This window comes from Lepus europaeus, chromosome 20, assembly GCF_033115175.1.
Source record: "Lepus europaeus isolate LE1 chromosome 20, mLepTim1.pri, whole genome shotgun sequence".
In the NCBI taxonomy this organism is placed as follows: Eukaryota; Metazoa; Chordata; class Mammalia; order Lagomorpha; family Leporidae; genus Lepus; species Lepus europaeus.
In genome coordinates, this window is record NC_084846.1 from 43,506,361 (window position 1) to 43,567,308 (window position 60,948).

The following is a 60,948-nucleotide window of genomic DNA, read 5'->3' on the forward strand; positions in this document are numbered from 1 at the left end:
TGCACATTGGAAATTCAATATATGTACATGTACAATTTTTCACACCATGAGAAAACTTTTAAATGTAATTCTTACGTGCACTAATAGGAGAGCAGCAAAGATGGAGAGTTTTAATGTTTAAGCGTGCCTGATTAGTAGAACAGAATTTAACCGGCTCTTGCTATACCTGCACCCTTGATGATATTATTCAGGATAAGAACTTCCAGAAACATTGAATCAATCTATATAAGCAGGTGTCCAGGATAGGTAACTGACTTGATTTTTCTGTGATTGCATTAAATTTCTATCACAACACTTCAAGTTTTTATATGTTAGTAAACAAATCTTACTCTCTCTGATGTCTCCAAATTGCACCTAAACTCTGGAATGCAAGGCAGTGGTGAGAGATGTGAGTGCTCCTCTGGCTTCTGCAGTCTTGATGGATGGAGTATTGAGTATGGAGCTTCATCTTTCTCACCTGTGTCCACTAAGAAATCTTTCATCCTGCTTGGTCTGAGAAGGTCCAGCAATGTTGTTACTCATTCTTTTTTTTTTAAAAAAAATATTTGTTTATTTTATTTGAAAAGCAAAGAAATAGACAGTGATCTCACTAGTTACTCCCCAAATGTCCTCAACCAGACTGGGCCAGGCCAAAGTCAGAACCGGGAATGCAATCCAGGTCTCCCATGTGGGTGGCAGGGACTCAGTTTCTTGAGCCATTACACCCATGCCTGTGGGCTCAGGCACAAACACATGACACATTAGAATCTGCATCCCAATGCCTGAGAAGAACGATGTCATTGGTAAGTCAGCTAATTCTTGGCAGGTCCTTTAGTTACTAGCAGGGAGAGTAGCCGTAGTGCAACCACAGAGTTAGGCAGTGCCTGCCTCTTGTCACTCCTCACAAGTCTCCACTTTCCCAGTCCTCCACCTCAGCAGAGTTTTAACATTTAACATTAATAACTAAGCATATATTTTTTTTTGTAAAAATGAGTGGATGCAAACCAAATTCAGTTTGTGCCTAACATCCAGAAAGATATTCTTGGACGTGGTGACCTGGAAACAAGAAATTGAAGCAGGGCTCTCCCAGCACGACTTCCTAACCACCAGCCCAGCTGAGGGTGGTATACATGAGCAGGCTGCGACTGGAAAGGAAAAGGGAAACATTCAAGGGAGACAGTAGGAAAATCTTTTTTGACTGTGCAGTCAATCAGGCAATGGAATAAATTACTTAGAGAAACATTTGTGGCTCCCTAAATAGAGGAGTTCAGGAGAAAAGCGAGATGGAACACATATTCTCATTGTCATTATTGAGCTACATTTATAGCGTGTGGACAGGGTACAAGGTAGCTTTCCAAAGACTGAGGCACCCACAGCCCCAGTTCCTGTGGAAAAGTGTGGGGAAGAGCTGCCCTTTGGCGGCTCTGTGCTGTGTCGGAACTCATGACTCATGAAGACTGCTGGCAGTCAGAATCCGTGACTCTGTGGCGAGTTTGCACACTCAGAGATGCCTCCCGCTCAGAAAACCTTCTCTCTGGCTGGCTATGAGCATGAACGTGTTATGTGATCATTAACTCCAGTGATCAGTACATTGAGAATTCTATGTTATTGTGTTTAAAAACATTACTCATTAGACACATCCTTTCTCCTGGGTACCTGATGGAGAACACTGTGGTTGGGAAATCAGCTCAGTCGTGCTGAGACTGACTCTCTTTGAGTAGGGCTGGGTGGTTAACAGAATAGTGTGAATAAAGAAGTCACTGCAAATGTGTACGTGAGCCAGACAGAAAGGCAAGGAAAGTCAAGAGGGGCTTCTGCTCTTGTCTGGAGTCTTATTGTACATTAGAAGGGGGAAACTGGTTGAGAGAAGACTACAAAAATCTTGCATTGAGACTTGTTCCTCCTTAGACCTGCATCACGGGTGGAAAATGGAACATATTGAGTTACTTCCAATACTGATGGACAGTTCAACCAAGAATTAGGGACACCATTTTATCAGATATTTTCTGATACCCTGAGGCCTGATTAGTAAAACTAAGCATTGATTCAGAAAGAAAAACAGCACTTTTCACCAGAAAGAACAAAGGAAAACACTTTATCCCTCCCCCAATTTTTGATCCCAGGCTAACACTAAACATGCACTCTCTCATTTACTGCATAAGAGAGATTTTCCAAAGGGGCTAGAACACTGCCCCTTTTTCTTCTCTCCCCTATGTTCTACTCATTCCACAGGTCCACATGAATCTTGGGAGCATCATTTCCAGAAAACAAGAGGACAGATACTGACACATTGAACCCTGGAAATATTAATCATCTCCTTGGTAAAGGCTTCCTGCAGGGTTAAGAATGGAAGTATCTCTGTAAATATGGACCTTGGGAATTGTAGGTTTTCATGGACACCATTGGTACAAAAAAATCAGAGAATTAGTGGCAACCCTGAGATTGCCTGCCAGATTCTGGGAGTTACTCATTACCTTCCTCTCAGGGTATTTTACCAGATTACAGGAGTCAGAGAACAGAGCCAAAGAACCTGTATTCTCTAATTGCCAGCGTCAAATATGAAAAACTCTCATTTCAGCCAAGAAAGATGAAAGGAAAGAAGCATAGGCCAACATAAGCTATGCAGTTGAAAGAGAAAAGTGCCCATGATATTTTATGTCATTTCTAAAATTATTTATTGGCAGCCAAGTATCCTATGTCACATACCATATTGGAGTGCCTGAGTTTTACCCTAACTCAGGCTCTTGGCTCCAGTTTCCTGGTGATATGGACCCTGAGAGGTAGCAGTGATGGTCAAGTAAATGGGATCACGCAACCCATGTGACAGACCTAGCTGGAGTGCACCCTTGGCTTAGGCCCTGCCTTTGCAGGCATTGGTTGGGGAAGTGGGGTGAAGCAGCAGACAGGAGCACACTCTCTCTCTTTCCTTCTGCCTCCCAGGTTCCAAAATAAAGTTTCTAAAAATTAAATTATGTATTAATAGAACCGTTTATAAGGTTATTATCTTGAAATAGTCTAAGAAAAAGTGGCCTGGGCCGGCGCTGTGGTGAAGCAGGTTAAAGCCCTGGTCTGAAGCACTGGCATCCCATGTTGGCACTGGTTCTAGTCCTGGCTGCTCCTCTACAAATCCAGCTCTCTGCCATGGCCTGGGAAAGCAGTAGAAGATGACCCAAGTCCTTGGGCCCCTGCACCCACTTGGGAGACCCGGAAGAAGTTCCTGGCTTCGGATTTGTGCAGCTCCAGCCATTGCGGCCATCTGGGGAGTGAACCAATGGGTGGAAGACCTCTCTCTCTGTGTCTCTACCTCTCTCTGTAATTCTGTCTTTCAAATATATAAAATAATATTTTTTAAAAAGTGGTCTGAAAAGCACTAGATTTATATAGAAAGGAATAATGGATGAAAAAAGGGGCAAAGTAAGACAAAACTGGATTGAAAAGACAATAATATTGCAATTGCAGAGTTAAAAAATCTGCACTAGAGGTTTCACATGAGAAAATGGATACGGTATAAAATTTAATACTGAAGAAAGATACTGTGATGAATATTTAAAGAGGGAAGATATGGTGTTATTAAACAGAAAGCCAAAGTAGGAATTTGTAGAGGAAAGCACACTAATTGAAGAAAACTTCCTGAGTTGAAAGAGCGTTCAGACTGAAAAGTGCTAAGCATGTTTCAGGAAATGTTAACAAAATGTACCTATATCATCCCATTATGCTGAGTTTTTTAATTATGAAGAAAAAAGAACAAATAAAGAAAAGACAAAAGAAAACAGAGCTTATAACATCCATGATGAAAATAAAAGGATGGCAACAAGCTAACTTTGAGATCAACAAAAAATCAGGCAGACTTGAAACTACAGAAGCAAACAGAAGGCTGTGGAAAGACAACGTGGATAGAGTCTTAAGATGAGAAGATTAGAATTTCATTTAATTGAGAAACACATTCTCCAATATGTCAAATTAACAAGATATATAGTTACACAGAGCTATTAAATATTATGTATAGACACATTCTATGGTACAATTATGGGTTTAAGAGTGAAGGTTGGTGATGGGTATTTATAAAACATGTTGTTTCTAAGGTGATTGAATAGTTTATAAGATATTTACTTAAATTCCCATAGAAACCTGGGAAACAAGCAGTGGATGAGATTTATGGCCTTTAAAGACACTCGGATGTAGTGAATTAAGAGATGTGTCCTAAGATTTCAGTTACATCATGGAGTCGGGGGGCCACATCTTTTCTTTCTTGATGCAAAGAATATTTCAGGTCAGTCTCTGTTCATTTTAGGAAGTTTCTATAATAAAAACAAGATAAAAAAAGAAAAATTAGCTTAAAGGTTTGACCAGTTTTCAAAGAAATTCTTCTTTTTTTCCCCTAGGACTAGGTTAGTGCCTGTGTTAGTAGAAGCTTTCTTTAGATTCTGCTACCAATCCTGTCAGCTGCAACAGTGCAAGGTCTTCAACAGTAAGGAGATCTTGTTGGGGGTTCTCCTGGATGTGCCACACACTGTTGTTGGCACCAGAGTTAAAGATACAGAGAATTAAATGCAACAAAGCCACATGCACATGTTTCTTACCATAAGCAGAAAATGGACAGAAAACAGACCTACAAAAACTACAACCCGGAGCATCCATAGCAGCTCAGGTAATTAACAGGCCAGGTAGGATGATGGACATTCTCCATCCTGAATGTGGAAGGGCAACCTCAAGTCACCAGGCCTGAGAAACTCCAAGGTGTGAAAGATGAATAAACAACAACAAAAAAAACACTGGTGATCTGGAAAGCAGAAGTATGTCAGGGCACAGGAGAGCAACCAACTATTACTTAAAAAGTGTCCTTAGAAATATTTTAGAAGAAAACTTAATGCAAAGATAGAAAGGAGACAGAGAACAATACAAATGCTTTTTTAAATTAAAAAGACAAGTTAAACAAAGAAAAAGAAAGGGTGGAAGGTCAAGTTGAAGATGTCTCTTAAAACAGAGGAAAAATATTGAAAATTTGAAAGAAAGAAGGAAACAATAGGAGCATTAATCCAATGATCCAACAGCTGATTAATTAAAACAGTTGTGTCTGTGGTACCACAATGTGTTGCTATTGTTGGTGGTGGTCACTGTTATTGTGTATATATTCATCAAGACATAATAGCTAAAATTTGTTGAAGATTTTCATTGTGCTAGAACCTGGGCCAGAACTCACAATGTCATATTTCATTATCCTAGTGTTTTTTTTCTTAAAGGAATGAGATGCTAGACCAGATAAATATTGAGAAAACAAATAGCTATCATGTGGTTACTGACTGAATTTGGTGTGGGAAAGAGAAAATAGTCCAGGGTTAATTCTTGGGTGATTAGATGACAAATACTGATATTAAAATTTCGAAGCAACAGCTACTTTCGTGTGTGTGTGTGGGGGGGTGATATCCATTTTAGCACATTGAGCAGGAGGCACTTAAAGGACACCTGAAAAGGTAAAACCAGTCACTGGTATCTGAGGTTCAGAGGAAAGGTGGAGCCAGAAAGCAATTTAGGAATCACTAACCCTCTCAGTTCAAACCAAAGAGCGGTGCAATAGCTCAGAGGGAATCTGTGTCTAGCAAGAAGAGCAGAGGGACAAGGAGAAGGCCATGCAGAGGAGAGGGTGGGAGGGAGCACACAGTGAATGACAGCAGCCACAGGGCAAGAGTGGACAATGATGGAAATGGTGCACCCCACTTTTCCATCTAGTGCATTACTGGTAATATCTGGCAGAACAATTACAATGGCATTCTGGAAATAAACAAGTTCACAGTTGAAGAAATGAATGAAGAATTAGTTCAGCAAGTTCTTCCTCTGCCTCATATGTAAGATGGAGTAATAACATCTACATAAGCAGATGCTGTAGGATTAAAAGAGAGGATACCTGTAGAGTATTCAGCAAAGTGGCTGTCACATACACATGGTATACACCCACAAAAGCAGGCTCAACCAGTGTATCAAGGTGGTTGACTGAATGATTCTGCCCTGGATATTCTTAGATCTAGCACTGCCACTGGACTGGGGTATAAACTTGGACTTTATATCTTTTCTTTCATCTGTAAAACAGTGAGTGAAGAAGTATCTACTATCTAAAACTACTTATAGGTATTGTACATTTTTTCTGTTATGAAAGGGAGATTCAGTTTTGAATAGCTGCTCTCTGTTATCGGGCAGAACGCTATCCTGTTAGTTGGTAAGTTGATATAGTTAGGGTTTGTTTTGGTGATAGTTTGGTGACTACAACTTGTTTTAATATCGGTTTGCATTTCTTCTCCCTCTCATTCTCTTTGTCCCATTTGAAGGGAAGAAAGTCAAGACTTTGTGTATCTTCATCTTGGAGACTCCCGAGTCCGGGAATGGCAATGGTGGCTATCTGAGCAGCCGCAGAGGAGAGAGTGTCATGAGTTGGGCAGCCCATGGGAAGAGAAGAGGTGCAAGCTCCCAGGCAGGAGCCTGGACACCACCCAGAGAGTAGACCCCCCAGACCTAGCAAACCTCAGAATGGGAGGAAAAAAATCACAGAGGCTCGACTCGCCACTGGTTTACATTGCTGTGTGAACTGAAGAAATACAAGGCACCTTTGCCTATGAATTTATGCCCTGAAAATCAGATTTCCTGCATTGTACTCACACAATACCAAGAAATAGACATAATCTTGTCTTCCTCTCACTGAGCCAAATTCAAAAGCCACTGATTTACCTCTGAGAGGACCTCACCATCCCTCCCTTCCAAAAGTAACAACCCGAGTGGCAGCTAATACAGGTATCTGCTATGAAAAATTCACTCTTGTAGGTTTGAAGAGTTGGCTAAATGACCCGTCAACATGAAAATAGTTCCAGCATTAAAATTCACTATACTCCTATTGATCTACACTAACTCTGGTGACGGTTGCTAGGAATACTGCTCTGAGTACATGAGGCAACCTCCTTTTCACTTAAGGAAAAGGTAGACATTTACAGCAATTTTTTAAATACACTGTACTAAGTTCTTGTGGGATCAGTGGTCACTGAAACAGGATGGCCAGTTTTTCCTTACAAAGTGCCCCAGGGCTGAAAACCAAAGACTCAGGATTCTCTGTATTGCAACATCTTGAGGTCACAGTAATAGATAAAAACCATCATGCACTGAATGTGACTAAAACTCACGATTTTTCCAAAGCACTTACCAAAAAAAATAGCATCTAGGATGTATTTGACACCAATCCCTCCTTCACATCATGATTACCATGAAACAAGTGGTGTCAAAATCGTTGCACCCACTTCACAAATGAGTAACCTAGGCTTCAGAAGCCTTCAGTGAATTACCCATGGGCATGCGACTACTAGGTAAAAGAGTAAGAAATCATAAGCAAGCTTTCAAGTTCCAAATCCAGAATATCTTCTTAGTACAGCTTTCCAAGAAATTGGTTGGGGAGCAGAGGGAATAAGAGAGAATGACCTAACCTCAGATGCCCAATTCTTTTTTTTTTTTTTTTTTTTTTTTAAGATTTATCTTTTTTACTTGAAAGGCAGAGTTAAAGAAAGGCAGAGACAGAGACAGAGAAAAAGGTGGTGGTGGTGGGGGGGGGGTCTTCCATTCACTAGTTCACTTCCCAATTGGCAGCAAGGGCTGGAGCTGCGCCGATCTGAAGCCAGGAGCCAGGAGCTTCTTCCAGGTCTCCCATGTGGGTGCAGGAACCCAAGGAATTGGGACATCTTCTACTGCTTTCCCAGGCCATAGCAGAGAGCTGGATCGGAAATGGAGCAGCGAAGACTCGAACCAGCGCCCATATGGGATGCCGGCACTGCAATCGGCAGATTTACCCGCTACGCCACAGCTCCAGCTCCAGATGTCTAATTCTGACAGTAGACTTCAGTTTTATAAATAAATACAGTTCCTTTAAAGTGGTGCAATGGGAGGGATCTGGACTTCTGAGTGAGATCCAAGCTCAAACTCCGGTTCTGTCATTGATTAGCTCCAATCTTGGGCAAATAATTTAACTCAACTGCAATATGTGACTCCTTCCTTGCCAGTAGAAAGATTTAATGAGCTATGGGAAGGCAAGGGCAGCACTTGACACCTTATAAGTTCTCAATAAATAGATGTCTCTTTTCTTATTTAACCCAAGAAAAGAAATAAATCAAAACTGTTTATTTACTGCATAGTGATTATAAAACTCCCCTTAACAAGAGGAGCACTGAAGAAACACTCCTACTGACCCACCAGTAGTAGAGGATACACAGTAAGAAAAGGGATTTAAATTGGGAGGGAAGAAGGAAGCCGTCCCTGGGTGGGCTGCTGCTTTCCCCACTGACTTTGATCAAGTCCCCAGGAGGAGTTCATTTCCATGGCAACCAAAGGAATCTTGGGAGAGCTTCCTTCGGAAGAAACATGAAGCAAAAGATGAGAAAGGGAAGTTAGGCAAGCAAATGAAATAGGTGGATTGAGGACCCTCTTCTGTGTTCTTCCTTCAAACGGTTGTTGTGTTTTGATCTTACATGCCCTATGAACTATGTATTTAACTTGTCATGGTTTCCCTTTTTGACTTATAAAAAGATGAAATACAAATTTGGGGCTCACCTGCAATACATGTTTATGTCAACATGGAGTGCATTCCTAGCCAAAGTCTACTTCCAATTTGGTTTTTATCCCTACACTTCTTTTGCTCCAATTTTTAACTCATACTACTTCGTAGTAATTTGTGTACATTTGTAAGCTTCCTAAAATCCTTTTATGAAAAAGTAGGATAAGCAAAAAAAATAAGAAGGCAAGTAAGTAAATATATTAAATTTTTAAAATTAAGAAGGCAAATAAGTAAATATATTAATTTTTTAACTTGTTGCTTGTAAGCCCTCAGACTATTCCTTAACATAGTCACTGAAGCTGCAGGCTTCTACTGTTTTTCAGGGGCTGTTAGGAAATGCCAGGCAAAGTTTCATTTAAATAAGAAAACCCTATAAAAGTGCTCAAGTTAAAACAAACAAACAAGATCTTGCCTTTAGATTTTAATAGCTTCCCTGTGTTGGGCCTTTATTGTAGCAGAATGGGGAATTCATTGTTGGTTGATTTATTCCAAATTCATTCCCACTCCTATTCCTCCTGGTCCAGCCTCCTATAAAGGCAGAAAAAAATTAAATACACATTTTTCAGTTATTTTATTGTAGTAAACAATGATGATACGATTCTATTCTGGCCAATGAAGTTCATTACTTCCTTACAAAGGGACGATGGTGCCAGTAATTTTCTTTTCTCCTGCCTTGAACATAGATGAGGTGTTTGGAGCTGGAACAGCCATCTTTGGATATTGAAGCAATAGCTTTCATGCTGAGAATGGAAGATCAAAAAGATGAAAAAAAGAGATGTTCTTGCACTGTGCCTGAAAATAGCATTAACTGAGAGATGTAAGCCTCTACTTGATTCAGTTACTACTAGTCAAGTTTTATATTTCTTGAAGTCAAAAATTTCATAACTGAGATCAAGATAGAGACAGAGACAGACACACAGACATATATTTTGAAAACTGTCTGACTTTTCAATAGTGGTACATACAAGAAAATTACAGCTTTAATTACTCTACACAGTGTAACTCTATAAACTAAATTTTCATCAGAACCCAAATCTATATACATAGTGTTTTCAGGCTATTTCTTTGAGGTGTTCTATAAAAGAGTATACCTGAATCTATATTAATAACAGAGAAACAGGAGCCAGTGCTGTGGCACAGTAGGATAATGCTCCACCTGAAGAGCCGGCATCCCATTAGGGCACCAGTTGTAGTCCCGGTTGCTCCTCTTTCGATCCAGCTCTCTGCTATGAACTGGGAAAGCAGTAGAAGATGGTCCAAGTGCTTGAACCCCTGCACCTGCGTGGGAGACCCAGAAGAAGCTCCTGGTTTCAGATTGGCTCATCTCCAGCCGTTGCAGCCATTTGGGGAGTGAACCAGCGTCTCTGTCTCTCCCTCTCACTGTTGGTAACTCTACCTCTCAAATAAATAAATAAAATCTTTAAAAATAATAACAGGGAAGCAGAAACAACAAATTCCACCTCAACTCATTTTTTTTCCTGAAGATACAATTAATTGCATGTGAATATGACCCAAATCTAGAAAGAATTTTGAATAATGTGATTAATATATAACAATAAGAGAGTTGACAGAACTTCAGATTACTCTGAGAATAAATAGCTTTGGATTTCAAAGCAACCACTTTCAATTTAAAAAAAAAATTAGAATTTTTTTTCTTATTTTCATCACTGTCATCCTTAAAACCCCAATAATTTGATGATGCAAACAATTTGGAAGACTATGTTTATCCAAACTGCTCCTAGTTAAGCCAGACTGGCTGACCCACATGTCCATCAGTTGCACAGTTGCCCTTCTCTCTGTTTGTTCTCTTGCTTGTGGTGTGCTTTCTCTTGCTCATGCTGTCCTGGCTATGAATTTTTAGATACATTTCCCAACTGACATCCGCCTCTGCCCTGCTCCTCTGACAGTTGAGAACATCCTGATTCACCTTCTGGTATTTTCGGCCTCGGTGCTCTTCTAATATACAAACTCACTGCTTTTCCATTGTGAAAAATCTCCCATACTTCCAAATTTCCAACCCAGCTCTGCTGGACCATAATGGGGATGAACACCATCTCACTTGAGCAGATTTTCATCTCCAGGAGGGATTTTAGACACTCGCAGTGAAACCAGAAGTTAAAGAATGAAGAGTAGGAGCCACAGGACTTCTCTCATAGTCATAAATTATTGCAGCTTCATCTATGTGACATCCACCTGAAGGGAAGGGAAGCAGAAAGCATCATACAGACACGGGCTAGCCCATCTTGAATTGAAGACGCCCCCTGAGGTACAAAGATAGTGACAATACACAATGAAGGGAAGTTTCTGGGTCTTTTCCGAAGACTATATCCAACCATAGAGGTAGTAAAATCTGACAATATGAAATTTACAATTTGATTGTGATGAGTTTCAGAAGCAATGTTATACTCTTTCTGCCTCCCCACTATGGCTTATTAAGTGTCTGGCTCCAGCTATAATGACGGGGCAGCTTTCACCATAATCTATATTGTGGAATGTCATTAGTTATGGGGATTATGATACAATTAAATTAAAGTAAGCTTAGGAGACTCTGCTGGAGGAATTTAAGGTGTGCAGCCTTTGGTGTATACCTACGTGCTTTGAACAAATTGCAAGTATGTTCTAAAGTGGATACTTACCAGACTGGATATACAAATATAATAATTTTCAGTTGGATTAAATATATTTGCTATTTTGGGTATGAGTGAGTGAGTGTTGTATACTTGTTTACACACAAATATAGATTGAGAGGGAAAGATAGACGCTGTTGGCCACCTACCCAACAGCTGCTAGCTCCCACCACCTCCTCACCTAACCCCAATTGTGTTCATACTCACCATGTATTCCAGAGCAGTCTGGAACTCTCTCCTGTTGCAGTGGGCAAATGTTTATTGATCCAAGGTAACTATAATTCTAGTTGCTAGACTAATGATTCACCAAAGGATTGACACATTGTACAATTCTGGTCAGTGAGGTAAAGTCTGGAATTTCTGGAAAAGTTTTCCTTGCCTTTATGAAAATGGAAATAACAAAAATACCTATTATCCTGGCTCTGAACATTGCTGGGTGAGGAAGCGATGTTGAGAATGGTCATCTGGTGACTTTGAAGAAGGAAAAGCCAGGACGATTGCAGGACATCCTACATAATCGGGCTGTGAGTGAACTTCCCTGGAATTACTCAGCACCCAGACTTCCTGTTAGGTAAGAGCACACACACCTTCATTTATGAAACACTTTCAGCTGGGTCTTCTGGTGCTTGCTGGAGAATATTTCCTACATATACAAAAACTATCCCCGCAGGCACAGAAGCTAGCGATGATTGGGTTGAGGTAGAGAAGGAGTAACTCAAACGCACAGGAGGAAAAGTGGCATGCCCAAATGATAGATGATCAGACCACTTTGTGTTTGTCACTCTACATATTATCATATAAGGAATCACTTGTTCATTTAAAGGTCATTTGCATTCACTTTCATTTGAATGATTTTCTTATGATTATTGATTGTATTTTAAATAAAATATCTAAGTTGCTTAATCAGGTAATGAGAAATTTTTAGCCAGAGGGTTCGAAACTAAGCTCAACCTTGTAATTTATTGTCTGCAACCATAAATCAAGCCAATGTCGGAGAGCTGAGAAAAAGAACCGTGAACTACTGCCTTATCTTCCAACAATATAAGGCAAGGCTAGACTTGCTGAACAGTTACACCAAGCTGTAAATATAGATTCTATACTTAACCCACCATCTTAAAGTTGTTTTATTTTCATTATTGATGTTTGGACACATTCAGGGTCTTGAATTCTAAACCCTTTATCTTGCACTGCCATGTTATTAGGTAAAAGGAAAAGTGCTTTTTAAACATTCCATTTTGCTTCTCGGACTTTGCAGTTGAGCATGGGGAAGTTGGTGCCTCTGTGATGCGACTGGACAATCCTAGCACTAAGGCATTCCAAAGGTGACAGGACTGTTTATGAGTGCGAGGAGGACTGTGGGTCTCCTGGGATGAGAGGCAAATACGAGAGTTGTTTAAATTGTAAAGTTTCCTAGTCTTGCAACAAGTGCTTTCAAAAAAATTCTGTTATAAATAAGTCATAACATATTCTTTGTAATGCCAGGGCCACCATCCTGCCAAAAAGACTTTTTTGGAGAGATTCCTCTTCTTCCCTTTAGCAGCCTGAACTCTACCTAAGAAGCTGATTCATATGATAGATCACCGTCATTGAAGGCTGCTGGGAGCCATTCCCATTCCTATTCACTCTCCGAAAATAATCGTTACTCTGACATAAGAAGTAAAGCCAAGCGAAAACATCTTCTGTATTTGGAAAAGCTGCTGTGTTTGGATCATGGCAGCCCTGACATGGCAAAGATGATAGCTGCAGAATCATTTGACCCCAGGGCCTACCTCCTCTAGGAGAAACTTTGATGAAATGATGACAGCAGTGTTACCACTGCTCACGTCTGTACTGAAATCCTGCCAAATTGGCAACCAAAGCCACATAAAGTTAATCTTGCGCTTGGAAAATAGTCTTCCCTCAAGTACTAACAATACTTGCCTTCTCACCACTCTCCAAAATGCAGGATCTTCTTGAATCTTCCCTTAGGACTTCCTGTGGGCTGTTCACAGCGGTGGCAGTCTTGGTGCTAATGACCTCATCCATGTGCTGTACACTGGTTTTTCCAGTCTTAAAGTCATTTCTGCCCTGTTAGCTCTCTCACAGACTTCTTCTTTGCAGGATGCTTGTTCAGTAGTGCACAGGATTATTTCCAATTTATTGAAAACCTTTCTCAAAGAAGTCCAGCTGGGAATGAAAATGGAAGTTGGGGATTAATTGTCTATTGTAGACTTGGTGTTTAGAAAGCTCACCTTGCTTCTTAGACAAGAGAATTTGCTTTCTACTTTCAGTGTGTACTGAGTAAAAATGAAAGAAGCCTGTCTGGGGAGGTATATCCTCATTTAGTCACTTGTAGGATCCCATCTCATTTAGTGAAATTTACATGCATGGCTAGCAATTAAATCTTATTAAATCGGAATTTCTCCTTTTTCATTTAAAAATGAGTTTTAATTATATAAAACAATTGCTGGCAAAAAAAATGATTACATGCATTTATTTGAGCTTTGAGTGCCCTCTACTGGAATAAGAAAAAGGTAAAAAATCAATAGCCCAGAGAGCTTGCATAATTCTGTCCCAACTGCTAAAATGTTATTATAATGAGGAAAATAATAGTAATGGCAGGAACTCAAAACATCTCACTCACAGTGACCTGAGAGTAATAAGTTTTTTCCTGAAAATTATTTTAAAATGGACCTAATGGTGCACATGGTGTGGATTTTGCACTTGTTAGAAATCTTGAGTGATACTGACCAGAAGTGTCTCTTCAGCTTCTTGGCCTGTTCTCGTATTTCCAGTGACTGCATGTCTCCATGCTATTAATTTTTGTTTTATAGTTATGGCCTCTGGAGTAAGTTTAGACTTGGATTCTTGGATTAGTTTTCACCCTTAAACCTTTTCCTTCCCAAACTGTGGGTGATTTCAACTTCCATTTGGACGAGGCATTCCAGCCCAGTTTTGGTCTCCTCCCATCTTATCCTTCTCTCCACTCTAGCTCTGACCTCTCAGTCTTCATTTCCCTGAGTGGATCTCCAAGTTACCTTCCCACCACAGTGCTTTCATGCTTGTTCTACCCACTGTCTACATAACCAAGCTTGAATTCCCTGCCTCATCTCTGTGTACTCAGGCTCTCAGTCCCTCCTCATTTCAGCTGTTTCCTAACTTGTCTGGACTTCATGGTTTATTATTTCAACCCTACTGTTATCAACAAGCTCTATTGCACCAACCCTTTGATTTGCTGGATAAATTTTGCAAATTATCTATTTTGTAGCAGCCTAGTGATGTCTTCTGATGGACTCTAATTTCTATGCTGTAGAGAACTGCTGAAGAAAGTCCAACTGCTTTGTCTTTTGGCTAATGATAGATTCTTATGGCTGCCTCCAGGTGGGACCTCAGGAATGCTCAGCAATTCTCTTTCTTATTTGCTATTTGTGTATTTGTCCAATCCCTCAAGGATATATTAAACCTTGACTATTTACCTCATCCTTATGATTTGATTTGCTTCTCTTGTTTCATAAAAAATATTGAGGCTACTGGATATTTAATTTCCTTATTATGAATTCTCAATTGGTCTTTATTTCCATTCATTTATCCTTTCTTCCATGGGAGATTAGCCTTTTCCCCATTTCCTTTTGAATCTGCTCCTTCAAAATCCCTTCTTAGGTTCTGCTTCAACAATTTGCTCATTTTCTTTGCCTCTTTCTCCACAGGTCAGTCTCTCTTGGATTCATATCAGACACATTCCAGATTCTCCACTGTTCTCTCGCCGATGCTACTCTCCTCCCAGAAAAGGCACGACCTCTTCCAATCTTGACTCTCCCACAGACAACTGCCCCATTTCTCCTGTGCTTCACTGGGAAGCTTCCTGAATGGGCAGCCTGGACTCTTTGCTTCTATGTTTCAAAAACCACAACACTTCCACACAATGCTTTGTGTGTATACACATTTAGTTTTATTGTATCAAAGCAACATGTACACTTTTAATGTTTAAAACTGAGCATCTTTCTTTTCGAGTTAAGCCAAAAGGAAATTCAAAAATAAACAGGAACAAAATTACAATAGAGAATGTCAATTTCAAATAAGATTCTATAGCTTCCGTTGATTCTCCCATGGAGTGGCAGAGCTCAAGTCATCATTAGGAGAGAATTTTATTTTTAGAAGTGTCATCTAACACTACAAGGATGTCCGTTAAACATCACAATTAATCATGCCAAAGGAGAAGCCATGTTGTCAAAATGCCCACTTAACCCACCCAAACATCTCAAACCCACCCTTTGCTGACCTTCTATAACCACGTTTTTTAAGTTTTTTTTTTCCCTTTTTTTTAAACAAGTAGACAGACACTTGTTGGTAAATGCTAACTGTCCATATCACATAGAGACACAGTGTAATCTTTGAACCCAATATACAGAGAAAGGAGGAGAAAAGCTAGAATTCTCTGCACTACTACACAGGGGCCTGGCACTCTCCAGCTTCCAGCAGAGCCAAGGGAGCAGCAGGGCTGCTTTTTCCTGCAGAACATGGTGGTGTTAATTCCATACAGTTTTTGTGGAGACAAGAAGGGATAAAAATGAATTTGGAACAGAAAGGGGTAGAGATTCTTTTCCCATTGTATTCTGCTTCAGATATTTCCCCCACAATAAGCTGAGAACCATGGTGTAGAGAAAAGAGCCCTTAAAAACAGGGAGACTGGACCTGGTCATGGAAATCTTGGCTATTTCCTCTCCTTGGCCCAATAACTTCTGTAATCTTGCTGCTTCTCTTTGGACCGTGTGTTTTTAATGCCCTTGTTCGTTTTGTCTCTAACAGACTAAGAGCTGTCAAACTCCAAATGGTTGTCAGACAAGGCTTCCAGCCCATCCCACTGGACGACCTGAGCAGCCCCCTGGACCGAGCAGCACAGTCTTTCCAAGGCCACTGTCACACACCATAAGACAGATAGCAAGAGGAAATACCCAAATCTCCCTTGACACCCACATGCCAGCTTTGAAGAAGTTACAGAAGACAGAACTCCATCCATAATCCCAAAAAGAATTTTGGGTATTACCTCTTGAGTGGGGAATGTTAGGTAGGTAGTCAGTTATGAGCTTATGTGTGTGTAACAGGCCTAAAGAGAAGACATCTATGTCCAGCATATGCATCTGCATCTCAAAGTCATCCCCATAATGTTTCAGGGGCAGCCTGGCCCTCCCATCCTGCCCTGCCCCCTTCTGCCTTCCACAATCTCCCAGGTGCAGCCTAGTATCTGCATCTCAAACACCCTGCTCCCTTCCTCCAGTCTGATAACATTTGCATCCATAAAGTCCTTTGTTTCAGACCTTCAAGAGAAGTTTTTCTATTTACATCCAAAAAGCCCTTTGTTCCAAGAGGAGCAGAGGTGGGGAAGCAAGACCCATCTCCTTAAAAACCCCCAGCCTCAACTGGACTGTGCGCTCAGCTCTCTGCATCTTTGCTGAGCCGCCCGCCTGACCTGGCCAGGTGTACTCTCCACTCACCCATGCAGCCCCGCTATCCCCCAGTCTGAGCGACTGGGCACTCTCTCTCAGGCTCTGTCTGGAGAGGTGCCCATCCGTCCTTACAGATGTTCCTTCCTAATAAACCTTGCTATTTTACCTCCCACAAAAAAAAAAAAAAAAAAAAAAAAAAAAAAAAAAAACAAAAAAACAGGGAGACTGGGCCAGCGCCGCGGCTCACTAAGCTAATCCTCCGCCTGCGGCGCCAGCACCTCGTGTTCTAGTCCCGGTTGGGGCACCGGATTCTGTCCTGGTTGCCCCTCTTCCAGTCCAGCTCTCTGCTATGGCCCGGGAAGACAGTGGAGGATGGCCCAGGTCCTTGGGCCCTGCACCCACATGGGAGACCAGGAGGAAGCACCTGGCTCCTGGCTTTGGATCAGCGCAGTGCGCCGGCCGCAATGCACGGGCCGTAGCAGCCATTTGTGGGGGTGAACCAATGGAAAAAGGAAGACCTTTCTCTCTGTCTCTCTCTCTCACCACCTAACTCTGCCTGTCAAAAAATAAAAAAATAAAAAAAAAATAAAAAAACACAAGGAGACTGAGCACAAGATGGAAAAAAATAAAAAGAAGAAGACAATAGCTACTGGAGAAAATAAAAAAAAGTTGGAATCCATCAGTGTTTTCTAGTTCTCCTTCATCTTCCTCTCCTTCCCCTTCATCACCATCTTCTTCTTCTTCTTCCCTTTAATCCCCATCCCCTTCTTCATCAATGTCTTCAATCTTTCATCATCATCATCACCATCATCTTCTCCTCTTCCCCTTCTTCATCATCCACATCAGGAACCAAGTAGTGCTGAAAGGGATTCGGCCAAGTATCATCCTTGATGACCTCTCCTAACCCATCTGCACCTGCATCAGAAGGGTCAGTAAGCCAGGGGAAGATGCTCTCTGGCTTTGCTCTGCGTTTGACTTGAACGTTCATCAGATCCTTTCCAGATTTCAACTTGATCTCAATGGACTTTGAAGATGGATCACCACTCTCGTTCAGTTGAAATTCTTCAGAGAGAACTTTCTTTTCGAGTAAGGATTTTCATCAAAATAAAAATCTATCCTGTAACCTGATTTAATATCTTCAAGTTCTGTCACTTCAACTCTGGTCAGATAAAGCAGCGCCTCTTCATCCTCCTCCCCACGCAGTGCAGATACTTGGCAAATGCTGTTACCCCAAAAATCTGGGACTTTTGCAAGAGTTCTGACCTCTTCTGAAAAAATGCTTGGAGGAGTTTGTTTTATCTCTGTCCTACTTTCAAAATCTCCATACTGGCTTATTCATTAAGTCTGTCTATTTCATTGTGTATTTCATCAATATGTTCGGTTGCTTCTCGTTCTTTTTCTCCAGTCCACAAATCCCGAGAGGCCAATGTGTCCGCCGGCCTCGGGCCAGCAGCTGCTCATAGCTTCTTCGTTAGAGGAAGGATCCAAGATGGGCGTTTGGGGCCCATGCTTCCAGGAAACTCTGAGCCCCAACACCAGGCAGAAGGAACTCACACAATGATGTTTGATTTCATGTTTCTGCCACTCATCAGGAGCTCCCTCACCAAAGTAACGCAAGGCCTCTGACCCATCAGCTTGCCAGGATTACCTGCCTGCTGTTCAGCCTTCCCCTGCTGATGTCCAGAGGCTAAGCCAGATGCTTGCGTTCCAATCCCTGCTGAGCAGGTGGGAAGAAGTCAGTGATGAAGAAATGTGCATCCCTGTTCTGGAAGGACACTTGCCAGAATTCGTGCACACCAGCTCAACTTGCATTTCATTGACTTGAGTGTAGTCACATGTTTAATAACACCTATGGGGGGAAGTGGGAAATCAATGTCTATTCTGGTTGGCCACCTAAAATTTGGAGACTCCATTACTAAGATAAAGGACAAGGATGATAGTTCAGCATATTGAATTCCCTGTACTGAATACTAAACAAAAGCACAAATAAATTAATGTGATTGAGACTTAAAACTCAATAGAATGCACTTTTATTTTTGTCTAACTTCATGGAATTTTGATTTAATAATTTGTGCAATATCTACTGCTTGAAAATTATTCAAGTTTTGTAACAAAATACACTACATTATGTTTTCTAAATATTTTATGGTCATATATACACAAGAAATATTCTTTTTTTGAGATAATGTAAATAAATACATATCAATTTATCCTATCCTTATGGATAATGAATTTTAATTCCTAATTTTTCCTATGTTTGCAAGCAATTTTTGTGTGAAAGTTATTTTTTAATTCATAAAGATCCTCCACAATTATATCAACATTAAGATTTTCTTTTCTTTTTTTTTAATTTTTAAAAATCTATTTATTTGACAGGTAGAGTTACAGACAGTGAGAGAGAGAGACAGAGAGAAAGGTCTTCCTTCCGTTGATTCACTCTCCAAATGGCCGCAATGGCCAGAGCTGCGCTGATCCGAAGCCAGGAGCCAGGTACTTTGACCTGGTCTCCCATGTGGGTGCAAGGGCCCAAGCACTTGGGCCATCCTCCACTGCCCTCCCAGGCCACAGCAGAGAGCTGGACAGGAAGAGGATTAACCGGGACTCAAACCAGCGCCCATATGGGATGCTGGTGTCGCAGGCAGAGGATTAACCTAGTGTGCCACGGCACCAGCCCAAGATTTTATTTTCTATCCTGTAGTTATTTTTAAGATATAAAATTGTTTTTCGACTTTGCTTTGTATCTCTTAGAGTACTGAGCTACACATTAGAGCTACATATCTCTAATTCTCATTTTGAATCTGACATTCCTTGTAGTAAATAATTTTTAGTATAGAATTCTACTTTCCACTCGTTCTGCTTCTTAATTGCTACTGATTCAAGACAGCAGGTTCATTTACTATTGCATGATCATTAATAAAGTGCCTTTATTCTGTAAAGAAATATTTTTCTTGTGCATAGATTAGAAATACACATACGATAAGCTATCTCATTACATGAGATAAACAGGCCCTTTTATAGGACTTCTCCATTCTTCGGTTGTTTTTGCTTCTAATTTTCACCTCCATCAATTGAAAGCCAGCTTTATTTTCTTTTCTTTTGCTTTGTTTTGCTTTGTTACATAAAGGAACACAAGAGTTGCATTTTCTGATTGCTTGCATTTTGAGACTTTTTTCATTGCTTCATACATGGTAGTAATCAATAGGGGTATAATATTCTTGTAACACATCCCAGATGTATTATTTAGAAAAAGAATTAACTGAAATATTATTAGAACCAAAACAAATTTTGCAATATGGTTGGTTCTGATACTATTATGCATAAGTGGTGCTCCCTAAACCACAGAGACTGGTTTGTTAAGGAGTGTCAACTGAAGGAACTATAAAAATAAAATACTTATAGATCTTTCTTGACTTTCCATCAAACTTCACCTTCAATCAATCATGCTATAGTATATTTTCCACATGTGCTGTTTAACAGCACCTTGAACAAATTCCATAATATTTTGTTTATCAAAACGTATCTAGATTAAAGATTCAGTCATAAACTTGATTTAAATGACTTCTCTCTTCATCTCAACATAGGTTTGAGTCCAGGCGCTAAGGATCTGAGGTGTGAAGTAAGACCTGGTTAGCTGTTTTAATTATATTTTCCCCTCTGCTCTATGTATAGCTTTTCAGGATTGAAGCTAATTCTTCTAAAACTGCAGAAGGTAGTTCCAGGCTTCAAGAACTAGCAAATAAAAACTTTCTGATGACATGAAGAATTTGGTTTGGTTCTAGAAACTATTAAAGGCCAAGGTGACTTGAGGTTAGTCAAAAAATGGCCTAAAAGCAGGAGATGTAGTTGAAGATTTAGGCAAGGGTCACATCAGAGAGGGTTTTGAAAGCTGTAAAGAGACTTGTGATTTTCTTCTACCACAATGGGAAACTATTTGAAGCTTATGAACAAAGGAGGCACATGATATTATTTGTAACTTTAAAAGGCATCTCTGGGCATTGTGAAAAGAATGATCTGTGAGGCAAGATTAGAAGAAGGATAAGCAGTTAAGGAAGGATGGCAGAGGGTCAAGCAAAAGAGCTTAGTGGCTTGCATCAGGGTGGTATCAAGAGAGATGCTGAAAAGACTCCAGATTGCTCTTTTATTTTGAATTTCCAGATAGTGGGCCTTGCTGATGGATTAGACATGGTGTTGGAGAATAATGAATCTGTGTTTTTGAACTGAGCAGTTGAGTGGATGGTGGTACCATTGACAAAGATGGGATGGATATGTTAAAGAAGAGGAAATACGATGGAAATAGGAAATTAAGAGTTTGGTTTTAGACACATTGCCTACAATGTTTATTAAATCAAAGTAGAAATGTTAGGTAATTATGTATGTGGATCTGGACTATTTATATAAATGCAGAACCATCAGTGTATTTATAGTAAATACAGTCATGGGAATGGAAGTGATCACCAAGTGAGTGAGTGTTTGCATAGGAAAGAACAGACTCAAAGACCAAACCCAATAGGATCCCAATATTCAGAGGTTAGTAAGATAAGGAGGAAGGAGCCAAGGAGACTGACAAGGGATGCTTGGTCCAATAGGAAAACTAGTGTGATCCCCTGAAGATTTGCAAACACATAATAAATTGTTTCAAGAACTGTGTCAATCTCTTTTTCAGCACCCTTAATATTTTGGCTGCATCTTAGGCAGTTTATTGAGAAAACCAGATAATTTTCTTCCTGGTTCAATGCCAAAGTACTTCCTGTTGAGAACTGCCTTTCCCTGTGTGGCAGTTTTTTTCAAGACCTCATATGTACAGGTCTCCTCTTCCCAATTACACTGTAGTCATAGCATATGAAAATTTAACTCATGCAACCTGAGTGATTTCACCTATCACTCTGGTCAATGCATGTGCCCAAGAATGGGTGAAAAAAATATAAATCTAGAGTTCTAGGGTTTTAGCCAGAAGAAAATACAATCTGTTTTTTAAATTTACTTACTTACTTACTTATTTATTTAATCTTAAAGGTAGAGAGACAGAGAGAGAGAAAGACAGACAGAGATAGCTCCCATCTACTGTTTCATTCACCAAATGTCCACAACAGTCAGGGTTGGGCCAGGCCCAAGTCAGAAGTCAGGATCTCAATTCAGGTCTCCCACAGGGTGGCAAGGACTCAACTACTTGAGGCATCATCTACTGTCTTTCAGGGCATTAGTTAGCAGGCAGCTGGAATGGAAAAGGGACTTGGACTCAAACCCAGGCATTCCAATATGGGATGCGGATATCCCAAGAGGCAACTTAATCACTGTACCAAACACCCGCCCCATACAAAGCAGTACATTGTAAACCTACGGATTGGTTGTGAGAGGTTTTTTTGGAAGATAATTTAATTATCTAAGAGGCTAATTTAACATTTTGTGCGAAAACGAGATTGAAGGATGTTTATTTTTGTGCAAAAAAAATGTAATCCATGCATAGTTTCTTTCAGAAAATGTATTTCCACAAAAGTTTTAAAGACCTCTCACATGCATGAAATTAAAAACATTTTCTGCACCAAAATTTGTATTTTAATTCCATTTTGCACAAACTTTTGAAGTACCTTGGTATATGTTTGCCTTAGAATCTGACCTTCAGACATAGCCTTATGTAAGATGTGATTCCACCTTACCTGAATGGGAATGGCATTTGGGCTGCCCAGCTTTATCTTTGTGCACAGAAAAGGTGTGTGGGGTGCTCTTGGCTCCAGTCCATTAAGTCCTGGTAGGTGACCTTCAGGTCCCTCTCATCATCCAACAGTTAGGCATTCCTTGGGCCTGGTATGGCTAAGGTGCAGTATTTTTATTCAACATTGAACTTCCTGGTTATAATAGATACCATGGACTCATTTTTGGTCCTTGACATCATCAAAACAGCTATGATAATAGCTGCTTTTTCACACATGAAAAATCACTTTTCTCAGAAATTTCCTCTGTCTTCATTCTCAACAGCAATTCTACTATTGAGATGACTACATAGCTCAAAACAGTACTGTTTGGTGGTGTGGATATTTTTATTTATTTATTTCATTCAGTTCATTTCTTCCTTTTTTTTTTTTAAAGGAAACTACATCAAGCAGTCTTGGTCATTTCCAGTTTTTGCAACATAGCAGACTCCTTTTTTTGTTTAGGAAAAAACAGGTAGCCATTTTAAATATGTGGTGAGAGACCAGCACACCATGGTCTTGATGGCAAAGGAAATTGCTGCAGCACAGTTTCCATAGATGAACAACACTGGACAATGTTACCTCTCTTTCACATCAATTTGTATCAATATTCATATTAAGGGTCATCTAGAAAGAAAGGAATCAAAGCTAAGTTATTAGAGGCTATCTGATAGTGTCCCTGAATTAATCCAACAGAATGACTGAGAAGCTTCCAGGAAAGTTGTACTCAGGATCATTGTCAGGGCCTGTTCTGTGAATGGGTAGGCAGAGTGGCTTATGGCAAAGCAGATTGTAGGGGCCCCTCTTGAACCAATGTCTGAAAACCATGGTACATCCTGGAGGGAATGTCTGTGCATGGGCATAAATTCATAAAATTATATCTTGGACTTTGAGCCTGGTTTGTTTTGAAGCAACCTCCAATGAGAATAAGCCTGAGAGGAGAAGCAGTTCCCTCCATATCCTAGATTCGGAGGTAGGATCTGCAACCTTCAAGCCTTGGGGCTCTGGCTGTGCCCTGGAATAATTGACTTCTTGTCTCGGTGGCAATACCATGCAAAGGTAGCAGCACTAAAGAAGGAGTCTCCCTTGAGGGAAATGACCAAATTTTCCAGTTTCCTCCTCTGCAAAGAGTGATTATTTCTATTGATTCCTTCCAATGAGAGTACCTTTGGTAGGTACGTCCAGAGGGAGAGCCTTTTCCTGATCAGTAGGATGAAGACTTGGAGTCAAGATGACTTAGGCACCAGGAACAATGACACTTATTTTGCATGCCAAGCAGAAGGCCATGTTGTCATCAGGATTTTTATATAAAACTTGGAGACTGCTTATCAATAAAGCTACCTTGTGAACCCAAAGGTAGTGATCTTTTCTTCAACAACGAGGGTAGGATAGAGCTTACGGGAAGCAGAATGCAACTGAAACTCAGATCCAATATTCTGCTGCTCAGCTGATGTCTTATTAAAAATGTGTGCTCGTGGCCAAGGAAGTAGGAGGTGCGCTCTCAGCTGTCAGCAGAGAAGAGAGTGCCGTGCCCTGGATCCATCTTTAAAGGCTTGCACAGTGAGATCCCCGTCCACAAGGAGGGAGCCGTTTACATCCTCTTCCCACATGACAATCAAAATCACACCACAGACTTCACTTTTCTCACTTCTCCTACACAAGGGCTCATGGCTGGGCATAAGATAATGAGGACAGGCTCTGTCACCCACAGCGTAGCAAGATAAGATGTAGCATAGTCAGGAAAAAAATTATTTTAGGGTCCCCTCCCCCAGAGTTTTCCTTGGTGACTCAATTCATCCTCTATGTGCTGAAATGGGGGATATCAGATATGGGATCCTCAGATGCCCTAACATTTAATTCTGGCTGTACCACTAGCTTCATTTCTGTAATAGTTATGCTACTAAATGTCTCCATGCCTTTGTCTCTTTGAAGGGAAAATTCAACTGTAACTTATAGAATTACAAGGAACACCACATAATGGTAAAGTCTGTGAAGTTCATTTGAGATTTGGATCATTTTCCCACCTGCCCAGAACTAGCCCCTCTTATGTTCTGTAAATAGTCACTCCCATAAATTGAGATTTATGAAATACATAATTGCAGGAATGCTTTTTAAATCTTTCTTACTTTTTGTCATGTTTATTGTTATGGCCACTACCATTATTATAGTCACTACCATAGTATGGCCCTAGTGAGCAGCAGGTTTCTTAGCCTGGCTAGTAAAACCCATTCTATGCTTCACCCAGTTCTCAGTGTCTTTAATTCTGTCTCCAAGAAGATAATCATTAATTTCAAAGGTATTAAATATATGTTTGCTCTGGAAACTGAGACATGCTTAGTGCCAATGAAGACAACAGAAAATCTAAGTCAAAAAACAACAAACAGTGGGTTAATAGCATTGAACAACTAATAAATGAGGCATAAGAGGAGTAAAACAAGAATAAAACAAGAACAAGAACACTAGAAACAAGAACAGGAAGAGGAAGAAAATGACCATGACACAAAAATAAAGCAGTTACTTGCCCTTTGCCCCAGAAACTCAAAGATCGAGTAGGATATTTTCTTTCCTCCTATGACTCAGCTTGTTCATCTGAAAAACAGGGATAACAGAGCAAACCAACACCACTTAGTAGGGCTATATATCTTTGCACAATTTACAGATATGGTCAATGTTCAATAATTAACCACAAAACTATACTTGACCATCAGGCACATGTGTAAAATGTCCCATAGAAAATAGAATATCTCATTGGTCCCTAAATGGTTCAGTGTATAGATTAGATCTGTTTGAGGGTTGCATTTTGTTTGTTTTGGGTGAAGTTAGAAGTGTATATTGATTGTACTATTATCCTATCTTTAAAATAACATTATCTTATTGTAGCATTTTGTAGGACTACTACCTTCATAAATCTCTAATAAATTCATGAAGAATTTACTTAAATATTAAAATTACATAAGTCATCAAATAATTCCAAAGAAATATAAATACCTGGGAAGTATAGAACCTTAGTTTTTGGCATTCATTTTAATACAAAAGACAAAGTTGGTTTAAATATCATTTAATTACATTCCCAGAGATTTTTTGTACAAATCAAATGATAATAGATTATACATGGACTAGTCCAAATTGCTTCCCAAAACGAGTATTAATATAAGAATACAGTTCCTGAACCATAACCAGTGTGGGCCAGACTTCAGGATTTGTCATGTTTTTAGCAAGGTAATATGAGCATATACTGTGTATTTTTTAACACTCCACTGGGAGCTGGTAGAAGCACTCAAACACACTAAATTTCCTATAGTAAAACATGTAAATATTCACAGTAAGTGGAATAAACATGATTAAATTGTCTCACATCCATTTAGACAATTTACAAACAAAACAAAACATATGTTTGTTAAGTTGTTGTTTTCTGCCCCCAGAATTATGAAGCAGGGATTGTGTGTTCTGTAAAGTATTGGGGATGCTCTGCAGTCACCTGTGGGAAAGTCTTTGAAAACTTAATAGACACCCCTGGGAGGCTATAAAATCAAATATAAATAATAGCAGTAGGCTCACATCTTCAGGAACTCACCGAGTATGTAAGCCAGGGAAATTTCCTGCCTAGGTTCCCAGCATTGAAAGTAAATGAATCCCTAATACTCCTTTGAGAATATTTCAAGTAGGGAGAAAAGAAAGTTGAGGAGAGAATTTTGAAACCAAGGATGAGAAGCCCACAAAGAAAGAGAAATGGGTCTGCCAGAGAGATGGGAGATGACCACATGAGGATATGTCCCTTGGGAAAAACGGCCTTTTTTTAAAAAAAAAAAAAATCATGTATCCCATGACTGCCTTGTTTTCAAAGATACTGCATGTGCTGAGAATTTAAAAAGTCTAACAGGCCACCTTTGGTGGCCTGGATGGCAGTAAGACAGCCTCAGGGGCTCAACCATGGGCCTTTGGATAAGGCTTATGCTAAGAAGGGCCCACTTGTGCTTGCTTGAATGTCCTCAAGATCCACAATCAAAGTTGAACAGGCCCCACCTTTTCGTTTTGCACTAAGCTTTGTAAATTATGTAGCTGGTCCTGTCCACAGGCAATCCCATTCCTGGAATGGGGCAGAGGACAATCTCTGCTCTCTCCTCTTGCTAGAAGTGGAAAGACACGTTGGCACCTCAGTGCGGGAGGAACTGGCCGATGGAAGGCCAGAGGGAGCCTATGCTGCGGCTCTTCTTGGTCTCCTCCAGGCACAAGCACATTTTCAGACAGGTAAGTGATGCACAGTGCCCTCCCTCTACTTATTATTGGTATGAACCATAGTGTCCAGTAGGACACACAGCTCCCCATGACAGAAGGGTGACCTGGGTCTTTCTCACAGGAAGGCTCTCTGGCTCATGCAGCAGTTGGTGGGTATTTTGAAAATAGAATCATCCCCAAAGTGCCTGAACTGAAATTAATGACGTTTTATGGTTGCTTTACATTCAACAGTTTGCAAAACCTCTTCACAGCCATGGTTAGGTTTGTATTGATTCATTTGCTCTCTAAATATACAAGCACACATGTGTACACCCCACATACATGCACACACACAATATCCCATATATACACACATTTTTTATTCTGCATGAAGTAAAAACTGGACCCTCTTCATCTTAATAAAGGAATCTTTTCTCCTTTCTCCTTACTAATCTTCATTATGTTTTCCTCTTTTTTATCATGGAAAATTCATGGACCCTGTGGCCACCCTTAGCACTCTCCCTTAAGGACTCATGCACAGGCTGGCTTCTATCCCTTATATCACAGACAAGGTGCTCACCATGGTATCTAGTGCTCCACTGCTCTCAGGAAACCTTGCCTCTCACTCCTTAAGGCCTTCATCATGCCATAGAGATGCCCAAACTTTTCAGAGTACTCCTTCCTGGAAATGTAAGCTGTCTGTGGACCCGCTGGCCAGTCCCTTGTTGGGGTAGGCTCTTCTTCTGTTGCTAGAGCATAGTTCCCTTGCTGGCTTCCTCTTACTTCTCTGGTCTCGCTCTTCAATCTACTTCATAATTCTTCTTATTTCCACAATGATTGGGAATACCTATGAGTTCCTCTATGCCTCTGCTTTATTTGTTCTACACATTCTTTCTGGGATGTCAGATCAATAACTTCCTGTGATTTTGAGAGTCATTTATGCCAGTGTGATTAAGTTCCCAGCTTCTGGAATTGTGGACACCTAGGATTGAATTCAGGCACTTCTACCAACCGGCCATATGACCTGGAACGATAAAATATATGTAAACCACTCAAAACTCAGGATTCTTGCTTAGAAGATGGGAAGAATAATCCCTGTTCTGCTACAGTTACCACAAAGAGTCTTTCATTTATTCACTACATTTTCCTAAGGACGTCCCATGTCCTATGCAGTTATTAAATACAACGTAGTAAAATCTTTATCCCAGTGGCACTTCTATTACGGTTGAGCTAGACAGTGAACAGATGTGCAAGTGAACCACTTAATACTCAACAGTGATGGCAGCTATGAAGAAGAAAGCAGAGTTAAAAATGAATGACTCAATGAGGATGACAGAGCACAGTGCCTCGCACAGGGGGAGTGCTCATTATAATCTGACACTGTCATCCCCATCATCTACTTCACCTGTAGTAATGGTCCTGTGTCTAGCCTAGATATCTCTATGCCCACAGAGACCTCAAATTTAGTGTGCGTAATGCCGAGTTCTTCCTATTTCCCTGTCTTCTCTTGATTTACATAAAAAATCTTGTTGGATAATCAAAGAGACTTCAATCAGCAAGTCAAAATGAGGATTTAAACCTGGACACAGTCCAAATTGGCCCCTACACAAGATTGTGTTAGACTACAGGTTTTGTACTTTTCTTCCATGTATGTGTGCATTGAGTCAGGTTTAAACCAGACAGATTTATGTCATGGTTATCAAATAATTAAAGTCAAAGAAGGATATCTGGTAATAGTTAGGATAATTACTACTGTATGTAGTAATAGACTAGGTTATTGATTAAGAGAGTACACTACATTCCCACAGCAGGGGAAGCAATGAATGAGGATGTTACTCATTTTTTCTGTAACAGTCCTAAGACATAAAACTCACTCATTCTCAAGGTACAGTAGATGTTTCTTCATCATGAAAAGTCAAGCTGAATCTGTGGAACTGAATGCAAGGCATCTTCACAGCACAGACAGTGTCCCTGCTGACTTAGGTCTCTCAGTAACCACTGCACTCTTAAGCCCACACTCCCCATTTTACATATCTCTTCTTTATTTTTTTTAAAGATTTATTTATTTATTTGAAAGGTAGAGTTGACAAAGAGAGAGAGAGAGAGAGAGAGAGAGAGAGAGAGAGAGAGAGAGAGAGAGAGATCTTCCATCTATTGGTTCATTCCCCAGTCACAACAGCCAGAGCTGGGCAAATATGAAGCCAGGACCCAGAAGCTTCTTCCAGGTCTCCCACATGGGTACAGGGGCCCAAGGATCTGGGCCACTCTCTGCTGCTTTCCCAGGCACATTAATACAGAGCTGAATCAGAAGTGGTGCATCTGGGACTTGAACTGGTGCCCAAATGGGATGCCGGCACCACAGGTGGAGGCTTAGCCTACTATGCTATGGTGCCAGCCCCTACCTACCTCTTTGTTCTACACCTTGGTTGATAGCACCAATGTCTCAACTGACCAGCAGTCTTTTCTGCTTTCCCTTCCAGCCCTGTGAGCCCTGACCTGTATCAGATCTTCAGCATTTCTTGCCTATCTGCTGTGAGAGTTTCCTAGGTTCCTTTTCACTAGGTTAATCTTCAATTAGTGCTTCACATAATGACTGGGATGGTGCATCAGTCCCTGTTTAAATCCTAAAATGACTTGCTATCATCTTCTGTGGGTACAGCTCAGGATTGTTAGCCCAACACACACATGCAGACTCCATCTTATTGTTCCTACTCTGTCTCTTTCCCCACTTCCCCTTCCACACTGTAGACTCCAGGACATGGAATTGTGTAAGGTACATCATGGTCATGGGGCTGTCTTGTGCTACCCCTGAAATGCCTTCCACACACTCTTTAATCTCTATCAAAGTCTCAGGCCCTACATGACATTGTTTAAACATTTCCCTGGTCCCCACCTCCCTCAAACTTTTCCTAAATGTTATTGAGCTGGGTATCTTCTATAAGGCTCTTATGTGCCCTGCTAAAATCTTCATTTCTTTCCCTAAAATCACCAGATTCCTTTGCTTTTTATTTTTGTGCCTATTTCTGCCAGGCACCTCCTGAAAAAAAAAAAAAAAAGAAGTGATCCTTACTTGTTTTCTCAGGGTTCTTTCAATAGATCCCTGCCCCCATTCCAAATGTATACTCATTTGTCCTTCAAAGCCTATAACTGTCAATTGTGAACTTTGCAAAGTCTGGATTTGTCCATCTTTTTAAAAATTAATTTACTTATTTGAAAGGCAGAGTTACACACAGAGAAGGAAAGGCAGAGAGAGAGAGATAGAAAGAAAATTTCCTCCATCCGCTAGTTCACTCCCCAATTGGCTGCAACAGCTGGAGCTGAGCCAATCTGAAGCTAGGAGCCAGGAGCTTCTTCTGGGTCTCTCACATGGGTGCAGGGGCCCAAGGACTTGGGCCATCTTCTACTGCTTTTCCAGGCCATAGCAGAGAGCTGGATTGGAAGTGGAGCAGCCAGGACTAGAACCAGTGCCCATATGGGATGCCAGCACTGCAGGGAGCAGCTTTACTCACTTCACCACAGCACTGGCCCCTGGATTTGTCCATCTTAAAAAATATAACATGGAAATGACAAAGGTCTGGTCTATATTGAAATTTGTGGAAAATTTTCCTATAACCCTTCAAAGCCATAGTTCAGCTATGAAGATACCCTATTTCCATTATTAAACAGACTACTTCACATCTCACATTTTAGCATCTGCTTTCTTTTTTATAACATTACATTGTTCTCCAAGCATCATGGAGTAATCCTTTCATTAATTCTATGTAATCAGAAGACACAGTGTGAATTTTACAAATCAAGAAGAATCCCCTATAAAGGAAACTACTAGAACCCAAAATGGAAATACAGTAATCTTTATTCACAGGGGATGTTGTGAGACCCCTAGTGGATGGATGCCTGAAACCAAGCCTAATACCAAACTCTATATAGATATTCACCTATGATAAAGTTTAATTTATAAATTAGGTACAAGCTGTCCCACTTGGATTCCATCTCCACCTCTGGCTTCTGATTCCATGTTCCTACTAATACAGACCCTAGGAAGCAGCAGGTTGATGGCTCAAGTAGATGGGCTCCTGCCACTCTTTGGGGGACTTAGATTGAATTTCTTGTTCCTATCTCCGGCTTGGCCCAGGCCTGGCCATTGTGAGGAGTGAACCAGTGAATGAGAGCTCTCTGACTCTCAACTAAATTTTTTCCTAATAAATATTTTTAAAAGGGCATTATGAAAGATTAACAACAATAACAATAATAGAGTAGAACAGTTACAACAATATACTTTAAAAACAATTATTTAAAACTTATAAATTAGGTATTTCTGGAGTTTTCCATTCAACATCTTTGGATCACAGTTGACTGCAGATAACTGAAACTGTGGAAAGTGAAGCCAATGGTAAGGGATGACTACTGCATATTTTCTAAATCACTGACATTTCTTTTCATTGGGCCCTCTACAGCAGCCTGAAGCAGAGAGCACCGGCTTAGCATTTACTTTCCCTTCCAGCACTGTCCTCCCTTGAGTTCAGTCTCTACTCTTATTACCATTAGAAACTATAGATTCTGCCATGTTCAAAAGTGAACTGACCACCTCAATGAGCTCCAGCTCACCACCACCCACCCTTTTCCTTCTCCTGAATTCACATCTTGGTTACTGCATGGAAATTAATGTAGGTGTATTAAGTCAAAACCTTCTCAAAGATCTTAACTTTTTTCTGCCCTTCCCTCTACACATGTAATTAGTCCCAGAGTCTGCCATTTTGCCTTCCTTAATTGTAGTGTTTGGGTCATTGATATTCCACAAGACTGTTGAATGTTGTTCTTATGTTCTCATTCTCGTCTCCTTTTCCATGGCTTTCTAAACTCTCATCTACACTAATCATATGGTTTTCCTATCCTAGTAATCTCTTTCCTTCAGGAACCTTTCAAATGGTTTCCAAACCTTAAGACAATTTGGACTTTAAAATTTTCTGTATGAAGTCATCAACAGCAAGATAAATAGAAATGCAGTAAATCACAAGTAAGGAGTTTTTGTCTCTGGCCCCCATATGCATTTACAACTGCATCTCCCCTTCTCCCCCAAAGCACAGTCTCTATCATAGCCAATGATGACTTTCTCAAAAGACCACACTTCTCCATGTTGCCTTATGTTCCCTCTTGCTGCTTTTTTCCTTCATGGTATACTCTTTTCTACTCATGTCCCCTTCCTTTATCATAGGCAAATTTCTATATAGAGAGTTTGGTATTAGCTTTGGTTTCAGGCGTCCTTACACCAGAGGTCTTACAACACCCCCTGTGAATAAAGATTACTGTATTTACATTCTGGGTTCTATTATCTCAAAACCTGGCTCGAACATCTCATGGGATAACTTGATGACTTATTCTTCCATCCTATGGTCTTTATCTCCAATCTCTCAACAGAGGGCAAGTGTGGTGTTCCAAAAAGTCTTCGTACTAATTCTATTAATAAATCTCACTCTATTACTTTTGGTTATGTATACATAGTACCTATTAACACTAGGAGCTCCTAACAGCCAGGGATAGTGTCTTCTCCATTTTATAGTCTAAACGTCAGCATTAGTGCCTGGCACAGAGTTAACACTCCATAATGTTTTCCAATAAACAAATGAAAAAGACAGTAAGAGTAGAAAAAGCAAAGCACTGATCTATCCATCTAGCACCTAATAATATTTGTTTCTTTTTGTAAAGAGGAAAAGTATAGTTTAGGGGTAATATCATTGTCATGATGATCATGAGCTTATAAAAATGGCCTTTAAAAAAATAGCCTTAAAGTTTATGCCTTGGGGCCGGTGCTGTGGCTTAGCTTAAAGCCACAGCCTGCAGTGCCGGCATCCCACATGGGTTCTGGTTTGAGTCCTGGATGCTCCACTTCTGATCCAGCTCTCTTCTATGGCCCAGGAAAGCAGTAGAAGATGGCCCAAGTCCTTGGGCCCCTGCACCCATGTGGGAGACCCAGAAGAAGCTCCTAGCTCCTGGCTTTGGATCTGCGCAGCTCTGGCCATTGCAGCCAGTTGGGGAGTGAACCAGCAATGGAAGACCTCTCTCTCTCTCTCTGCCTCTCCTTCTCTTTCTGTGTAACTCTGCCTTTCAAATAAATAAATAAATCTTAAAAAATAAAAGTTTATGCCTTACAGAGTGGAAAAGGGGCACATTAATTAGCAGAAAATGATGTCAAAAAGAGATGCTCTCCAGAGATCTTTGAGAATTTACAAAACTGCTGTAGTAAGGACCAACTACAAAGAGCATGAAGAGGGTCTCTAGGGGACTGAGGACAGGGTGATTATTTGGAGTAAAATGTAAAGGTTACTTTCCATTGGAGGGCATTGGTAAGAAAATGAGCCACTGGCTATGAGAATAAGGGCAATAAAGAAGTAGAAGGGTGGAAAAAGGCACCAGAAAAGAACAAGCTCAGCTATGACAATCAAAGAAATAAAAATAATATAAATAATCATGTGAACAATTATCATACTAGTATTTGCTTCATTAAAATATTTTAAAAATAGTGACAAAAGTATTAATGAGATTTTTGAAGTGGAATCAGGAATCCTTAACTATGGACTATAGCCTTTGATGAACTCAGATGAAAAACCTGGCCCAGGATAAAAATCCTTTACTGAGTACAGTACCTAATTTGTGTAAGCAGTTTATTCTCATGAAAATGCCAACTCTGGTAGAGAAGGGGGGACACTGAAGATAGTCTTGATAAATCATGAATCTCCAGATGGAATTACGAACAAAATGCAAACCACAGGAGAACATCTGAGCATCCAAACTGTACAAACAACCCCTCTTCATAACACAGATCCACTTTCCACTTTCTTCTTCTTCTTCTTCTTCTTCTTTTTTTTTTTGACAGGCAGAGTGGATAGTGAGAGAGAGAGAGAGACAGAGAGAAATGTCTTCCTTTTCACTGTTGGTTCACCCTCCAATGGCCGCTGCGGCCTGCGCACTGCGGCCGGCGCATCGCGCTGATCCAAAGCCAGGAGCCAGACGCTTCTCCTGGTCTCCCATGCGGGTGCAGGGCCCAAACACTTGGGCCATCCTCCACTGCCTTCCCGGGCCACAGCAGAGAGCTGGCCTGGAAGAGGGGCAACCAGGATAGAATCCGGCGCCCCAACAGGGACTAGAACCCCGTGTGCTGGAGCTGCAAGGCGGAGGATTAGCCTGTTAAGCCACGGCGCCGGCCCCCAGATCCACTTTCAGAAGACCTTGGGAACAGGCTCCAAGGCTTTCTTCATCAGGAAACCAGAACGTCCATTATCCTTTAGAAAATGCTTTATTGTGCGGTCCACTGTGCAGAGGATGGAGTGGTCCTGCTTGAACAACCACTGTGGCCCACTGAGACACTGGTCTGTACCAGCACCATGTTTAAGGAGCTGCAATACGAGAAGCCAGATGTCTTCTTCCCATCTGTAGATTCACAGCACACTAAGCAATTACTGCAAGACCAACCGTCACATCTGTTCTGTGGTAAGGGATCATATGAGACTGGGCAGGACCATTTGTATTTAGCATGATACTGAGTCACAGTGACAAGGAAAGGACAACAAAAATTAGGCTTGTAGATGTCTCAGATTCCTCAGTTATCTTTTAGAGAGGTATTTGGAAGCAGCACTGGACTCTTTGAACTAAGATTCATGTAGGTAGGGTTTTCATGAATTTGGAGAGTAGGAGAAAGTCCTGAGATGTTAGTGAGCTCCTAGGTATGGGGGCATATTTATAGTCCTAAACTGTTTAGTCAAAGAATATTTCTAAGGAATAGTTTCCAAAGCAGTTTGAATCAAAACTCTCACATAAATATAAAATGAACATGTGTCAAAGATCTTTATTTGTCTCATTAATTAATGACAAAACCAGTAGAATGTTAAAAACTGCTTCAAAGGAGAATATGATTTACAGAGATATTCTCTACTGGACAAAATTTATTTGAAGAGCTATGAACCATTTGCATGGTGGTGGACAAGACTCATTTCCATTATGGTCAGCTTTCTTCTCTTCTACAAAGTTGATAACAGTTAAGTGCACATGTCCCTCTTAAGTCAGACAATTCTCACAAGAGAGTCTGTTGGGCCATGTCTGGCATTCCACTGAAAAGACACCCAGGAATCCTTTTCTCCTCCATTTCTAAGCTTTCAGCATTTTTGCTTGGAATCTAAAATCAAACATGGAAACTATTTCTCTTTCAACTGCTCAGCTGCTCCTTACACAGAGCATGTTCATCACTGTTAAGGCAAATTTCAGGCAGGAAAGTAAAAACACTGGAACTCATTCACAATGAAATAAATGTAAGAAAAGCTTGCGAAATGCTTTAAAATAGACCAAGAAAGTTACTAGAATCCTGTTTAATAGACTTATCCAGATTATCTCCACTTTTCATAGTCTGAGCTATTTTAAATTTCTGTAAGTTGTAGAGAAATGATAACAAAGCAAATGATTTTCACCCATAAAATTGCAAAGTAATCATGCCAAGTGGAATGCAATTGATTACTGCCCTGCAATGGACCTATTTTCTATCCATTTGCAAATTCATTCCCACATTTTGTATTTGCCTATATGTATGTGTGTGTTTTTATGCTTTTACATATGTATTGATATCTTTGAAGTAAAGTATCATAGTGACTTGCCTATTAATAAATTAAATAAAATCATTTGAAAGTGTTTATTTTATAGTTATGTCAGAGTTGTGATTTTACTCCCTTTTAAAATGAACTTATTTACAGAAATAAACAATATGAGGATACTATCAACCCAGTGGAGACAGTTCAGAACACACCATTTAACTTCTGCATTATCAAATGACGCCAGGCCCATTCTTTGACTATATCAAAGGAATTTTCACAGAGCAATCAGTTTAATGTCAGTCTCTGGATGCAAACACTTTTTTTTCTTCATGTCATTAAAATGATTTTGGCTTATGGTGAAGGGTTAAAGGATATAATCTTTCATATCATTTAGTTCCTAAGTCTCTTACTTTACTAAATGAATTTGGCACGAAGTAAATGGAAATAAAGCAGATATTTCTATCTTCAGCAATGTAAAAAGTTAGAGAACACAGAAACTTGAATGGCTCTCTTGCTACAAATTCTAGACAGTAGTTCCCACTCAATCCAAGACCTCCAGTGATGTTAGAAACCTCAGATAGTATTGAACCATGTATATGTGTGTGTGTGCATATATAGTATGTAACTATCATATATATACACTACATACATACATACTATGTTTTCCCTATTCATGCATACTTATAAGATTTAAATTATGAATTAGATATAGTAAGATATTCACAATAACTAATAATACAATAAATAATAATAAAGTCATAAAGAATAATATATCAATAAAATAGAGCAATTGAAATATATATATACTGTAATAAATGTTATACAAATGTGGCCTTTCAGAAGAATCAAGACAAACACTATTTTCAGATCTCAGTTGTCTGCAAATATCAACTAAAAAAACTGAAACTACATATAAGAGGAGACTACTGTCTTAAAAGAAAATTGGCATTGCTGAATTGACAAATTGCAAAGACACCTCCAGGAGGAAAACAAAACCAAGCAAAGCACCCTGAGTTATAAATTAGCCTTTGATTCTGATGCACTCTGGTAAAGCCTGGGATTCAACAAAGAGACTAGAGTTGTTCCTGGGTAGTACTGTCTCAGCAGAATTATGTGCAAGTCCTCTCTGGACAAAAGAACAACCAATATAGGCCTCCAAATTTTTCACAAGATCACTCAAATACACAAGGGAAAAAATCAGGAGTGAACATTGGCAGAAATTATATATGAACCCAAGAAGTTTAAATCATCATAGAATTTTAAATGTAAGGATTATAAGACAAAGGTCATTGATTAATTGTGCATAATATTCAAGGAAATTAAAGAGAATTGGTGAACTGGAAGACAGATATGCATAAATTATTCAAAATGCAGCACACAGCCAGAGATGGAAAATTGTAAGGGGTTTAGAAGAAGACAGACTGAGAAGGTCTAGAAAATATTACATTAGAGTCCCAGAAGCAGAGAAGAGAGAGAATGGAGGAAAGTAACATAGAAAAGATGCTGAGAAATATTCCAAAGAGTGTGAGGAAAAGAATCCACACTGAATAAATTCACAAGGAATCCCAAGTAGTAAAAATAAAAAGATAAGTGTCTGGACAATATGTAGTGAAACTCTAAGACATCAAAGACTGATAACAACAATAATAGTATTAGCTGAGGCCAAAGACAAAAGGTAGCTCATTTACAAGGGACCAAAAAACTCTCAGCAGACTTCTTATCAGCATTAATGGACGCAGGAGCCAGGGGATTAATATCTGCAAGTGCTAGGGGAAAGGGCCAACTAGAACTGTATATTCAGGCTGTCTATCTTTCAGGAAATATTGAGTAACAAAGACACTAGCAATGTATGAGAATTCCAACTTGTTCACATTCTCACCAACACTTGTTGTTTTCCCTTTGATTATGTGGGTGCCATGCAGAGTTTTGAAAGTGGTGATGTCTGTCTTCTTTTAGATGCTGACACCCCAAGAAAATAATAAATAAGCCAGAATGAATGTATTTCTTTCAGTTATAGCCAAATATTACCTCCCACAATAGACCCCATCACCCCTCCAGCACTTATCCAGGGTTGGAGGGAAAAGCTACAACCTGAATTTTAACTTTAGAGTGGAATATACATATAAAATATATATTCACATTATATATAATATATATTATTTTCCCATTAAAAATACTCAGGGTGTGAGGATATAATAAGGGAGAAGGGGAAATATTTTTGTTTTAATGTAATCTTTACTTGTGTGTTTTTCCATCTTACACATTATTAAATGTATAACCAACAGTGTATCTCAAAATTTTAACTTTTAAGAGAAAAGGAGCACATACATATTAGACAAATTCCAGTTTTCCCAAACTTACCATTAGCAACGTATTCTATAGGTTCTTGGCCAAAGAAAAGCAGGAAACCTAACGAGCATTTCCAACTCAGAAAACTCAGGTTCCAAAAGCATGTGTTGAGAGTGATATCTGTCTGTGGCTCTTTTAGGTCTTCTTGGAAAATTAAAGAAAATAAATTAAGATCAGGTTCTTGGACTCTAAAATGTAGATTCCTGAAGAAGGAGAAGAAAAGTCTCCTTCTAGCTACAGGGCAGAGAGTCCAAGCACAGAGGGACTACCCCAATGTAGGAGAGTCCCAAGGTTCATGGATTCTAATTTTGTATCCCAGATAGAGGTGCAAATAAAGGAATGACTTTAGATAGCTTCATTATAATGTCCTCTGGCTGTCCTGGAAAGAATTGACGGAATCTGCTGCAAAGCAAGACTATTTTAATAGTAAGGAGCACAATTTGCTTTGAAGATCCTATAGGCACATACTCTCAAACCAAATTAAAAATGTCAACCCTGGCTCCTCATGTGGGATCTCTGTCCTTAATGTGCTGTTCATTGTGATTTAATGCTATAACTAGTACTCAAACAGTATGTTTCACTTTGTGTTTCTATGTGGGTGCAAACTGTTGAAATCTTTATACTAAATTGATCTTCTGTATATAAAGAGAATTGAAAATGAATCTTGATGCAAATGGAAGGGGAGAGGGAGCGGGAGAGGGGAGGGTTGCGGGTGGGAGGGAAGTTATGGGAGGGGGAAGCCATTGTAATCCATAAGCTGTACACTGGAAATTTATATTCATTAAATAAAAGTTAAAAAATAAATAAATAAAGAGGAAAAAAAATGTCAACCCTGATAGCAGAGAGAACTCTTTCATCAACCAGTCATAGGATTGGAATGAATAGTAACAAGTAGATGAGTACGCAATGAAGTCAGGGCATGCAGAATAACTTAGCTTTATTTAGACAGTGAGACATGAGCAGCCAAGAAGGAGAATTCCAGTGAAGTACCCAAGACCTGTCATGGAAATGACAAGAGCTGAGGAAAGTTTCAATTACTCACCATGGTGGATACTGGAAATACCAGATCAATGAGATGATTCCATGTCTTTGAACTACTCCTTTCTTAGGGCAAGACACTGGGAAGCATAGGTGATTCTTGCATTACCCCTGTGACTGTTAGGTGATTCCTAACTTCTCACCTTGTGGAGGCTGGTGTGGGCCAAGAAAGCCACAGTTGCAAAGGTGTAGCAGAAGGACTCTAGTCAAGATTCAAGATAGCACTCTAAGTTATAACTCCAAGGGTAAGTTTCAGGGCCATGGGAAATTTCTCCTTACTCCAATAAGACTTTAAAAAAAGGAAAAACACTCACTTTTCATCTTATTTTTCTTTTTTAATTTTCTTCTTTAAAAGAAAGCAAGTTGGGTGTGTGTGTGTGTGTGTGTGTATTCAGGGTTTATACACACACACACATACATTCAGTGACACACACACACAAGATATTTGTGTCCCCCAAATGTCACATGTTGAAGGTCTAATTTCCAATGTGATGCTATTTGGAACTTGGAGTTCAAGAGGTAATTAGCTTTAGATGAGGTCATGAGTGTGGGACACCCATGGTAGTTTAGTGCTCTCATTAGAAGAGGAAGAGACCAGAGCCCTCTACATATATGCACTGAGCAAAGGCCATGTGAGCACACAGTAAGACATCAGCTATCTAAAAGTCAGGAAGTGGTTCTCTCACCAGACACTGAGCCTGTTGGCCCCTTGATCTTAGATTACCCAGTATCCAGACTGTGAGAAATGTTTGTTGCTTAAGCCAAGGGTCACAGATATTGTATAATTTTTGTAAAAACAAATACAGATACTACTGAATCCTTTGAAACCTTACTCCTCTTCTAGAAAATTATCCTATTATCAGTAATCTGCACACACATATTGGACTTCTATGCATTCTCAGATAGTTACACAATGATCTTCTGTGTCTTGGTTTCTTCAACCCTAGTGTGGATAATAATAAACATTTTATAAAATTATTGTGACTTTCAAATGAGATACTATATACAAAGCCATCAGTGCAGTGACTGAAACATGTAAAGTTTTCAAAGCTTCTTAAGTCAGTATCCTTCCATAGGGTTTGATTTTATGCACTTTTGTGTACACAAATATAGTTGTATTCTTAATATATTTGTGAAACTTTGCTCTTTCATTCAGAAATATAACCCTATCTTTGATCCCTTGATATATAGCTCTACCTCCTTTGTTATTATTACTGTGTAATATTTCATAGAATGAATATACCACAGAAAATTAACCATTTCATTGTGCTGGAGGGTTAGACAACATTTCAATGAATCCTGTCCTGTAAACATATGGATTCTTTTCCAGGATAGATATCTACAAGAGGACTTCCTGCATAGAAGGCTATTAATGGTATTTATTATAACAGATAATGTGGTTCTTAAAAAATAATATAAAAAATTTGGGCAGGAACAAAGTATGTTTTTTTCAACCACATGAACTTGGGCTTTTTTGTTGTATTGTAGTTATCCTGGGGACACAGCTTATAGTACTTGATGTGAAGTATGCAAACCTGATTGGTAGCAATGTGTATGGCCCATTTATCATTAACACTTTTCACACACACAGCACACTTATTGCAGTAATGTGAGGTCACACTCTTCCTCCTTGAAGCCATAGCTTTTGGCCTCTGCAAGATCTTCTGTCACAGAAAGAGGGCACGGTTAAGCAGTTGAAACAATGTGGATTATAGAGAGAATTCCTAAAATTCCCCATGTATAAAGAACAGAGTCACAGAAAAAAAGGTTGCTATTAAAAGAAAACAAAATAAATTTGCTAGGGGCACTTGGGCTGCCTCCTCACCCTCTTTCGCCACTCCATTTGGTGCTCTCTTAACAGCTGGTAATGTTCTCAAGAGTATTAGAGAACTGAAAGGAAGACAAAGCATTCTCTTTCAACTCTGCCTCCAACAAGCCTGTAGCAAATTATCAGAAGGAGAAGTTGCCTGTGACACTAACCATCTACGTGCAGACTCTCCAGCTCGTTGAGAGCTCACTCTTCTGTTTGGTAATACTCAGTGTAAAAAAGCATGCTTTTCTAGAAGAAACGCAATAACGATGGCCAAAGAGAACAAGTGAATGGCATGTTATTCCTGCAATAAGAACACTTCAAAACTTCAAAGGTACTTATTATATTGTCAGTTTTTCTTTCTCCAAATCTTATATTTGCATTTTGTATACTCATCAACTCTTCTTTATACTATTTAAACAAGTTATTTTCATGTTTTTGGTATCCCTTTTGGTGTGAAACTAACAACATCAAAAGCATACAATCAGATAGCCATTTTATAAATTGTGCTGTTTTTGTTTGCTTGTTTGTTTAGAAATATTTTGGTGAATTCCAGTAACAAGTTTCCAACATTTGAAATGCAATATCATATTTATGGATTTATTTCTAACTTATCTTTCAATTTGAAAGGTATTTTACATTCATGGTTCTATATTACATCCTTAAATCATACACTTCAAATAAGCATGATAAGCAAAAGAGGGGAAAGTGGAAAGTAATGAAGAAAAATGGAGAAACATAAAGAGACTGATGTTAGTATTAAGACTGGCTGACTACAAATAATATATGGTTGTAGAACTAACTAGCTGCATTGAATATCTGAAATCACACTTTAGTTGTGTGGACACTCAAATTCACTGTAGTGTTTGAGCACATAAACAATTCATGAAGGACTAGTTCTTTGCTTATAGATAATTTGAATTTCATCCTTAGCTGAAACAGCTGAGTAGAGAGCTCAGTTCCCGGATAGGCAGAATGCCACACTCATATTGGTTTAGTAAAGTGAAATCCCAGGTGATGTCATTATCCTATATTAAGAGAAATGCTAGGTGACAAATCTGTGAGATCTGTCACATGTTTACTGAGAGGCTGTTGCTAATATTCTGTACATCTTCTTCCTATGAAGAGTCTTGGGGAAATTGTCTTCAGGCTTACAATAAAAAATGTTTTTTCCTGAACTCATTTTGTTTAACCTCATGGAAACTATGAAAATTTAAAGCCATTTTTAAGAAAATCCAATCTGGGCCCACATCTAGCAAGAAGAAAAGAAATCATGCACATTCATGTCACTGCCTCATTCTGGCTCTGGGTTACTTGGCTTAGCCTGTCATACAGTTTCTTTTTTTATCTTGAAATACAAGTGCATCTTTCTTTTCTTATTTGAGTCCTCTTTTAAGTAAGTTTGGGGTAAATAAATAATAAAGTGAGGAAAAGTTAAACACCTTAAGAATAATAAAAATGTGGCCCCAGTAGCAGACACTGCCCTTCCAGGTGTGGAGATGGACGGGCGGAACCCAGCAGGAAGGGGGAGAGTAACTGGAGAGAGAGGGAGAGGCATTTGGATGCTGTGACCTTTCAGCTTGGGGCTTTTAAACCAGAAAGATGAGCAGCTTTGCTTTGCACTTCCTTAGTTAAAGATGTGATGGGGGAGATGCAAGTTAAAAATTCCTGTGTGCTTCTTATCTAGAAAAACCATGGGAGACCCAAGTGAGACGTTTCAGAGGGCTGGTTCCTCAGGCCTACTGGTTCTAAATGCCATGTGACAAAAACGGTGTGACTCAGAGATGTCAGGTTTTCTTCAGGAATATGAGAAAAGGAATAGGATGATGGGAGGCAGGGAAGCAGGGCAGTAATGCATAAAGGAAAAAATGTCCATCCTGGGAGCATTTGTAGTTCTGTATTTCCTAGGAAACATGGTGACTGACAGTAAACGGGAGGACACATAACATCAGTCACACCACTTCCTCTTTTGCAGTTGTCTGTTTTCCCCCTAGTACTTGGTTTAGAGCACTTCTTTGATTTATAAGAGTGATTTTGTTTTTATTTTTCAATTTTTAAAATATTTAATTGACATAAAAAGTATACATATTCAAAGTACACATGATGCTTGATATACATATGTAGCATATAATGATTATTGCAATCAAATTAACGAATGCACCCATCACCACTCATCATTACCCTTTATGTGTGAGTGTGTGTGTGTATAGTCACCACACTATACAGGTGATCTCCAGAACTGCCTGATCTTATAACTGAAACTTAGTATCCTTTGACCATTTCCCCCAACCCCTACCTCTCTCCCCACCCCTGGCAACTGCCTTTCCACTTAATGTTTCTGTGAGTTCAAATCTTTGTCAAATACAAGTGAGATCCTGTAGTATTTGTCTCAGTGTCACTTCGCATAATGTTTTTCAGGTTTATCCATGTTGTTGCAAATAGCAGGATTTCCTTCTTTTTATGGCTGAATAATATTTAATTGCATATACAAGTATATATCATATTTTACTTATCCATTCATATGTCAGTGTTTCCTTATCTTGGCTATTGTGAAGAGTGCCATAACGAACATGAATGAGGATACTGAGCATCTATCCAGTAATGGGACTGTTGGGTCATTTCGTAGCACTATTTCTAACTTTTTAAGCAGCTTCCATACTGTCCCCCATCCTGGTTGTACCAATTTACATCCCCACCAACAAGGCACAAGGCTTTTGCTTTTCTGATAAGGGAGATTGTGGATACAAAATATGTTTTCTAAAAAGGTGAATTTCTCATTCAATACACATAAAATAATTTTAAAAGAGGGAGAGCAAAGAAAAACAAGTGTTTGAGTTACATGGAAGATGTGGTATGTATTACTGGCTGCAGTTGCACACAGGCTGTGGTGTTCTTGTTTTATTTTACTGAGTATAGGCTTGGTAGTGATGTGGTAATGAGCTTCCTCAAATCCCAAAGGTAGGAGAAGGTTTATTTTTCACTCACATTACACGTCCACTGCAGGTGTGTAGGGCTCAGCTGCAGCATGTTCTCCATCCAGGCCTCCAGCTGATTGAGAAACCCCGATGTGGAACACTGCCCAACACACTGGCAGGTGATACCAAGGCATAGTGGAGCTCAAACTGGCTCCTGTTGAGTCAGCCAGAATTGATTGGTGCTCATATCTCATTGACCAAAGCAAGACTCATGGCCACATCTAATTACCAGCAGGTGAAGAAGAGATTCCTTCCATCCAGAATTAGAGAGAGCCAGAACATCTGTAAACGGCTCCAATGATCCCCAAATGTCAAGTGTGAAATTCTGTTATAGCAGCTTTTAAGAACTACTTTGAGTGTCCCCAGTACTGCTACAGGGAGGTTTTTCTTACAGGGTCAGGCAGCTCTAAGACATCACCTATTGTCCATAAAAGGGAACAGATCTAATAGAGGCAAGTGTTGGTCAGGATTAGAAATCTTCAAGATCCTTCATCTGGAGGAGTAAGTGGGTAAGAAATAAAAAAAATGTGAAAAATGAATTAGTGAAAACTAACTTGTATGAGGACAATCACAAATTCTGAGTTGAGTCTCCTCAACTCCCAACAAGATACAACATGGAAATCCCTGATGGACATGAAAGGGAATTACAGGTGAATTTTCCCCTACGCACCACAGAGATTTGGGGGAAACAGAGTAAATGGCAGGCAAGGCAGGGGTTGGGAAGCCAAAGGTGAGGCGTGATGATTGTGGGGAAACTGAGGGCAGGGTGCATTTGTTCCAATTTTAATAAAACCGGGAGGCGATCCATCCTCTTGAAGGTCGCCTTTCACAACACCCATCAGAGTACACTAACAATCCCGCATGGTAATGCCCTGGTATTTGTGGAGCTGCATTAGTTTTTCATGGTATGAAGAGGGCCCAGATTGGCACAGGTCTTATGTGTGTTCTAGAAGGCCAGAAAGACTGCTGTGGAGCGTTTGTGATGGGGTGATGCCGTGTATAGCTGACTCTTGTTGGTTGACTGTGCCAGAGGAGGAGAGCAGCTGGGGATGTGGCATTGGCTCTGAGGGGTTCATGGCACTTACATGGGTACTGAGGCCAAATCGGTCAGCAGTGCTGTCAGACCCTGACTGCATCAAGCCTGGCATAAACCATGTCACACCAGGGGCCAGCTTGAGCTGCGAAGGACCAGGAAGAATGAGATATCCAGAGGAACTGCTCACCCAGACAAAAGACACAGTAAGATGCCTTCATCCACCCAGACACTATCTTAGGGAACTGAAAGGGAAAGGGAGGAACCTCCAAAGAGTAGGCTTTTGAGCAAAAGGAACTGAGTTATTTGGAGAAGGTGCAGCTGATGGGCTCAGACTGAGATCACTGGACAGGGTGTCCTGAGGAAGACCAGCTCATCTAGAACAGTAATTTTCAGCCCTGGTTGCACATGACCCATTAGAAACCCCTGGAAGCTTTTAGAAAATGTTGTCTCCAGCTCCTACCCACAAACATTTTATTGAATTTGTTAGTTGGGGACATGGGACTGGGTATAAGTGGGTGCCTAAATAAGGACACATATGTATAGAACGTTTGTAATATACAAATATAAGCTATCTAGGCTGGCGCCACGGCTCAATAGGCTAATCATCCGCCTACGGCGCTGGCACCCCAGGTTCTAGTCCCAGTCGGGGCACCAGATTCTGTCCGGTTGCTCCTCTTCCAGTCCAGCTCTCTGCTGTGGCCCGAGAAGGCAGTGGAGGATGGCCCAAGTCCTTGGGCTCTGCACCCGCATGGGAGACCCGGAGAAGCACCTGGCGCCTGGCTTCGGATCAGTGCGGTGCACCAGTCGCAGCACGCCAGCTGCAGTGGCCACTGAGGGGTGAACCAATGGAAAAGGAAGACCTTTCTCTCTGTCTCTCTCTCTCTCTCTCACTGTCCACTCTGCTTGTCAAAAAAAAAAAAAATAGATAAACTATCTAATCAGAACAGACAGTGCTATTCAAGGGCACACCCTGTGCAGACTCTGAGATCTTGAGGTGGTTCCAGAACTGTTGCTATTGTCTTCTGTGCTCCGATGGGAAGCACTTAATACTCAACTTCCTGATTATGGCCTTTGGTTCCAGTTCACGAACTCAGACTTCTTTTTCCCTTTGGCTGTCTCTGTGGACTGACACCTAGTCATTCCACCTCTGTCCCCCTTGAACCAGCCCTGTCATCTTCCTCACTCAGGATGACTCTTATAGGCAGCTCACCCTAGACCAGTCAGTGCTTCGGGTGGAAAACAGAAAGATAGAGCTGAAAGATCCCAATGGGCTTTTCTCAGTACTAGAAGTTACCTCCATGAAGATGAAGGCTATGTGTGGCCTAGGTAAGGTGTGAATGAAAATTCAATGTGGCAGAATTATAGATCCTATTCCAAACTTACTGGTACTTAAATATCAGTAGCTAACTCATTTTTCATTCGTTGTACATGCTGAAAAAATGTATAGAGTTAAACTTTTAGCATCTTGATTGACACTTTGCATCTCATATCAGAGTACCTGGATACAATTCTTGGTTATGCTCCTGATTCCAGCCTCCTGCTAATGTGCATCCTGGAGGCAGTAGTGATGGTTCATGTAGTTGCATTCCTGCCACTCATGGGAGAGACCTGGTTTGAGTTCCCACCTCCTGACTTTGCCCTGGCCCAGCTACAAGGAACTGTGGACATGTGGCCAGTAAACCACAAAACAGGAGATTTCTCTATCTCTTTCTCTCCATCTCGCTGCCTTTCAAATAAAATAACTAAACACATAAAAAATTATAAGAAATAAAATATACAGATACTTCCAACTTTTGAGTTAGGTCTGGTCAGAGGGTGATTGGGAACACCCCCCAAAAAGCTTTCCGGAATCACAGGAATTGCCTGCAGAATGATCTGTGGAGGCCAAGGTTCTGCTGAGCCTCTCTGGTCAGTTGGGTCACGATGAGACAGTTAATTGTTGGAGCAGGCTATGGCCACACTAAAAGTTCTGTATCCCTAGGGACAGTTTTACAGTAAAGATAATAACAATAAAAACAACAGTGATGATTATAATTTGATTTTGCATAGCTGCTTTAAAGAGACCCCAAAGCTTTACAGAATCCTTTCACCCTTTCATCATTTCTATGAGGGTGGAATGTGGCAAATAACATCTTTGTTTTATAGCTGTATAAGAACAAATGTGGGGAAAAAAAGAGTTCCTGACTAAAACCCCACCTTTTTCTCCAAGGGCCACAGGACATATTTTGCTCATTGCTTTGAATCCATTTAAGAAAAAAGAAAAGTGGCATATTCGCTCACATTATCCCTTACAAGTCTCATATGCCCTCCACCCGTTCACACTGTGCCCATCCTTCTGGACCAGGTTCACGGTCAACTCTTCAGCTGCTTGTGGACCATGCCGGTCCGCTCCAAGATGAGTCCATTTCATTTAACAGTCATATCCTGCCTCTGAGCTATCTTATTGCCTTGTGTTTTATTTACTTTTATTAAACACTACCTCACTCCTGGTAATTCCTTCAGGGCTAGGACAGAATCCTTTCCAACTGTCTTGGCCTCCACTTGTGACTTTGGATGGAGCAGGCCTCAGAGCCTACTTCTCTCATTACTTTCTTGTTAGCTTGGGTTTTCAGTTTTTAAAAAAAATTTAATAAGAGTTAAGAAAACAACTGGGTATGAATAAACTCCTTAACCACTTGTCTGATTGTGGACAAGTCAATTTTTCTAAACCTCAATTTCTTCATCTGTGTCATGGATACTGGTCCCTCCACCCACAGCTATTATGAGGATGATACAATTGAATGAATGTAAAAATGCTAGAACATAACCCTGAACACTGTGAGCATTATCTAAATCTTAGCAGTGTTTCCAAACTTTATACTTTTTAGAACACTTTTAAGTTTACAGCAAACGTGAGAGAGAGGCAGTTTTCCCATGGACCACCTATCCCCACACATGACCATGTTCAGCCACTGTCAATATGCCCTCCAGAGTGGTATATTTGTTACAATTGATCTGCCCACTTTACTAACACATCATTATTACCCAATGTCCATAGTTGACAGTAGGGCTCACTCTTGGTGTTGTACATTAATGGATTTGGACAAATGTATAATGACATGTACACACCATTAGAAAGTCAGAGAGTATTTTTCACTGCCTTAAATATCTGTGTACCACTGATTTTTTCCCTCCTTCCTGCCTAACCCCTATCATCCTCTGATCTTTAAATTCTCTCCATAGGTTTTCCTTTTCCAGAATGTCATATAGTTGGAACCAGATTAACCTCATTCATTCAGCAATGAAGTAGCCCCCTCTAACCTTCGGTTGCACTTTCCATGATTTTGGTTGCCTATGGTCAACCTCAATCCAAAAATAGTACATGGAAAATTCTAGAAGTAAATGGTTCACCAGTTTTAAACTGTGCTATTCTGAGCAGCTTGATGAAATCTTGTGCCATCTCATCAAGACCATGGGTCCTTTCTTTGTCAGGCATATCCACACTGTATATGCTACCTGCTAGTTTGTCATTTAGTAACTGTCTTGGTTATCAGGTTGGCTGTTGCCTAATGTGTTGTCTGCATTCAAGTTATCTTTATTTTACTTAATAATGATCCCAAAGTATAAGTGTAGAAATGCTGAATCTTTAGATATGCCAAAGAGGATCATACAGTGATTCCTCTAAGTGAAATGGGAAAAGTACAGTAAGATATTCACAGAAACAGAGGGTGAGAACATTCATATACTTTTTATTATCAACTGTTGTTATAATTGTTCTTATTAGTTACTGCTGTTAATTTCTTACTGTGCTAATTTATAAATTCAGCTTTGTCATATGTGTGGATATATATAGGAAAACACATAGAATATGTAGGGCTTGGTACTACCAGTAATTTAAAGGATTCGCTGGGGCTCCTGGAATATATTCTCATCATGACTAAAAGGGGAGACTACTGATATGCTTAAGCTTTCTCCATGACTTGTCATGGCTTGATAGCTATTTTGTGCTGAATAATTTTCTATTGTCTGGATATATCACAGTTTACTTAACCATTCACTTGCTGAAGGGCATCTTGACTGCTCCCACATTTTGGCAATTATAAAGCAAGCTTCCACAAGCATCAGTATGAAAGTTTTTGCATGGATGTAAGTTTTCAGCTCCTTTGAGTAAATACCAATGAGCTCAGTGGCTGGATTGTATGGTGAGAGTATAGTTAAGAAACTACCAACATGTCTTCCAAAATAACTGCACCATTTTGCACCAGCAATTAATGAAAAGAAATTATGAATTATGAATGAATGAAAAGCAATTGCACCAGCAATTAATGAACGTTCTTGTTATTCCATATCCTCACCAGCATTTAGTATTGTTAGGATTCTGCGCTTTGTCCCTTCTAATAGGCATGTAGCACTATGTCACTGTTTTTCTTTGAGTTTCCTTGATGGCAAATGATGTGGAATATCTTTTCACATCCTTATTTGTCTTAGTTTCACATACCTATCTGCTTAGTTTTGATGAAGTGCCTGCATTTTAAATCAGGTTGTTTGTTTGCTTATTGTTGAGTTCAGGCATTTTTGGTGTATTTTGGATAAAAGTTCTTTATCAGACACGTCTTTTGCAAATATTTTCTTCCAGTCTTTGGCTCATCTTTTCATTCTCTTGCCAGTATCTTACACAGAGTATACATTTTGAAATTTAGTGAAATCCAGTTTATCAATTCTTCTTTTAATTATTATAAACTATTAGAACACTAGCAAAATAAGATACTAAAAACTACCTTAATTAAAAGGTAGCAGTAAATATCATCTTAACAGACCCTAAAACCAATATTGTGAGAGTTTCATTTTATGACATATTCTCTAGTTTTAGGTTACTTTTATGAGAGTGCATCAAAAAGTGTGTGGACAATGGAATTAAAAGGTATATTTGCTTTGGTGAAAAAACATTGAAATACTTGCCTAGTTTTTACATAATCATTTTCAGGAATTTTATGAAGACCCTTTGTATTCATCAGTTCCTTAGAAAAAAAATATGTAGCACCTACAATAAAGTCCAATATATGTGAAAACCACACTGAATCAGATGGGCAGGGCTCCTGGGTCCACAAGTCATTTCCAGACAGGCTTAATGGTGTAAGGACACTAAATCAATCATTTCAAATATGTAAATTTTGTGAACAGAGAAACAGCAAGTGCTATGATGGGCATAATAGAGATGCTTCATCTATCAGAGGGTCATAGAAGGCCTCATTTAAACTCAAAAAATTCAAAAAATATCCTTGACAATAAATAATCAATGGATATTGGTATTAGCATGAAAACTCATCTTTGAAGCATATAGTCTTCAGTGGTTGAAATAAATTAACCAAAATTGAAGACAATAACAATTCCAATAGATTTTTCACTGTCTGTGAAGTTTAGATGATGATAAAGAGGGAATTAATAAGATCCCAGCTACCAGCATCACACATGCCAACTACCTCAGATGTTTCTACTAACCAGCCACACAGGAGGTGGCAGAGATGTGACAACTGCAATATTGGCCACATACAAAGGCACTTCAGAGAAATGCAATCAGAAGACAAATTTATTTTGGCGCAAACATTTTGGAATCCATGCAATTTTTTTTCAAAATACACAGCTTTCATGAACTGTATGAAGACTCCTTATATGCATGGATTTAAATTTTTGGTTGCACTAAAAGAAACTTTTTTTTTTTTTTTTTGACAGGCAGAGTGGATAGTGAGAGAGAGAGACACAGAGAAAGGTCTTCCTTTTTGCTGTTGGTTCACCCTCCAATGGCCGCTGCGGCCGGCGCATTGTGCTGATCCGAAGCCAGGAGCCAGGTGCTTCTCCTGGTCTCCCATGCGGGTACAGGGCCCAAGCACTTGGGCCATCCTCCACTGCCTTCCCGGGCCATAGCAGAGAGCTGGCCTGGAAGAGGGGCAACCGGGATAGAATCCGGCACCCCAACCGGGACTAGAACCCGGTGTGCCGGCGCCGCAAGGCGGAGGATTAGCCTGTTAAGCCACGGCGCCGGCCCAAAAGAAACATTTTTTAATACTATTTTCCAAGCACTTCTTGAAGCAGTTTCCTACTCCAGAAGATACCAATAAGCACCAAAAGAATCAGGAATTCCCGTTCTGTGTAACTGTCAGGTTGTAGAACATTTTGCGGGTTGTAAGGTGCCTGCTGACAGGTATTCTCAATAATATTCTTGTGATTAACTCCAACCCAAGCTCTCATTACAGTCCTCTGGCATTCTCTTGGTTACCCCTGAACACTCACAAGCAACAATAAAATTAAAATGAAGTATTTAGATAGTAGCAGAAAGAGGGAGGGAAGGCTGTTGGGTTGTCATCCAAAAGTTAGTATAGACCAGATTTCTACTCCAGGTCCAGGGACTTTACTTCTAATGGTGCTTTGAAGCTCCTGGCCTCCTGGTGAGTTATGTATCCACCTTGGATACTTCACTGTCACCTGGCTAATTGGCCTTGACACCTGGGACTGAATCCCAAATGAAATATTTTTTGAGGTTACAAAACATTCCACTACCTTTTTCAGCTATATAACATTTCAAAATGTCAGCACTTTTCTAGCAAGACTTTGGCCTAGAAACTGAAGTTCACACATGCAAAGGGAATGGCTGTTGGTTTAATAATTTCGGTCCTACTGGAAATACTAAAGTTGTTTGGGCCTAGTTCAAATCATAATAATATATTGAGCTTGTTTTTGACATTTTCTGTGAGACTTTCCAAAAGTCCATGGAAAATAAGAACTCAATAAACCTCTCCATGCCCTTAGGAAGGAAAAGGAAGTTTGGAATTCTTCTCTCTTGGTTATAAATATTAAAGTATATGCAGGAAGAGAAAATAAATTGCTGCTTCACCAAGCTCCCTGGTTGCTAGGAGCTGCAGGCCTGCATGTTTGAAATGCAGTTTTGACCTGAAAATGGACAGATAGACAGGGCTAGGACTCACAGAGCCTTTTTGTTATCACCTTTGGTATGAGAGCAAGGCTGATAAAGTTTGAATTTTAAATTTTTTATTTATTTATCTGAAAAGAAGAGAAAGAGCTTGCATTTGATGGTTTATTCCCCCAAATGCTCACAACATCCAGGGCTGGGCCAGGCCCAAACCAGGAGTCTGGAACTCCTTCCAGGTCTCCCACGTGGGTGGCGGGAACCCATGTACTTGAGCCGTCACCTGCTGCCTCCCAGGGTGCATATGACCAGGAAGCTGGGATCTGGAATGAAGCCAGGACTCGAACTCAGGCACTCCCATATGGGAGGTGGGTGCCCCAGGAGGCAGCCAAACGCCCACCCCTGAAAAAGGGATTTAAGCAGAGGTTTGGCAAGAGATTATTTATTCAAATTTTCAGTCTAAGTGCTCACTGTGTTCTGTGAAGAAGAAGCTGAAGAGGGAGATCGAAAGCACGAAAACCAGGAGGGAGAAAATTGCAGAAGCCTGGCTGGGAGGTGTCGGGGACCAGGGCCGCAGCAAAAGTGGTGGATATGGAGAGAAGGGAGTGGATTTCAGAGGAAAGACCCACAGGGCTTGATGATGGATTGGCTTAGTGGAAAAGGAAGAAGGAAGTGTCAAGGATGACATTTAACAGCTAGGAGAGGAAGAAGTGGCAATGAGAGGCCAGAGAGGCAGGGAACAGGCAAGGGGCACGAGGCCATAGAAGCCCAGGGTTGGAGGTGGATCATTTTCCCAGCAGGTATGATAATGTTAAGCAGATAACAACTTCTTGTATACTCTAAATGAGGTGTGCCCACTATGCCCTAAGATGAACTCAACTGAATATAGTTAGGAACTCTCTTTGTTTCAGTACTAACTGGGTGCCAGGCATTATACAACTGATGCTTCCATTGTTTCTTAACCCAGTATTCTAAAAGGAAACCTCTTCTGTCGGGTAGGTTTGATTCCTTCTCTCCCTTCCAGGGGAGGAAGCTGAGGCTCTGAGAGGACACACAGCTACAAAAGCCACTCTGAGAGCAAAACTCCCAAAAAGAGCCTGAACGCTAATCTAGGCCTTTCTGGCTCCAAAGCCCAAACTCTTAACCACAGTGTTTTGCTGCTTCTTCGTAGAGTCTAAACATGAAACGCATAGCAGCTGAAATAATTTAGCATCACAGAGGAAAAGAGATATTATAAACCATATTTCCAAACCATCCAGAAACTTTACAAATACATGTTATTGGTCACAAGAGGTCTAGATGACATACCATGCCTGGATCAGCACAATATTGTGTGCTGTTTATTAGGAAAATAACTCACATCACCTCTCATTGACTGGAGTGTCTGTACCATGTGAGTTATGAAAGACAGCATGCAAATCCACGTTAGCAAATGGAAAAGCAATGATCTGCCTCATTGAAAGAGAACAACTTACTTTTTCCCTAAATGAAATGTTATTATTAGATTTTGAAGTGCATTAACGTAAAGGAAATGCATTGAGGAAATGCTTTTTGCAGCCCCTACATGTGTTGAACATCTGAGAACTCTCCCCAGGTAGTCCAGCCCTCATTTTGGCCAGTTCCTAAGAAGAAGTTTCACTCAGCGGAAGATGAGCTCCGTGGTGATTGTCTCTAAACACCAAAGCAAACACAGAGAGAAAGAACACAGCAGGGTAGTGGAGGGTAAACACTTTAACAAAAAGAAAAAGAAAACCAGTTACTAAGGTAGCTACACAGGACAGCAGGAATGAATTTCACAGTAGGAAAAAGGTGGGTCTTTCTCAGTCTTTATCATCAGCAAAGTTTAAATTCTATGCTGTTAAATGTTAATAAAAGGCTAGGCCATGGCCTAAATAATGCATAGCTTCATTTATTTACAAGGTGAACATTTTTTCAGAGAGAGAGAACACAGGAAGGAAATGAAAAGACCCTGGATTGCCTGGGCCATTCACTACTGGGTCATTCCATGACATGCTTCAGTGGTGACCAGTGAGACTTTAGTAACAAGAGCCTTGGTTTTGATTTTAATTTACAAGAATGTAAGGCAGTGAAATTACCAGGATAGGAGGTAGAAAGGGAGCAGTGTGGTGAGAATACAAAGGTCCTTCCAAAAGCTCATAGAAGAAATAAATGACATGTATTTTGTTGCAAATTTTTTTAAATCCATGAAAAGTGTTTTCATTATGTGCTTCTTCCATGAGCTTTTTGAAGTACTGTCATATAAGCCGTTTTGCTTGTAAGATGGGGAAAGGAAATAACTTGAATAATTAATGAGCCACCTAAATCCACTCAATCCAAACTATTGAAATAAACCTTCCTGTTGTTTTCATGAGTGCTACATTTTGAATTCAAAGAGGACATGTCCTCCTCATTTCATCCTCAGCTGTGGAGTGACTTTGTCTCCTGCACAGTGGCATATTGGGGTGGAAGGGGGTGTCATGGTGTCAAGTGTCCCATCTGGTAGAATCATTACAGCATGTTGCTTTCCCAGAAATAAGCCTTACTAAGCAGAGGGCTTTAAAGAATCTGCTTATCTGGTTTTGTCTGTTCTGTACAATAAGATCTTGGCTTAGATAATCAGTGAAAAATCTACTGATTTAGATATTTGCATATAATAAAATTTAGAAAATAGACCTTGTCATGGGAATTATAACAATTTCTTCATATACTCAACATTTATAAATTCTATGTACAAATTGAATGTATATAATATATATTAAAATTTATATAAAATATATAGTTTATATATATTTTCTAGATTATACATGAAGTAAGGAAGAAGGTAAGGCTTTTCAAAAATATGAATATAATAATTTCTGAGACTTTTCTTTCTGAATATATATATATATATATATTCCACACTGTTTTTACTTCAAAATTCTTAAGTGAAGCTCAGCAAGGAAAGCATCCACTGACATCCCTGGGAGGATGACAGATAAAAAGAAGTGAGAGCAAAGTCACAGTTCCCCTTGGAATGAAGTCTCTTGGCAACACCGAAAACAGTGAACACACTCCTGACCTAGACCAATGCTTCACCTCGGAGGAGATGAGGACAAGCTGGATGCTAGGGTGAAGTCCCATTAAAGGATAAGGCTGGGCTCCCACTGAACAGATCCAAAGCTTCTTCAGTGAAAATTTCCAATTACAGATGGGAAACAACATCCCAATCCTTTTAGCTGGAAATATTTCTTTCTATAACTGACTCTGTCCATAACTTGTTTCTTCTATAGATAAGCTCTTCTTAATATCAATGTTCCATAAAAGGTTGACATGGCAAAAAAAAAAGGGGGGGGGACAACATATTTTTGGCAATCAATCTATTTTTCTTATTTAAAAAATTATTTTTTAGGGGGTGGGTGTTGTGGTACGGAAGGTTAAGCCACTGCCTGGGACAAGTGCATCTCTTGTCAGAGTGCCAGTTCAAGTCCTGGCTACTTCTGATCCAGCTCCCCGCTAATGTGCCTGTGAAGCACCAGTTAATAGCTCAAGTATTTGAGACTTGCCACCAATGTGGGAGACCAGGATGGAGTTCCTGGCTTCTGGTTTCAATATGGCCCAGACCTGACTGTCGAGGTCATTTAGGGGGTGAACCAGTGAGTGAAAGATCTTTATCTATCTTTCTTTCTCTGTCACTCTCCCATTTAAAAAAAAAAAAGAAAGAAAGAAAAAATAGTTTAAATGTGTTTCTTTGAAACTCATTCTTGTCTCAGGATTCTGATTTTTACACCTGTTACAATTTATGTAGTTATAGCCAATGTACTCTAATGGAGATAACGGTGGTTTCTAATGGGGATATGGCAGTTTCTCGAGTTCTTTTGCATTAAGGAACTGGTGTTGAAGGCACAGTCTGGACACTGTGTATCCTCCATTATTCATGAACATCAGGCCTGGTGTCCTGTGACAGCCACTTCCTGCCTCGGCAACTAGATTTCTTAATCACCTGCTTCACAAGGAGTCTCTCTCAATGACCTTTGATGAGTACCTTGGTTCACCTTCGCTGTCCTCTGCCATGCTACAGATTTCCACAGCTACCTTGTGAGATCTGTGTCTGACTTCTCTCTCTGGGCCAGGAGTTCTCATTACATGACGGGATAAGGTGACCAAGCATGGCAGACAGAACAACTTACTGTGTGGAGTCTTCATTGTTAATGGGTTTTTTATTGAGCAGACCCCCTGTGGCTAGACATCTTAGTGTCACAATAAACAGCATTTCCACTTTCATTCTGTCACAAACAGTCGCTCTGTATATAACTGTTCAATCACTTCCTGCTCTACATTACATATTACATCATTCTAACACCGCCTTCCAGTTTTATCCAAAGGTAGTACAAATGACAAGAATGCTTCATGTTACCTGCTCCTGTGATTTCTCCAAGAACATATCATTTTGATCTTCGAGGATAAATGTGACTGGTTTCCAAGCTTTTCTGAATGGCAGGCCTGGCATGGTCACTATACATATCAGCAGTCAGCTTTTAGCTGAAAATCACTCCTTGAAGCGATTTATAACTCTTCTATAAAAAAAGCTTTCCCTCAGTTCAAGACTGTAGTGCTTTCAAGTTTTACAACAGACGCTTGAAGAAAAAGAGGGGAGGGTGTGCTCTTCAGTACACGCATCCTTCCACATGTGCATGTGCACACCCCCACCTCCAAACACTCCTTATTCCTACTGTCTTCTAAGGAAAAGGACAGTGATTGTTTTAGAGTGTTTTGAGACCATTTAAAGCAGGCAGAGGCCAGGAGCCACGTAACTTTAAGAACCGTCCTTTATATCCTCTTGGATGGCTGGCACCCCTGCTTTTGGTGCGCATGGTCTTGATCATTCCTTTGAAGCATATGCTGCTGCATTCAGCTTGTCATTCCTGGCCTCGTTGATGTCAATAATGTGGCAGTCTATCTTATTTCCACTATAGGCCACATGCCCCTCTCGAAAACATTAAGCCAATTACTCAATTGTGCCAAAATGTCTGGTCTCTGGTATTCAGCCTTTGTCCCGCCCTCTTTACTCCTCCCACACACACACACACACACACCCCAGTATGGTAAGACATTTCCCTGGCCCTGTGGCCCTGTGATGAAGAGCTAACAGGCTAATCAACAGGGACCTATTTGGACTTCTTGTTATGATACTTATAGTAGTTAAAAAGAAATATATTCATCATGCTCAGGGACTAAGGCCTTTCAGACTCACCAGAGGCAGAGCTCTGGCCTCCAAATTGGTTTCTGAGTTGCTAGGCTGCAATTAGGTCTTGTTGCAGCCTGCAGAGGAGCCAAGTATTTGATTAAAGTGCTCAGCAGGACATGGAGAGAGACCCCACTGGCCAACCTCTCCAAGCAGAGTTCCAGGGACCTTAAACAGCAAAATCAGAGGGAATGCTGCTGTTACATGATGTGGATAGGCGAGGCAGTGATGGGATGCTAACATTCTCATTGAGTGACATATTGCTAAGGGACAGTGAGCCACATTCTCGGGGTGCACATTACTTCCTGTTATATTAGCCAACTCAGTGAACTAAACTGATTCATTCCAATTAGGTACTTGATACCACCTGGCTAAAAATAATAAAATGAGTTTTGCCTTGCTTTACAAACTTTGGGTTTGGTTTCATTATTTGTTATAGACTTCACTGAGAATAGACTGTCATGTTTTTAAGTTCAGTATGTGGCAGAAAGACTTGAGGATAGGCAAATGCTCTGCTTTTTTTTCCCATACATTTTACATGGGTTTGCATTATTGAAAGTACTTTTGATAAATGGCTTCTTTGAAGACATGATTTAAGACATTTGTGTACTTTGTTTAGTTTATATTTGATAATACAAGAAAATACAGTAACATAAGATGACAACATTATAGACACGTAATGTGTAAATTCACTTGACACATAAACTGCAGTAAATGCCAATGAGAACAAGCAACTGAGGTTATACCTGTCAGCTTTCTGCCTTCACACCCAACATGGAAAGGGTGACATGAGAATCTCTGACTTGTATGCCCCTGCAGCTATACATTATGTTTCTAGAGCTTCATTTTTTTCTTATTATTACATTAAAATGGAAACAAATTTTCAGTATTGTATTCCCAGCACTCAGTTGGGAGTTTCATATATTTATCAGGAGGCACACACATTTACTAACAAACATTGCAGTGGCTGTAATGATAAATCCCCTACAGTTAATTTGTGCATCCACACTGGGAAAGACATATGGATCAGAACTGCAAATATTCCTGACAAAATGATAGTGAGGTCTCCTGTTATATAATAGCAAATTACTGCCAGATACAGGGACAAAGGAAAATTTCTAGTCATAAACAGGTTCAGGTCCTGGGTCATGGCGTAGCAGTCAAGGTGGCTTCTTGCTACCTAATGCCAACTGATGCCCCATATCCCATAGGTTCAACATGTTCTACATTCCAGCCAGCCAGTTTGTCCTTTGCATCTGCCATGTGACAGAATCATCTATTAGCTGTAAAACTGAGACTATCAAAAGACCATAGAGATCTTTATACTAAGTACAATGTGATTATCTCTGGTTAATGCTTTATAAGCACTTTTGGAGAACGACATTAATATAGAAGACCTGGGTTTGGATATCATAAGACCAAGGGCTGTTTTCTGAATTAGCTCATGTTGCCTTTAAACTATCTCACTGAGTGCCTAGTCCCTCTTTCTCTGTGTCACATCCCAAACCACTAGGCAATTCAAAGGCAATCAGAACCACAAAGCCTTTCTTGACTCCTATATAATGATTTCTCTCTCCTCCATACTTTTGTAGTACCTTGTATCTATCACAGCTCTTTCTTACCATTTGGTGAGTTTCTTTCTCCCTCATTCAAAGGAAAACTCCTTGAATGCAATGATCATGCTCCATATTCTTCCAAACATAAGATACAGTGCCCAGAAAAGCAAGCACTCGGTGGCTGCTTGTAGAAATATATTAAATTGACCATCAAGCTTTTAGGTTCCTGGAACTCTTTTCTACTATTCTCTTTTCAGACTATTAAAAAGCTAACATTTTGGTTAGTACTAAAAGAGATCAAATGGCTAAATATATGCTAAATATATCCATCCAAAGTATATCAACTTAATGAGTTATCTATGTTAATTTGGATTAGAATTTAAATTTTATTCATATTTGCCAAAAAGATAGTTTGATAACTGTGAAGGAAATTTTTTTCAGAGTATTCTTTTAACAGTCAACCAAAATACTTTGGCATTGAAATGCGTGATGCAAAACAACTATTTTGATGAGCGAAGGGTAAACTAATCAAAACTACTTGATACCCTTTGAAATAATACATTCTTACAAATTGGGAAGAAACATTTGCAGTGGACATCAACCAAAACTTAGTTCAGTAAGATCCAAAAAAAGATCCGATGCCCTCCAGTCTAGCCAGTTCTCAATTCCCAAGCATTTCTGATATCTTCTACTCTGTTTGATAGTATGGAAACAGTAGCTTCCCCATAAATAATATTGACATGAGTAATGGCTCAATAACATCATAGGCCCATGACTATCAGAGGTGGGATGGTCTCAGTGGCAGAAGCCTTACACCCTGCCTGGGAGTCTGGGACCCACACAGTGACTGACTCACCATGAAACGTGGGGCACAGAATTCACTTGTGTTGTCTCTACTGCTCTTTGTTGTCTCCACTGCTCAGAGGAGAAGACTAATCATTGCTGGAGGAAGATGGAGGCCTGAGACTGACAGTAAATATTGGTAAAGCTCTCTGAAATCTCCACAAGAAAAATGCAGTTAAATGATAATTACACACCAGTAGAGTTTCCCAAGGAAATTATGCAAAGAGGGAAAAATTGTGCAGTCAAGAAATACTAGCCAGTGCCAACAAGTCCATAATACAGTCTATGTGGAAAACATAATGTACCTCTATTTTTTACATTAGTAAAGTAATTTTTTTTTTTAAAAAATCACAGTCTAAACACAATATATTTTTGAGAAGGAGATGTTTAGGCATAAGAAGAAACTCAATAAAGATTCTAATTGTTCTCTGCATGAGATCTGAACCTTCCCATGTAATGTAACTATAATTCTTAAAGTGAAAAGTAGTTATTAAAGAAATAATAGTGTCCACCTTTACCAAAACAGTGAGTTAGAGCATTCTAGTTTGTTTTGAGATTTTTATGATCAAGAAGCCAATTGATTTACAAAATCCCTTAAATAGAAAACAGATCAGTCCCCTTCTTAAGAATTAAAAGAGTCTTCTTATAAGCCACTTTCCTCTCAGTGTGAATTACTGGTGGTTACTACCCAGGCTCTTGTGCCTGTACCATGCTGTCTATGATCCAACTCTTTGATGTACTAGATATAAATTCATTTTTTTTCACTGAATCAACATGTGTTACATGTTGTCTTCTTCTTTCTCAGTTGTTTTTATTTTCCGTACAAGTATGCTTACTTTGGCTAAAGTCAACATGTCCCACCTTCTGGATGGCCTTGGTCAGTCCACTGGAACCTGGGAGCCATGATGGAGCAGAGAGAAGAATCTGGTCCAAATTGATATCTGATTGTTATTTTTGGAGCGCTCAAGTAAATTACAGGAAAATGGATTTTCTTTAGTGACCTTCTGCACCTACTCAACCTCTTATGTTGCTCTAACTTGGTTTTATTTCCTTCTATATTTAGAGTTTTTGTATAAGTGCCATGGAAGATTAATAGAGTTGATGGAAATCGCATTGCCTAATTAGAGGGAGTTTTTGAAGCTCATATAATGAAACTTCACTTCCTATCTAAAATCTACAGATAAAGAGTACATTTCTTGCTGATGTAGTTTTGGATGTATTCACTTGTCATGGAGAGTTGAATTACCTTATCCTATTAAAGAAAGGGACCTCTTTCTACTTGTATCTGATCTTTAGGATGAATGTTCATATATTATTGTTGTTCCCAAACTCTCTCTGGTGTTTAGCCAAACTGGACAACCATACTCCCTTTGTAACTCAAACATTTACCTTTATAGCACAACTTCAAAATCATGGCTGATCTTGAGCTCCAATCTGCCCATAAATATATTTGCCCCCTCTCACTACGTACCATGTTGTCTTCTGATGCATGGCTCAGACCGTCCTGTTTCCCTCCTCCACCCATGCAGTAATCCCTGGGAGACCTCACACTGCAGGGAGACCTACTTTCCTTGAGAACTGGCCTTGGCCATGAGCCCGTCTTCTCCTTAGAAATTAGTTCCAAGCTGGTAACATATTCTTCCATTAAATCTTCATGTCCCAACAGATACTAAATTCAAGCAATGATTAATATTTTACTAAAAGCTCAAGTATTAGAGAAAGTTCAACTGGGACCAGACGTGGTGAGTTTCAGGGCCCACAGTCCCTGATCTATCTTCAAAAATCCTGATAATAAGTCTGCACACCTTGGCCAGTCCAGTTCCCAGGTCATCCCCCTTCCCTTGAGCACCATCAGCCCTGAGAGATTAGCTGTCCTCGGAATCCAGGCCCATCTGTGCTCAGGCCCCGAGGGAGAACCCCTCCCCGACTCAGAGTCCCATCTCCCCACTCCTCATTTTTTGAGGCTGAATGTCAACCCTTTCCCAGGTAGGCTGACAGTAGGAACATTCCTTTCCTCAGAGAAAATCCCAGCAGAAAAATCACATCAGAAAAGAACAGTTAAACCTCCTTACATGGTGGGTTCTCCTGACAGAAATAACCCTGAGTGGGACATTCCAAATGCCTTGTTGAG

At 40.0% G+C, this 60,948-nt stretch overlaps 1 pseudogene; it reads right to left on the minus strand.

Moving 5' to 3' along the window:
- Positions 1 to 17,285: 17,285 nt before the first annotated feature.
- Positions 17,286 to 46,706, minus strand: LOC133749397 (protein SET-like; annotated as a pseudogene).
- Positions 46,707 to 60,948: the final 14,242 nt, after the last annotated feature.